Source organism: Peromyscus maniculatus, chromosome 1, assembly GCF_049852395.1.
Source record: "Peromyscus maniculatus bairdii isolate BWxNUB_F1_BW_parent chromosome 1, HU_Pman_BW_mat_3.1, whole genome shotgun sequence".
NCBI lineage: Eukaryota > Metazoa > Chordata > Mammalia > Rodentia > Cricetidae > Peromyscus > Peromyscus maniculatus.
Window position 1 is genome coordinate 202060177 of NC_134852.1, and position 72089 is coordinate 202132265.

The following is a 72089-nucleotide window of genomic DNA, read 5'->3' on the forward strand; positions in this document are numbered from 1 at the left end:
CCTCAAAGTAACTGTTCTTTGGCTGCCTCATTGTTATAATTACTATTGATTATTCCTATTATTCTTACTCTTATTGATAATTTACTAGGTTATTTTATAAGATAAGATCAAAATGATCCAATGCCAGTTTTCTGCAAACGAGAAAGGCAGAAAACAGGGTAGCTGCTCAATCAATTGACTCGATGTCCCAATAAACCCAACCCATGAAGAAGTCAAGGAGGATCACTGGAGAGTCAGTGATGTTGAGATTATGTTGAAGACCAAAGGAGCTGCAGTCTCATGTTAGGTAAGAGCCACACACTCCTATAGGAAGAGAGTTTGATTGCATGCATATGGTGCCTTCTTTCCACTTCCTTCCACCAATGCTGTCTGCCTGTTGGATAAAACAATCCACACCCTGGCAGGTCTTTCTCCCTCAATCACTGTTCCACATGTCACACTTCTTCAGAAATGCCCCCACACATGCATGGAAAGTGATTTTGCCAAAGTTTCTGAACACAAAGCCTTCATCTGACCACTTTTATGCAGGGATGGCAGGGATTGCAGCAGCTCTTCTTCCTCTTCATTTTGTCCTTAATCCCTACATTTGATCCTTGTCTATTCTTCCTCTCCCCCACTCTTCAATATTCTCCCCCTTCTTTATCCATTAGAAACGAGGTTCATATTCCTTCCCCATCTTCTTACCTTGGCATTAGTGGGGATATCGGAAGAACAGTGACACACAGAGCACTTGACTGATGTATAGGAGCACAACACTGAGACAGTTCCCTGAGCCTTTCAGTGGGCTGTGTTCTCCTGGAACTGTAGACAAAAGAAACACAGAAATAAGGCAGAGTTCCTGCTTTTCTTCTTATTGCTGCCATGGGGATAAAGATCAAATCTTTATCTGTGATTATCCATCAGACAATGCAATCAAATATTCAACTTGCTGTCAAGGCTAACTGTGTGCTATCTTTCAGAACACATCCATCTTCTAATCTTGATCTTTTTTCTATTCCCTAAGGCTTACAGGGTCTGAGAAAAAAGTATCTCTGCCAACATTATCTACACAATGTACAGATTGCTACTAAATAGTAGATATTTTCTGGGAAAGGACCTGGCCTTCCCTTAGGCATAAAAGAAACTTAGTACATACCCCATGAATGTAGGCCTGCCTGGAAGTTCCAGGGTGGCCTGGTAGAGATCCTGGTGGAAAGAAGGGTGCAGCAGTAACCAATATTTTTGCCCTATTAGGATCTTTCCCTTAAGGCAAGTAGGTAATAGACATTTGAACCCATAGGTTAACAGTAGAGGCAAAAAAAAAAAAAAAGAAAACGTGTGTTACATGCCTGAATGGATGGATTTGGACCTAAAGAGTATAACCTTCTCTCCTTAATGAGGACTCTTAATGTCTCTCTTTGTAGAAATTACGAGAAACAGTCTGATGCACACAGAAGATGATGAGCCACAAAACAAACTATGAATTGTTCCAACATTGTTTGTTAATAAGAATGAAAAGATCCACTGTGCGTCTGAGAGGCCACAGGAAAAGCAATAGTTAGAAGTTGATTTATTTGAAGGGAAATTCAATAGCCCCTTCAATTCCTAATCATTTTTCTTCTCATTGGTTGTGGGGGTAGGTAGATTTTTGAATGATTCTTTAACCTAGGAGAACCTGCACTAATAGATTGGTGATGAAAAGTCACTCTTCTACTCTCTGAAGTCCAGTTGGGGTGTATTGGGTAAAAATTTATGAATTGAAACATTGCACCCTGAAGAGAGGCTCATTAAATCTCTAGAGGTAAAAAAACAAAAACAAAACTTGCAAGTCTCAGAGTAAACAGCTTGCAAATCTCAAGATTCCTTAGGCCCCAAGGCAAGGCTGTATGAGCAGAAATGACTGCTGTGGAGGGGAGACTCTCTGACCAGCAAGCTACCTGCAAGTCCTGCAGGGATCTCCAGAGATTCAGCTTTCAAGATTCATCTCCCTGGCTGTGCTGGGCTATTTGGTGATGCAGCTCTGAGTTATCCATGTTCCACTAAATAACCCTTTTCCCACACTTGGGTGGAATTAAATCTTTGTTCTATTGTGGATGTCCTCCACATCTGGGACAAAGAGACATTTGTTCATGTCTTCCCAGTAAAAGTCACATAACATGTGATTTATATCTTTCAGACAACTTTCCTCCCTTCCCCTCTCCTTTTTTGGGGCCTTCTATGAGTAGGAAGAGAGAACTTGCCTGGCACCATGTAAGTAGAGCAAGTGGCATTTGCTTTAGGAAGTCAATGGGTTGCTGTTCTCTTTGCTTTAGATTCTCTGCCTTCCTTTACTTGCCTGTCTAGATGTCTGTACCTTAGTTGCAGAGGGAAGTAGGAAGGCCAGCTTTGCCAAAGGGGAGTTTTTATTTGACCTCCTTCCCCTTTCTCCAAGTGGTTACAACATAAAGAAGGGCAGTGAGTGACTGAACTACATTCCAGCTGGAATCAAAATGTATTATGTCTGGGACCCTGACACCACTCAGCCTTAAGTTTTACTTTCTAAATGAAGAATATAAAACCAACTAGAATTTATTATTCTAATATTATATATATATATATGTATATATTATATATAAATTTTCATTAAGTCCAATTTAAATGTACAGTTTGGTGGTACAAATCACATTCACAATATTCTGCAAACCTCAACTATCCATCTTGAGAACTTTTCATTTTCTAATTCTCTACAGTCACTTCCAATTCTCCTTTCCTCTTAACCTTGGCAACCAATATTCCATTCTCTGGCACTGTGCCTGTGGAAGTTCACAGAAGTAGAATCAGATAATTGTCATTTTGTCACTGTCTTTTTTCACGTGCTTTTAAGGTTCATCCTTGTTGTAGGGTGTGACATAAATTCCTTTATTTTTAAGCTGTTTTATGTCTGTGTATGATATGTCTGTGTATATGCTCGCGTGTGTGTGAGTGCAGACATGTGCCTTGGTGTGCTTTTGGAGGTCTGAGAACAATTCCACGGTTGGCCCTCACAATTCATCCTATTGAGGCAGGTTTCTTCTTGTTTATTGCTGCATATGCAAGGCTAGCTGGCTTGCTTGGGAACTTTTGGGGACTCTCCCGTCTCAATCTCTCAGCTTGCAGTAGGAGTGCTGGGATTATAGATACATACTAGCTGTGCCTTCCAAGATTTACTTTTGTTCTGCAGATTTAAATTCAGGTTCCAGCTTGGAAACTGACTTTCATGGTTCTTCTTTGAAAACCACTATTCTAGGATCTTCATAGTTCCTGTAACTGAGCTCCTATCCAGCGCAAGCTTAGGATTCTTTTGTAAACATTTTGTTCGCTGACCCAAGCATCATCTCAGCCTTCATCACTAAAGTAGAAGAGTGGAGTGTGTCGGTGGGTGGCATTCTTCTGTATGAAGGAAGCAGAAATGAATGCTGACTTTCAAGCAGCTGGATGAATATCTTGCAGACACTGCAATTTAAGAGACATGGCTGTCCCAAGTCAGTTTGAATAGGAGAGCGGCGTGCCTAATAAGTACAAGGCGGCCAGAAAAGGGGCCTGTCTAAAGTGGCTCTCTAATAGCTGGGAGAAAAGAATGGAGCATCCTACAAAGGGAATGTGCACATCTCTTCCTTTCCATTCTGGACTGAAGCCTCTCTCAAAGGCTGTTAAGGGGGAAAGGGGGGGGTGTGATTATCAATTCACAGAGATTTTCCCAAAGAGAATTTGCATCTTTTGTCGATACCATAAATAGGAGAAGCCATCTGATCACATAACTGCTGGGAGTTTATTTCTGTTCCACAGATGAGATATGGCATGCAAAAAGGGTAGTAGCTGGAGAGGCTTAGTCTGAGTTGGGGGGAACTTCTGAGCTCCCAGGCTGGAGACACATTTGTAGTATTCTGTGCCACAGGGTATTTCCTTCGAGCAAAGTTCTGAAAATACAGCTGGTTTGGGTGTTTTAAACTGCCATATTCCCAGCTGGGCCATTGTACACACTCTAATAAGTAATCAGAGCAAATGAGTTAATAACAAACACTGGTCTAATTGATGAGTTCCTTGAAAATTCAGGTGTTTCATCCGTAAAATGGTTTTGCTGTTATTTTAGAGTTATATTGTTTGTTTTCCAATCTGTTTTCCTGGAGTGGCTGTTTGGTCTCCTCCTAAAGGAAGTGAATCAAGGCAAGAAGCATTTTGGATCTTCAAAGGAGTTTTATAATAAATAAAAGCCAGGTTAAAATACTATCATAGTTATTGTTAACTTGTAATGACTGCTGAGGGAATGATTCCTTTTATTGTTACTGAACAAAGGGTAAGTAGAAGTACAGACTGTATATGAAAGTAAGAGTCAAACACTTTTAGACATGGTGGTGACAATGTGAAGTAGTAACTCAAACCCACGTCCCTGTGTTTCATTGATCTGCAGCTAGAGAACAGGTCCTAGTGTTTCATGTGTTTCATGGCTGTCAGAATGGCACTGTGCTTGAGTTCTTAGAAGAGAAGTGGTGTGCCTCCATCTTGTCCTTGAAGACTTCCCATATGCCTCATTCCAGGCTCTTTGCTTGCACTGTTGTTCTTGGGGAGTGATAACGGCTAGACATCCCACCTACAAACTCAGTGTTCCTTAGTCCTTGCTGAACATATGTAAGAAAGTCTTATTCGTGATACAGAAGCACTAACACTGGCCTGTTAAATCACTGAGACATAGACATAAACTTACATTATGTTAAATTCACTATATATTTGGGGGTTTGCATGCTGCTGCTGTGAGGCTTCCTATAGCCTTTAGCTCTTCCTACTCAGTCATTTGCTTTACCCAGGCAAATATTTTACCCTCCTTTAATAGCTGACTTTGGTATTTACACCAAAATCTCTAAATAACAAGCTTATATTTTATAAGTTCTTTTTTCCACAGTTTTATTAATTAACTCTGACTTCTCATCAGGGAATAACACATAGTACTCATTCCCTACTGGCCTGCATACTGACTCTCCGGCTTTTTACTCTGATCTCTAACACAGTGGCAACATATTTTTTTACATTAATATGTATTATGTAAAATATTCTTCTTATGTTAAGACTGATCACAGTTAGGATGTATGAGTACAAAATTTGGTCATTTTTTTCTTTCTTGTGGGAAAGTTTGGTTTCATGTAGAGTTAATAATTTACTTTCCTCCCTTTTTATATTTTTCATTAATTTCATCTATATTTCTATTTTTTAGTTTTCTAGATATCATGATCATACCTTCAAATTCCTCAATAATTGAATGGATTTTCTCTTAGTACCTTCAAGCAAGTTAAGTTGTATGAATTTAATCTTATTAAAGAAGTATTTGGCTAGGCATGGTGATGCATGCTGAGGCAGGAGGATCAGGTTTGAAGCCACCTTGAACTACTCAGTGAGTTCAAGTAAGACCTTATTTCTATATTGCCATCTTTCTCCCTCTCTCCTCCCCAGCTCCTCTTTCCTACTCCCTTTCCTCATCACCACCTACCCCCATTTTCAGCTAGGAATTGCTTCCCTCAGAGTCAAGTAGTTAAGATTGAAGGTCTTATTCCTTCCTAGAGGAATTTTTCAACAAACTCAGTTACTAGCCTTTCAGGAATTCTTCTTTAAGACTCTGCTGCCCTTTCACCACAGAGGCAGAATTCAATGTTCTTGGTTCTGCTAAATTTTAGCTTTCACTTGTCCATTTGCTTCCAGCTTCCTCTCTCTCTCTCTCTCTCTCTCTCTCTCTCTCTCTCTCTCTCTCTCTCTCTCCTCTCTCTCTCTCTCACTCTCTCTCTCTCTCTTTCTTGAAAATTCTATATTTATTCTTTAGTGTTTTATGCTTTTGTATATTTCTGTCACATTTTTTGTCCTTCAGGAAAGGACCAAATAAAACTATATGTATTATTAGATCTGCCATCTCTACAAGCTGAATACAACTTAATTTTCATCACTAATGACTTGAAGCATAGACTTACAATGCAAAACTGTCACTTGGATGAAATGAGTTCTCACCTGTCACCAAACCCAGAAAACTCTCTTTCCTGACAGTAAAGCTACATAGGAAATCAGTGCACATGAATTTAGATGACTTTACCAACTCATCATTTATATGACAATTATTTGGAGATAGTGGCATGTCAGATACTGGGAGGAAACCCACCAACAAACAACACAAAACCTTACTTTTACAATTTTTACAGTTTTACTTTCACCAAAACTGATATTGAATTCAAACAAATTTGACCAAAACAGTTAAGGGATTTCAGTAGAACTAACCTCAGGGAAGTTTAGGAGTGGGGCAGATGGAAGTTAAGGGCTTGTTCAGAATTAGAAAGCAGAAGAATATATTCTAATATTCTATCCAGGCAAATTAGAAATCATGCAACCCTCTGGATACTGGAATGTGAGGTGACATTACAGATGTATTTATAATGTATGGAGACAGTAAGCATAGCCAGAATGTTTGATATGAACCAAAGTGTAAGTGCTGTCAATGTTACATAGCTTAGATATTAAGCAATAGACAACCGTCAACCATAGAAAAGCTTCCATCCCATATAAGAGAGATAAATCGAGCCACATAAGGAGAGATCACAAGAGACCCACTTATACTCACTAATACTACCCCACAGAATTTTGTCATCTCTATCAGTGCCTAACTTGTTAACTTGCCTTTTTACAGGTATTTTGGATTTATTTCAGTCTTCTTGCAAACAGCCGAGATTGAATGTGCAATCTGATCCAGTGCACAGTCATTACAGCTGGAGCAGATGAATTCATTTTCACCTTTAGCCATTCTTTGTCAGTTCTTTTCCTGAAGTTCATTCTATAAACAACTTCGAGCAATGTAACACATGAACGGCTGTGTCCTCCTAGAGATTCAATTCTTCTCTGTCATTCCAAGCTTCACATCCTAGGAGACTCCAGGTTTCCTTGTGCAATCTTAAAAGTTTCCTTTACAAAATACAAGTATAGTATCTGAGGAGGTCAGGGATGATGAATCTCAATTATGTGTTCTCCAAAGAGAACATGTGATGGACAAAGAGTGATGGAGAAAGAATAGGGCAGATACAGATTGAAACCCTAGCTTCATAGTGTGGTTATTATGTGTTTTGGGGAAACAAGTCTCTGATTCTTTTCCTTAAAGTGCTGGAATATGTACACACTTATAAATTTATTCTAAACATCAAGTTAGGCAATTTAATTGGAAAGAGATACTGAGTTCTTAAATGTTATACCCTATTAAATAGCATACATTTTAGATTGCAAAATATGTATCTTCTTAATATTTGTATTTTCATGGTTTAATACAACATAAGAATTTTAAAAATGTCGAATTAAAAAAGAACCTGTCTAGACTAGGTTTAATAGTGGCTCATTGAGAAATCGTGAATTCAGTGGGGTTTTCTTTGAGCTCTGCTATTCTTTGCCCTCTGTGACCTTCAGCTTTCCAGTCACTATCTTTTTCCCCCTGTCTTCTGGGTCCTTGTTTATAATTTCTTTTTCTTCTTTTAACTGCAGAAAATAAAAAGTAGTGACTTAGTGTCAAATACTATTTCTAACCCAATTTAGGAAGGTTTTGGCTATAAATATAAGAAAAAGCCTTTTCTAGCTCCCTTAAAAATTGTGAAATGAATGTTTAAATGCAAATCTGGTATCAACGTATGATTCAGTCACACTGCTTCTACAGCCCAGCAGGATTATCAATGGCTCATTCTTCGTTCTGCAATCACCACGCTGGCTTCATTGTCAGGCACCTTGCCCTGTGGAAGGATGACTCCCACTAAGCATGCCTATTTTTTTTTGTTCACATCAAGTAGACAAAAATTATAAATCATAAATTATATATAATGACTATAATTATGGAGCATTTGAGCTTTCTTCAACATTGTGGGCCACATAAAATGTCTAGTCCCAGATCAAGCACTGCCTTAAGAGTGTTACCTTCCCCTGCCAGTAGCTCTACTTTTGGAAATTTGAATGAGATTCTCTCCCTCTAGGCTCAAAGGCTGCCTTAGGGGCTTTGTTAGGAAGGAAGAATGGAGACATGGTGCTATTTAGACCGCTGTTCATGTCCAAAATGTCTCCTTTTTCCTTGATAAAATTACATTTCTCCATGAAAAGGCCTTTCCATCCAGTGAACATGCACAAAGGTTAATTGGAAGGACAAGAGACTTACATCTTCTGCAAGATGAAGGAATGGGCAGACTGCTTGAAGTCACTCTGCAAAGAACCCTGGGGCTTCTGTGCCTGGCCTTAAGAATGCTCGTTTCCTCTGGGTTTACATGGATGAGAACTGAAAAAGAGAGTGCATTTATTTCTTCTATTGGTACTCCAGACAGAATAATATAGGTTTTCTCCTTATCAATTAATCCAGACACCTTTTCCCTCAAATCTCTCAGGAGCATTTAGAAGACAACAGGTGAAAGCAAAGAAGTTGGCATGGAAATGCTTTCCAAAACACTGCTGGGATCAGACGGCTTCTGTATGCTCCAGAAGTACAGGATACACAGCCTTTCCTTCACGTTCCTGTCTGTAAACAGGCTGTGGATTGGAGATAATACCTAGGATTTGATAATAATTCACATTTGTACATAAACGGACCTCTAAGTTTCTTACAGCCTTGAAGGCAACTATTTGATTCGGAGCTTACCACAGTCACTGTTATTGTTATTCTTTTGAGTTTAGTTCTTTCCCCATCTCTCTTCCTCCCTCCCTACCACTTCCTCTCCCTCCTTTACCTTTCCCTCCACAACCCCTCTTATACTGTTTAAGTACAAAGGACTTTGAGAGAGATTCCTCTGTGTGTGCGTGTGTGTGTGTGTGTGTGTGTGTGTGTGTGTGTGTGTGTGTGTGTGGTTGTTTGTATGTAATTTTTAATGTGAGTTCTAAGGTTCTAACTCCAGTGCTCATGTTTGCAAGAAAAGCATTTTGCCATGGAGTTATCAACCTGGCCCCGAGAGGTAGGTTCTTTATTGATATCTTTGCAAACAGAAATATTTCTGCTCCTCACAAATTGTATAATAATGAATGAAAAGTAAAAAGCAGAACCTGTGCTTATATAAATTTGGGGTAGAAATAATTTGCTTTTGTGTTTGGTTTTATTATGAAGTCACAGATTGTTGCAAATAATAAAATTAAAGCTTTTAAATGGGACAAAAAGAGACAAGAGAAAATCATTTATCTTTGTATGACTTGTGTGATGGATCATCTTTACAGAATCTCAGAGTTGATAAGAATCCTAAGCATTAGATTAGCATAAATCCACTTGAAAACAAGTGACAAATTCTCAACTCTAAATAGACTCCAGAAACTAGAGGATTAATTAGAAGAATAGCACAGTGGTTCAATGTCGAATGAAGAATGGAACAATCAAATTTCTGAGTGGTCAGGAACAGTGTAACAGCAATAATGAGTTTATGTTGGTGGAGGGCTTCTCTCCAGGTTCCCCAAGCCCCGCAGTCCCACAATCCACTTATAAAATAATCACTCAGACGCTTATATCACTTATAAACTGTATGGCCGTGGCAGGCTTCTTGCTAATTGTTCTTTTATCTTAAATTAACCCATTTCTATAAATCTATACCTTGCCACGTGGCTGGTGGCTTACCAGCATCTTCACATGCTGCTTCTCCTGGTGGTGGCTGCAGTGTCTCTCACCTCAACCTTCCGCTTCCCAGAATTCTCCTCTCTCCTTGTCCCACCTACTTCCTGCCTGGTCACTGGCCATCAGTGTTTTATTTATATAGAACAATATCCACAGCACTTCCCCTTTTTTCTTTTTTTTTAAAAAGGAAGGTTTTAACTTTAACATGGTAAAATTATATATAACAAAACAATTACCGAGAAAGAATTATAGTTACAATATTAAAGAAGATGTCCTATCTATCTTATATTTGTGAGTTTAAGGTTTTATATCTAACTTATCTTTTATCATAACTGAGGAAATTACAACTATCTAGTTTTCAACCACATCAAAGATATTGGAGAAATTATTTTGGCTACTCCACGTAGTTAAAAGGATATTTATTTAATGGTGTAACTCACAAATTAAGTAATGGGTAGGTCGCAGGGTCTGGGGAAGGTGTAACGCAGTCCAGCGGTGTTCTCCGGAGCTCTGCACAGTCAATCTCCACCGGTCAGCGTTCCGGCACCGAGAGAGCGCCCAGAGCGAGCGCTGGCCCATCCAGCTCTCGGGTCCCCCAGCGCCTCCCCTCGCCCCGCCTTGTAGGCGTGACAGTTGCCAGAGTCTCAATGGGGGTTGGAACTTCCAGAACCAAGCTGGAATGGCTACCCACTACAAGTTTATGGACTGGAGATGTAACAGTTGAAAGAGTACTTTCCTAGCATTCATGAAGGCCTGGATTTGAACTCTAGTACCACATATGCCAAGCCTGGTAACATATACTTATTCCCAGATTTCTGAAGGCATAAAAGAGAGAAGTTCAAGATGGTTCTCTACTATATAGTGAGTTCTAGGCAAGTCTGGAGTGCAAAATACCTTGTCTCAAAAACTTAAGCCAAACTATAGCAAACGAAAACTCCAAGTAAACAACAAATACTGAGTTTATGAGTTCATGAGCCACTACTGTTGACAGGCTACTATCCTAAATTTCTTAGCAACTTTAACTTGTCTAATCTATTAATTTAACAAAAATTATATGTAAGGACAGGTAGGTGAATTAAAGCACTAAATATTTTCTTGAATTTCCTGTGTAGGTGCCATAAACTCAGAAAGAAAATGCCTCTATGCTTCATTCAGTAATTCATAAGTGGTAGTCAGTTGGGTTTTTGTTTGTTTGTTTGATTAATTTCCCTAGGCTGTGTAAGTCTGTAACACACACAGTGCTTCTATTTACATTCATAGCATTATGGTAGGAATGGCTAGAAGGCTGGATGTAGCTGGACCATTTCCACTCTCCATGTAGTTTAGGCATCTTTCTGTAGCCTCACTAGTATAGAAGTTTGATTAGGAATGTAAAAAGAAGTTTTCTCAAGAGAGAAAAAGTAGTACCTGCCAGGTGGACAAGGCCTGGAGCTTGAAATCCACCTTAAGGTGCCTTCTGATCTGAACTAACCACAGAACTCTCAATGGTCTAAGAAGAGGAGTCGAAATCCCAGCTTTCCACAGGAGAAATACCAATGACTTTGAGGACACCTGTAAAATGTCATAACCCTGTAAGTTAAGCATGGCCTCCCACATTTTCATGAAGGTTGTATTGAGTTAAAGAGAAGCTCCCTGACTCTAAGTTTCACAATAAAAAAACAAACAAACAAACAAAAAAACAATGCATTTGAACTCAAGAAGCCCTCTCTTCAACCTGTTTTTAATCACGTCTGGACATTGGCATACTCACACTCTAAAGCGATTTTTTTTTTCCTTTTGAAGAGTTTGACTTGAACTTGTTTCTCTCCTTCGACAGGAAGAGCCACTGCCTGTTCTTAGCTCAGAAAATCTCAGATTCCAATTTAAAGTCCCATGGGATATTTCAACTGGGCCAGTGAGAGTCTTGAGAATATATTTGGATCATTAAATGTGGTCAAAGGGTAGAGATATTCCATTTGCCTCTGACTAGGTTCTGGCAACGTTTTGCCACCAAGCAGTGTATATAGTCTGTTACTAAAAAGTGTAAAGAAAGGTCACAAGGTAGACAAACCCCTTTAGGCCTATGGGAATGTGATCTGACCCTGGACTTTAACTCAACATTTGAATCAACACTCACACAATCCCAGTGAAGTACACAAATAACCTAGTTTTTCCAAGAGCTCATTACCTACCAAGAATGCCCATTACTGTTTAAAGAACTTCAAGCTTCAAAGAGCAGATGAGGGAAGTGCTTTGGAGTGCTAAGGCCATTTCCAGTCTTTGTGTTAGAATTGTGCCACATAGACCCATCAAAGGAGTATATGGTCCACTTAAACCTCCCATGTTTTCACTTTGGGATCCCCAGAGTCTAGCACAGTTGGATAGATGGGTGAAAAAAAGCCCAGTTCAATGCAGTTTAACAGGCATTTATTGAACCATCAAGCTGATGGATTATCTCCCAGTAAAACTGATAATTTTGACAATGAGGACAATAGTAGATGCAGGAGTTGTGAAGGGGTCCTTAGAGAGCTCTGGTTCCTAAGTCAACTGTGTCTATGCAAATTCTCCAAGAGAAGAGAAGGGCTTATATATGGGTAACTAATCATTAATGCAAGCAAAGCCCATCTAGGTACCAGAGCACTACAAAACAGAAGTCTTCATATCCATTTCAATGAAGCTGAGAGAGTATATGCTGCCAGGTACTATCTTTGTAAAGTACTTATCTTTAGAAATAAAATATTAAAATTTATAATGCATGATCAGTAAAGTCTCACCTAATTCAGTTGTTTATGATTTATAAGTTTAGTATTCCCCAAAAAACATTTCCTGGAATGCTCTTTATCATTTTTTTGAAAATTAAGTTATATTGCAAATATATTACAAATAACAAAATTTAAAAGAACTCTATTGTGAAATTCACAAAATAAGGACTTATATTCCATAACCTGTCCATTATTCAGCCTTTTCACAGGCTGTATTTGTTCTCAGCTGCCACTGCACTGTTCCATTTCCTGCAAGCCAAGCTTCTCTAGGATGCTGGGCTGCTCCACCAAAAGTTACTACACACTATTTACTATGGTCTGTCAGCTCAGCCTCTGAAAACTGACATTCAGACATGCTAAGGAAAAGTGCTGTGTTAGAAAAACAGATGAATTCAGAACCAACATGTAAAGGAGTGGACCACCATTTCAGCTGTCCCTGCACATTCAAGTGATCTGGGCTATGAATAAAAATCATTTCCACTGACTGTTCTAAGGCAGCAGTGCCCCCTCAATTACCAAAAGTGGACATGAGTCACAAGATAGGAATTCAAGCTTTATTCTTCTTCCTCTTGCCACAAAGTTGATTAATTTTCACTTAGAATATTAATATTAATAACCATAATAATAGAAATGGATAAATACATATGCATGAGTGGGTATAGTCATATATATACATGTGTATGTTTATATATATCATATATATGCTTATATATTCACACAGGCATAATACATAAATGCATTTACAATAAAAAAGTTCTAACTTCATTGTGCCAGGAAAATATAAACAAAACAATGAGAGAAGGAAATCTTTCCTGAATAATTGCCTTGTAGGTGTGTGATACAAATCAACTTAGGTATGAGTGATTCTTTTTCTTACATAAAATATTGCTAGGCAGAGGTTGGGTAAAGAAAGAAGAAACAACTGGTTAAATCACTAAAGGGCAAGAAATACCAGCTCAAAATATATTTTGGACCATAAAGTATACCATGCATTTGTTTTCTGGATATATGCCAACCAGTTTTGACAGCTAAATTATGAGACTTTAGTAAAAAAAAATGAAATCAAAGAAACAAAAGGACACTCTCTTTTTAGATCTGAAATGGGGTCAATGGAATATGACTAAGACTGTATAGATGTGTTATAGGAATGAGTCTGAGTGCAGATGGCACCTATGGAGATTTCCAGCCTCTAGTGTCCCAGAACAAAGAACTAGACCACACCATGGACAGTAATAGAAATAGAGACAATTTATTAAGAGAACACCCCCAAATGTGAAAGTTGACCTATGTGACCATGTTGACTCTCTGTGAATAGAGACCTGGGAGAGAGAACAAAGTGACAGTGATCACAGATACTCACATGCTGCAGTCACACAACACCCCCCAACCCTTGCAAAGCCTCATCTCAAGGGTTTTACTTGTGGTGATTTTTTGTTATATATAAACCTGGTGGGGAGGGGCTTGCAGTCTTTCTTTCAACTGCCTATTTTCAAATGTTGATCGTGATGCCCTTCTCTCCATACCCTGCTCACACCCATATAGAATAGAGAAGGCGAGCCTTTTCTGCAGCAGGGTTTCTCCGCTGTGGCACAGTTACTCTGTGAACTCTCTGAGTGTTTGTTGTGGGACAATGTCAAGTGCATTGAAGATTCACCAGCATCATTTTGTGACATGAGTGAGATATTAATAGCACCTTTCCACATACCCATATTATCACAACCAGAAACGTCTCCATGATTTGCCAAATGTTTCCTGTTGGGCATTTACTTACTACTCACTGAGAAGCACTGGCTTACAGTCTAAACTCTGTCACTTCTCCATTAGGCATTCCTGAATAGTCGTGTCACCCATGAATGGTGCTTGCAAATGTTCAGTATCAAGGCACAGAGTTTCACAGTACAGCCATATGTTTAAGGTGTTATTTTTTCAAAGAAGAGCCCATTCACTGGCAGATCAAAGGAAGATTCCACAGAGAAATCTGTGAATGAAAAGAGATGAAGAGGATAAGGTAGCAAACACATGGATTCAGGTGAGGTTTAGCCTCAGGATGACCAGGAATCAGTAAACTGCACAAGAGAGTTTTTATTTTTGAGATGTCGGGTAACAGACCTGCACAGTTGTACCCCACACTGGTCTGTTCTTGTCTAACTGCTTCTGGGAGGACAAGTAGAAGCTACCCACACTGACTGCACCTCCATCTGCTGGGTCACAAACTTGATTGGTTTGCTGTATTTTATCTGGAAGTGAGTATGGTTATTAAAATAGAAGCACACCAAGAATGACCAACACTGGCATCTCCCTGCCCTCTCACAAAACTCATCCATTTAAAATGCCACTTCTTGAAAAAAGATGTTCTAATAGAAACTAAATTAGTGACATTTCTAAGTGTCCTTTGCATATTACTATGCTCCTAACCATAAATTCAAAAAAAATATCTCTTTTAACTTTGTCATTTTATACATTGTGAGTATACATATATAAATTTAGAACAGCAGAAACCTGGATCTATGAAACATACTTGAATTTTACCTCTTGTCCTCACTTATCAATAGTTCGTTAGTGCTCAGGGAAAGTGAAAATTAAAATAAGAATAGCAAGGACAGAAGAGCATGATTTTAAACAAAAGTAAAAAGCTTTGCTTGAGAGCAACAAAATGTTAGAAATAAATACAATGCTTTCTTATTTATTTTTTTTAATAAGAAATGCTTTCTAAAAGCTGAAACAAATGATTTTCCACTAATTTCTTGGGGCTGTGGTGTCAATATTCTCTTAGATATTAGGTACACACACACACACACACACACACACACACACACACACACACACACATGAATGCACACATTCACATTAGCATAGTCATTTGTAAAATACCTCACCAAATATGTCAGGTTTGGAAAAAGATGCTATACATTTGAATGGAAACTGCTTACCATTTGGCATCATTCATAATTTAGTGAGATCTATAATAAAGAAGAACATATCAAAGATATGACAGAGGAAATACTTGCCAAGAGAGAAACATTAAGATTAACATAGGAAAGAGTCCAATGGCAGAGGAAGAGACTTGACCACATTCCCCACGTTGAACATGGATTACTTTAACAAAACCAAGTGTGTGCGAAGAATGAATGTTATGTGAGTGACACATACAAATGTCCCAAAGTTCCAAACACAGGTTTATTTAGACGTTGACTTCTCTCTATCCCTGGCCTACTTCCAGTCTGGAAAGTGCTTTCTCCCTTAAGTTAACTTTCTCTGTTTCTACTGTTGCCCAAATGTCCCTGATTCAGGTCCAGGGAAACAAAAAACTTGGAAATCCCAGCAGGTACCCTTAGACCTTAGTCTGTGTCTATAACAGAGAAAAGTGCTTATCTCTGTCTGGGAAGGGAAAAAGCTCACATTAGAGGTATTTAAATTACATGCTTACAATTCTATTAAGAGTTCTGCTAATTGCTGTCATGGGACACCTTACTTATTTAAAGTTTACACTTACTTGGATGGGAAGAATAAACTAACAGGAGTGGATGACAATTAATTCCAGGTCATAAGCAGTTCACAGATGGTAGTTCTAAGGATGTGATGCCATATGGAGGTCTTAAGGGAGAGACCCTGATCTTCTGAGATAACTGGAATGTATAATGGAGAAGTTAATATTTAAATTCAGTTTGGAAAGTACAGGAGGTAATTCATCTGCTCCTATACATTTTGCTATTGTAAAAATCAAAAATTCATATGGATATCTTAAATCCACTAGTGGTGCTGGTTTCTAGAAGTAACCCAAAAGAAATAATATGACTTTTTTTTTCAAAATACATTAAAATTTTTGTTTGAAAAATTATGGGTGTTTATTTGAAGATATTATAAAGTCTAAGGCAGAAAAGAACAATCACTGCATGACACTAACAACTACTATAAATCACAGCTCATTTTGATAAACATGAGTAAGCTTCATTTTCAATTTTGAGCCATACCTTTGTCCTACCCAAGAGTGGAGCAGCTTGCAATAATCAGGAGTTTGGATTCAAGCCTGTACTAGCAGGTCCTGTGCTGTGGGATGTTCTGTATGTTAAATGTGTTGTTCTGATTGGTTAATAAATAAAACACTGCTTGGCTAGTAGCCAGGCAGGACAAGGAGAGAAGAGAATTCTGGAAAGTGCAAGGCTGAGGCAGAGAGATGCTGCCAGCCACTGCCATGACAAGCAACATGTAAAGGATACCAGTAAGCCACAAGCCATGTGGCAACTTGCAGATTAATAGAAATGGGTTGATTTAAGATATAAGAACAGTTAGCAAGAAGCCTGCCACGGCCATACAGTTTATAAGTAATATAAGTCTCTGTGTGTTTACTTGGTTGGGTTTGAGCAGTGTGGTGGCACTCCTGGCCTGGCTCCAGAGAGCAGCCCCTAGCCCTAATCCTTCCTTTGTTTAATGACACCTTTTGTTTCTCTTACCTGTTGTTACCCTTATTAGCCTATGTAAATCTTGTTAGAGAGTCAAAGATCTGAGAGTCCCCTAAGGATCAAAGGCCTATGCAAAACTTGGTCCAGGAAATGCAGAAAACCATGGTACCTGATAAATCAAGTAATTTGCACCTGGCATTTGGTCTCTGGGAACTCCTTTTGGGTTGCTTTGAAGGTATGGATATTAACTATCTAAACTGTAAAAAAGAGTAAATAAATATGCCCTAGGTGAAGGGAAGAGTGCTTCAGTCCTTTGAGGATGGACCCCCCTGCAGCCATGATAGGCTAAATTCATTCTTAAGATGCCTCTGTGTCTTCATTCCACCAATCCTCATGAACACACACAACCATGTCGCCATATACAGCTACAGAGCAGCTGCGGGACTGGCGGGTGCGAGAGCTTTGTCCTGACTGTGGGCCAGGCAGGACCAGAAAAACTCTAGCTACAGTCCTTTTCTCCCAAGAAGAAAACTATTCATCAGTGACCCCTATGGAAACCCAGGCTGTTCTCAGAGACTTGATGTGGTTTTAAAATGTTTCAATATTTTATATCTACCTCTCAATTACCATATATCTCTGATTCTTAATCTTGTCTATGGTTTGAAGTTTTTGTGACTTCTGGTGCCTTCACGGTTTTTTGTTCTGGCCTCCATTCCTTCTCTAGTGCATAGTCTCTACGGCACACAGAAATAAGCTGGTAGTTTTAATCTTTTGAGGAAGATAAGCAATATCCAAATTTTCACAGATACATAAGAATGATGTATTTTGATAAGATGTAACTGAGAACTAATAATTGATATAAGGTGTGAATGACAATATTGCTGTTATGCTAGAAAGACATTATTACTTATCTCTGTCCTGTTTGCTTTTCTGCCAAATAGCATCCACAGTATCTCCTCGGCTTTGTATTCAATATATAAAAGGAAATAATTATTTGTGTCAGCTTTTTCCCATTTAATAAGACAGAGAGAAAATGATTTATAACAGAAAATTGAAACCCAACAGTTGGCAGTTTTATGAATTTTAATATTCATATGTTGTTGGCAATAGCATGAAAGTTTTGAAATTTTTCTTTCACTGAATATGTATCTCACTGACCAACAAGAATGCATGAGTACTTTGTATAAGAGACACAGTCAGGTGGCAGTGGTGCACACCTTTAATCTCAGCACTCAGAAACCAGAGCCAGGAGGATCTCTGTGAGTTCGAGGTCAGCCTGGTCTACAGAATGAGATCGAAAACTACACAGAGAAAATGTGTCTCAGAAAACCAAAAAAAAAAAAAAAAAAAAAAAAAAAAAAAAGCGGGGGGTAGGGGTGGGGGTGGGGGAGGGCTGTGGGATAATGGTTTGTACACTGGTTTAATAAAAGGCTGATTGGCCAGTAGCCAGGCAGGAAGTATAGACGGAATAAGCAGACAAGGAGAATTCTGGGAAGAGGAAGGCTGAGTGAGGAGAAACCAGCCCACCATCCAGAGAGTAGCATGTAATAGCACACAGGTAAAGCTATGGATTAATATAGATTAACAGAAATGGGCCGAGTTTAAGTGTAAGTGCTAGTCAGTAGTTAGCCAGAGATAACATCCAAGCAGTTATAAATAATATTAAGCCTCTGTGTGATTATTTTATAAGCAGGTCATGGGACTGCAGGGCCCAGGCAGGACCAGACAAACTTCTAGTTATGCAAAAGAAAGAGATACATGATTTTTTTGTAACAAATTATCCTTGAGAAATTGTCAACAGAAAAGTTACCCATGAACATATAGTAGGGGGATAACATGGTGAGTGTCCCTTATTCTTTGTTTTTATGCTTTTCATCCATTTCTACACTGGCATCTCAAGATGAAATACTTATGAATTCTAGACAAGTAATATAAATCAGTAACAGCGATGGGTATGGTCAGTGCCATCTGGAGAAGGCAAGGGGCATTTAAACTCTGCATCAGACAGCAGTGCTTCTGTGGGACTTTGGTCCCACCACCACCACCCAAATTGGCATAATTTTTAAGAGATACCAATAGATTCTTATTTTTTGTGCACTGTCCCATTTTTCTAATGAAATTAAATAAATAACTTTTAAAAACCATAAGATGAGTACTAAAGAACATTTTTATGCATTGAGTTTGAACAAAGAAAACATGTGAGACCTAATTAAAAATAAGTTTGTAAGATTACTAATGCACAGGACTGAACAAGAGATGGGGGCTTAAATGGAAGCTGCAATTATTCTCATTGAAAGTAAATAGGGTTGATATGTATAATGGAAGGAGAATATACTAAATGGAGCAAATGCTCATGCCCAACATAGAGAAATGGAACCAACCACTAATATGTGACTGTGAAAGAGGGATATAGTAATTTTTGACATGTGATGCAAATGTAAGGGGAGGCAGGAATTGGCATTGAATAGGCTGAGTGAGCTCTGGTCACAGAGGCTGTTTATGCTGATCAAAGGAAAACAGATTAGAAAGAGTTGGAAATGGGGAGAGTGAGAACATTAAGAGAAATGCATAATACAAACAACTTTTAATAGACATGTTCACAGAAGAAGCATGCCTGGGATGGGAATGAGGATAATTATGGAGCTGGTGTCTTCATCTGCTGAATTCCCACTATTGACATGTTCATAGAATTTTAGCCTAGGGAAGATGATGAAAGCCTTTGACTGGTTGGAAGATGCTTCCCTTTTAACTGGCAGAACTGGGGCTTCCTACTTCTGTGCATTACCTTCCTTCATTCTTTCAGACCAGGAATATTTCCTAACCACTCCATTCTATACTCTGCACTGTTCTAAGAGAGGAACATGGAAATTCTAAACATTTAACTCTTCAAATTCGTGAGACTTTTGACTTCATCTTTTCTCAATGAATTAGATAAAAAGATAGACATTTCATATTTTGACATCAATGGCATAATTTCTCTTCCTACCTGAAATCAAGAATTGATCTTAGAAGAAAATATTTTCACACCCAGAGGAGCACCTGTTTAAGAATATAGCAGTAATTTCTGGAATGTCAGCTTCTAGTTCTTAGTACTGTACAGAATGAGGAGATGAATATGGGTCTGTCAGGGCTCTTCTACTTTAAAGACTCCTTGAACACAAAAGTAGACATCTCCACCCTTTTTAATATACCTATTTTTTTCAAGCAAAGAAGTTATTTGAAAAACATAAAATCTTTATGTGTGTCACTGAATAGGAGTGCATGTTAATCATTTTGGTAAATAGATTTCAGCTTACTCCTCAATGAAGCAGTGTGTTGATATAACCAACCGTCTTATTAAATAAGAAACACAGAAACAATGTAAAAGAGAAAGCCGAGAGGTCAGAGCTAAGAGCTAAAATCTCACCCTTCCACCTGCGGTGTCCCAGCTTCCCGAAAGAGAGCTACTTCCTGTCTGTTCGTTTTTTTTTTTTATAGTATGTTGTTCTGCCTTCTCATTGGTTGTAAACCCAAACACATGACTGCCTCGTCACTGTCTGAATGTACAGCCCCCTAGGTCTTAAAGGCATATGTCTCCAATGCTGGCTGTATCCCTGAACACACAGAGATCTATGGGATTAAAGGCGTGTGCCACCACCGCCACACTCTGTCTATGGCTCTAATAGCTCTGACCCCTGGGCAACTTTATTTATTAACATACAATCAAAATCACATTTCAGTACAATTAGAATACCACCACAGCAGTGTGCAAATTATTTTTAAATTAACCAAGGTCAACAGTAGAAATGGTGCTTGATGAAGTAAGGTGGGTTCTGTCAGCTTCTGAACATGAGGTTTATGCATTATCAGTCTTCTGCAAAGGCCAAATGAACAGGTGTTTACAGGTGAAGATAAGCATTTCCCAGTAGTACCAACCTCCTACCAGCTCAATGTTTGGTATATAACAAGCACTAAATATATGGAGGTTGAGTAAACCAATAATCTCCAAAAAGAAATTATAAGCGGCATGGTTTCAATAGGGATAATGGGATTTTGTTGAGGGGTACAGTGATGCTTAGCCAGATGATAGATTTTCTCCTATTTGGGCATCGTTTAGGAACCACAGATGTGTTCCAGAGCTTTTCACAAAGGCCACTGGTATGTTCTTCTACAGTAACTGAGCAACTGGAAGATTTATCCTCAGCATAATTTCCATTTTCATGGGAAATACATCTTGTGGACCAAACCTTTGTGAAGAGCTTATCACAAATTTGACAATATGAGCTACACAGAGAAGAATTAGGATAGAGTTAATATCCTCTAATTCATCACCTCCTTATCCTGATTCACTACTATTGACCAAATAGTTATCTCTTCTAAACTTTGCAGAATGACTCAGATGACTTTGAAAATTTCAATTAATCAAACAAAAGTTAGACCCAGTAGAAAGCAAATTTATTGTGCTTCTGTAAATTATGTAACATGAATAAAAATTTCGATTAAATATTTTGTTCTGTACTGGGAGAATAGCTCAGTGACTAAAGCATGAAGACTTAAATCCAGGTAAGCATTAGGACCTGAGTTCAAATCTCCAGAATTTATATAAAGCAAGTTTGGTAAAGTGGGTCTGTTGTAGTCAGAAGTTTTCCTGTGTCCCACCCAGTCCCATAGCCGCTCGGACCCCAATAAACACGCAGAGGCTTATATTAATTATGAACTGTATGGTCGTGGACTATGGCTCAAGCATCTTGATAGCTAGCTCTTATAACTAAACTCAGCCCATTTCTATTAATCTATATGTCACCACATGTTCCATGACTTCACATGTATGCTATTACATGCTGCTCCCTGGATGGTGGGCTGGTGTCTCTCTGCCTCTCCTTTCTCTTCCTGTCTGCTTGGATTTCCACCTGCCTCTAAGCTGCCTTGCCATAGGCCAATGCAGCTTTATTTATCAACAAATCAGAACAACACATTCACAGCATACAGAAAGATATCCCACAACACTTCCCCTTTTCTGTCTAATCAAAAAGGAAGGTTTTAACTTTAACATAGTAAAATTACATATAATAGAACAGTTATGAAGCAAGAATTACAGTTACAAAATCTAGTCTACTTATATTTGGCAAATTCAAAGCAAATATTCTATTTACCATATATTTGTGAGTCTAAGGTTTCATAATTTATCTTTTACCATAATCAAGGAAAATTGTAATTATAATTATAACTATTATAATTATAACTTCAACTACATCAAAGACCTCAGAAAGTTATAATATTACATAAGTAAACAGGAAATGCAACTTCTAAAATTCTAGAAATAACAGAGACAACTGCCTGCTTGGACAGTCACCCAAAGTTCCTCTGTAATGTTGGGCATCCATCTTCAGCCTATAAGCCTAGAGTCTCTCAGTTGCTTCTCTCTGTGTCCTGTATAATAGCTGGCAGCCTCCTCTGTGAAGCAAGAACCTGAAGAACCATTTCAACTTGTTTTGGCAAAATTTAGTGGTCATTTTCCTGTGGTTCCTGCACGTCCAGTCTGTAACCCCTGTGCTCCTACAGCAAGATGGAGACAGAGAGGAATCTCAGAGAAACAGCTAGCCAGTGGGTATACAACAAAAAACAACAAAGTTGGGTAAACAACAAAGAACCCCGTGTTTAAAAGCTGGAGGGGAGAAACAACACCAAAGATTATTCTATGATCTCCACATATACACCATGGAAAGCATGTGCCTGTACTCACGGACATGAACACACATGCTCTCACACACATTCTCATATGTTTTATATCATCTCTTGATTATTTCTAATAATGCAATGTAAATACTATGTATACTATATTTTATTGAATTGTTTAGAACTAAAAACAAGTAAATGACTTTGAATTGTGTGAAAGATAATACAGTTATTTTTTCTAAATACAGAAGATTCAATATTGGTTAAACCTGCAGATGTATAACTAAAGGACGCAGAGTAGTAGCTGTATAAATATATATAGTTATGCTTCCAATATTACCTGAATATGAAGAAATCTTGAAGAGATTCACTTTCAAAATGTACACGAGGGTAATATTCTAAATTGTAAAGGTAGGTGCACCAGTCTGAATTATGTTAACATGAAAAGACAATTATCTGCATGAGGCTGAAATGTAATTATTCCCCTCAACTGAGATAGAATAATGCATTACACAAAAAGTCATTGCTGAAAAAATTGAAATACTTTACAACACATTGAATCTGGCAGGCACCCAGCAAAACTGACCTCCTTTCAATTTTAATATTTAAGACTATACCTGGAGCAACCTTACTGACAGACTAGCAGCAAAATGTGGGAATACAGGAAAGACGGAAATGTTCTATTTTTAGTCATCTCAAAATTACCTGGATGATGCCCAAGGAGGCTATCTATTTTATTTAAGACCCATTGAATTATGGCTGCTGGCAAACCATGTTGCAGTTAGGTGTACAGAGTGTTATAGGAATTATTTTTTAAATGTAGCCTCTGCTAATGTAATCTATACTAATACAGTATCAATAATAGTTGGCAGATTAAGATAAAAAGTTCTATGGAAAATAGTCCCAAATATTAGGCCTTTGTTTTCCAAAGACATGAGAACCTATATCATAACCTAGAGTTATATCATGACATCAGGGTTCTTTTTCTATGGGAATATCTCAGTCGACAGGCTTGGATCTTCAGCTTGTTGACAGTCACTGCATAGCTGTTTGAGTGCAGGTGTGTTTTATAAAGTCTAGGTCTAAGATTTGGAAAAATCCTAGAAGTCATTAAATTCCACTTTACCTTGTGGTTGTTTCTCTGGACCTGGAACAAAGGGCTAGATTTTGTGGACCAAGATAAAGTTTAAAAATCTGCCCTGGCAGAACTGAGAGTGTTTCAAAGATGCTACACCTTAAGGGGTCATCTTCTGTTGATGATATATCTGTGGACATGAATCATTGTATCATTGTAGGTATTCACAACAGGTTATATTACCTCCAGAGGAGCTATGTAGACCAGAAGCTTAGTTCTGTAATTACCTACAAGAAATACTGTTAGTCTGTGGACTCAAATACTCACATAAATAGGGCTAGCACATTTCCATTCTGTAGTCAGACCAGTGTGGGAAACCAAATTATAATCAGAAGACTGCTTGATTAGTAGTGAATTAGGGCAAGGAGAATGAATTAGATGATCTGAAGCTTAGTGATTTAAGACAAAGCAACCTAATATGTCCATCTTCATAGTGGGGCTGGTCTTTCAAATGATGGTAAAGACATAAATTTCACTGATCTTTTCTCTCTGCTCTAGCAGACTTGGGGAAGCACAGCCAACATTTTCTCTATTTTTGGCCAATCTCTCTTTTGCTGGGCAATTCCCTTTCTTGTATTAACCTATTAATAGGCTGAATATTTTTAGTTATTTAGTATGTAGACAATCAAAAAAGTTTCAAATGGTCTCCTATTCCTTGTTCTCCCTCTTTGTTCTTGATCCAGCTGGGATCTCCCGCACCCACAGGCTCCCTTTCCCTTGACCCTCACCCTTCATTATTCCCACTCATGTCCAGGTTGTTCATGTAGATCTCAGCCATTTCTCCATCATTGGGTGATCCTCATGTCTTTCTTGGGGTCCTGTTTTCCAGGTAGCCTCCCTGGTGATGTGAGTAGCAGTCCAGTCATCCTTGTTCCACCTCTAGTATCCTCCTATGAGTGAGTGCATACCATATTTGTTTTTCTGAGTCTGGGTTACCTCACTCAGGATGATGTTTTCTAGATCCATCCATTTTGCCTGCAAACCTCATGATGTCATTGTTTTTCTCTGTTGAGTAGTATTCCATTGTGTATATGTGCCATAATTTATTTATCCATTCTTCAGTTGAAGGGCATCTAGGTTGTTTCCAGGTATTGGCTATTACAAACAATGCTGATATGAACATAGCTGAGCAAGTGCTCTTGTGGTATGATTGAGCATTTCTTGGGTATATGACCAAGAGTGGTATAGCTAGATCTTGGGGGTGGGATTGATTCCCAATTTTCTAAGAAAGTGCTATATTGATTTCCAAAGTGGTTGTACAAGCTTGCATTCCCACCAGCAGTGGAGGAGAGTTCCCCTAGTTCCACATCCTTTCCAGCATAAAGTGTCTTCAGTGTTTTTGATCTTAGCCATTCTGACAGGTGAGACCATGGTAAATGAAAACCACATGAGAAAAGGAAGAAACAAAGTGCTAGAGAGGCCCACAGAAATCCACAAAGATACCCCCACAATAGACGGCTGGCAATGGTCGAGAGACAGCCGGAACTGACCTACTCTGGTGATAGGATGGCCAAATACCCTAATAGTCATACCAGAAACCCCATCCAAGGACTGAGGAATCTGGATGCAGAGATCCACGGGTAGGCCCTGGGTGGAGCTCTGGGAGTCCAATTAGGGAGAAAGAGAAGGGTTCATATGAGCGAGAATTGTTGAAACCAAGGTTGGATAAACCACAGGGACAAATAACTAAACCAATGAAAACACATGAACTATGAACCAAAGGCTGAGGGGCCCCCAACTGGATCAGGCCCTCTGAATAGATCTCCGAAGTATTCGAAGGCCACCTGGCCAAGCATCGTAATTGTCATGCTACAAACCCCATCCAATGGCTGAAGGAACCGGATGCAGAGATCCAAGGTCAGGCCCCAGGTGGAGTTCCAGGAGTCCAATTGGCGAGAAAGAGGAGGGTTTGTATGAGCGAGAATTGTTGAGACCAAGGTTGGAAAAAGCACAGTGACAAATAGCCAAACGAAAGGAAACACATGAACTATGAACCAATAGCTGAGGAGCCCTCAAATGGATCAGGCCCTCTGGATAAATAAGACAGTTGATTAGCTTGATCTGCTTGGGAGCCATCCAGACAGTGGGACCGGGTCCTGTCCTCAGTGCATGAACTGGCAGTTTGGAACCTGGGGCTTACACAGGGACACTTGGCTCAGCCTGGGAGGAGGGGACTGGACCTGCCTGGACTGAATCTTCCAAGTTGAGCTGAATCCCCAGGGGGGTCTTTGCCTTGGAGGAGATGGGAATGGGGGGTGGGCTGGGGGGAAGGTGGGGGGGATTGGGAGGGGGCGAACAAGGGAATCCGTGGCTGATATGTAAAATTAAATTTAATAAATAAATCTAAAAACTGAAAAAAAAGTTTCAAATGATTTTTTTTTTCTTCGAGACAGGGTTTCTCTGTGTAGCTTTGCGCCTTTCCTGGGACTCACTTGGTAGCCCAGGCTGGCCTCGAACTCACAGAGATCCGCCTGGCTCTGCCTCCCAAGTGCTGGGATTAAAGACGTGAGCCACCACTGCCCGGCTCAAATGAATTTTACTAACTCTCCAAAATTCAACTTTAAATTCCTGCTCATAGTATCACATAGGTTTTAAACATTTACATATATTATTCACATAGAGGAATCTAGATGCACAGAACATGAAAAATACAACTCCCTCTGTATATTCATTATTTATATACATTTTGTCTATTAAAGAAGTTTAAAAACCTGAGGAGGGAGTTAGGTGGCTTAGCTAAAATGCCACTTACTGTCAAACTTGGCAATGTAAGTTTGATCACTGGAATATAAGTTGTCCTCTGATCTCTCTACAAATGTGTGTTGTGGTATGTACACACACACACACACACACACACACACACACACACACACACACGAAAAAGAGAGAGACACACACTAATTAACCAAATAACTAAGAGTAAAAAGAGGTTAAAACTGTCAGCATCATTTCTATATATAAAACCAGGCATGCAAATGCCCATAATAGAGCAACCCATATTGATCTTCATGAAATTAGTCATATAAAGAGGAGAGAGCAGATTGAAGAATGATTGCTAATGAGATTTATTACAGGAATGATGATAGGATTCTAAAATTATATAATAGCAAACCTTGCTCAGTGAAGTGCCAGGACCAGATGACTGGCTGAATAGCACCTGAATAGGGGAGTGAGGATTAAGTAAAGACAGATAGAAAAGACAGAGACATAAAAGAAAAGACACAGACACAGGACAGAATCAGGAGGGCCCTCAGTGAATACTGCAGCATCCCTGAATTTATTTCTCAAAGCCTTTTTATACCCAAAGCAAGCAGGCAAAAACACTTACATACCATGGTTCAAGGAACAGTCAAGCAGAGTGTAAACACCTCCTATTATTCAGCTTTGAGGAGTAAAACATCTGGCAACCACAGCATTTAGTAAAATATCCTGTTATTCAGCCTTGAGGAACAAAACCAAGCTTGAACTCTCTGACCTTAGGTCAAGAGGGAATGAAGTCACAGGATGGAGTCACTGTGGGCTCCCACAATGAAGAAAATATATTTAAATATTATATATATATATATATATATATATATATATATATATATATATATATGCTGTGGATATCGCTCTATATAAATAAAACACTGAGGGCCAGTGACCATACAGGAAGTATAGGTGGGACAAGGAGAGAGGAGAATTGGGGAAATAGCAAGAAGGAGGGAGAGACACTGCAGCCACCGCCAGGACAAGCAGCATGTAAAGACTCTGGTAAGCCACCAGCCATGTGGCAAGGTATAGATTTATAGAAATGGGTTAATTTAAGATATAAGAACAGTTAGTAAGAAGCCTGCCACAGCCATACAGTTTATAAGTAATATAAGTGTCTGAGTGATTATTTTATACGTGGATTGTGGGACTGCAGGGCTTGGTGGAACCTGGAGAGAAGCTGTCCAACAACAATTATATATATATACTTTAAAAGATGAATTTTGTGATATAAAATGTAACAAAATTTTATATAAGAAACATTAGAAACACTATGCAATGAAAATTTAAGGAAAATATAAACTCTTGGTGTGATCTTAGACCCCATTAACTACCAAACAAAAGCTTCTATTTTTTTTCTATCCACTATGGATAATTGACTTTGAGAAAGATGACTGACAGTGTACTTACTACACATGAAACAATAATTTTTACCATTCTTCAAATTTACCATTCTTATTAAAATCAGCAAAAAATACTGCAGAAAACAATTTTTTAATCAAATGCAAAACTCAACTATCTAGGTAATATTTTAAAAGTATTTTTATTTCAACATGAAGCTCAGCCAGATTCTTCCATTCTGAAATCTGGTTCAATTAATATCATTACTTTTTATCTTATATTTATAATGACATAGCTCTTGTACCAATTATAAGACAATATTCAGAGCTTACAGTAGGTACAACAAACTCCCAGAGGAAGGTGCTGGCTTCTTAGAGTTATTCTTTCTGTAGATTCAACACTAATTAATACAAATTCTTTATTTCAAGATATGTCAGAAACTGATCATTGTTTGTTATTTCTGGACTAACTAATTACTCCAGTGGATACTTCTTGGCCATCCTGATAGCTTCTCAATGCACAAGATTCAAGTTCTCTGACAAATTCCTCTAGTGTCAAGAGTGAGGAAGTCTATGAATGCTGAGATTTGACAAACCCAAGGCAATCTGACTTAAGCTAGTACAATACACAGCTACCTCAGCTTATATGGACAGTGACCATGTAGAAGGCTTTTACATGCAGTTGAAAGTCCCACAGGAAACTGTACCAATTACTACATCCTCACCTACACACATTTATTGACTTCCTCCACTTCTCATCTGACTTTAACCACTCTCTCATTGTATTTCCCAACAGTATATCTAAAATAAATTGTAACTAGCTTGTTATCTCAGGGTGGGACTCCAAGGAGATAACTTATTTTGTCTATGATACATCAAATGAAAAAGATCATGATGTCATTAATTAACCTCATTCCACTATCTAACATACTGACTAAATCTTAATTTAAATCAGTGTTTATAATAATTTCCTTTTAGGACTTTCTAGAATTTCAAAAGAAAAATTTTCAAGAAGCACTGATACTTTTTAAAATTTGTTGGTGATCAGTGTGCTTCTATAATGATCATTCAAGATTTTGAACAAGAAATGTGCTGGTCTAACCATAACTTAAGTCAACTCTCTATTGATAGGTTGATGCTTAGATAGATTCATAGAGATGACAGACAAACAGACACACAGACAGAGAAACAGACACAGAGAGATTAGTACCATTGGTTTGGCTCATTAGATTATGCTTCTGAGAATTTAGGAAGTTCCTTTGTATCAACAAAAGCATATATGCTAAAGGCTTGAAAATAGTAGCATTTCAGAATTTTTTTTACACTAGCAAATGAAAATAACAAAATATTCTTAATGCACAATACCATGGAATAGACAGTTATATTCCAGTACTCTAGTCAGTTGTAAATTTTTGTTGTTAGAAGGGTGTAGTGATATTCTAATTGTACTGAAATGTGATTTTGATTGTACGTTAATAAATAAAGTTGCCCAGGGGTCAGAGCTATTAGAGCCATAGCAAGAGTGTGGTGGTGGTGGTGGTGGTGGTGGTGGTGGTGGTGGTGGTGGTGGCACACGCCTTTAATCCCAGAACTTGGTAGAAGAGTTAGGTAGATCTCTGTGTGTTCAGGGATACAGACAGCATTGGAGACATATGCCTTTAAGACCTGGGGGGCTGTACATACAGACAGTGATGAGGCAGTCACGTGTTTGGGTTTACAACCAATGAGAAGGCAGAACAAAAGACTATGAAAAGACATACACACAGGAAATAGGTTTCTTTCAGGAAGCTAGGAGTACGCAGGAGGAAGGGTAAGATTTTAGCTCTGAGCTCTGACCTCTTGGCTTTCTCTTTTACATTGGTTCTGTGTTTCTTATTTAATAAGACGGTTGGTTACATCTACAGAAGGGACTTCACTAACAATCATAGTCTTGTTAAAATGTTAAAGGAAAACAACCTGAATAAAAATCACACTTGTGTTATTATTACCACACATGCGTACCAAAGATTGAATAGAACTATAGGAGACCATGATCAACATAGCTGAGTTGTTCTTGTCCAGTTCTAAAATAAGATATGAAAAGAAAATGATTTTATTATAGTTATAAATATAATTTTTAATGCCTAAAATCTTGTCCCAAGTCTGTCACCAATACCAAGTATAACTGAAAAAACAAAAACATTGTATTTGAACTTTAAGTCTTTGGAGAATGGAAGGAACTAATACTTATCTCTCTTGAGTAGGCTGATCTTAAATACTATCTCAATTTTCAAGAAAGCTTGATGGTTACTGTTGATACAAACACCTAGCTCTACCTTAAAAGGAAAAAAAAACAATATATTCTGGAGCAAAAACTGAGTGACCAAGGCCTGGGAACACAAATTTAAACTACTCAAAAATTCCCAAATAATATGGTTCAATGCAGTAACAGTTTCATGAAATTTTATAAGTAAGAGAAATAAGAAAAATCATAATCATGACATTTTTAAATAAATTGGTAGACACATGAGATAGGCTAGTTAGAGCAAAATGGTGAGATAACAGCTATAGGCCTCTGATATTATATTCTGGCAATCTTAGCATTAAGACTGGTGAAAGCTGTAGCTAGAGTTTTCCTGCCTTGCCCACAGTTAGGACAAATCTCTGTCACCTGCCAGTCCCACAGCCCCTCAGACCCAACCAAGTAAACACAGAGACTTATATTGCTTACAAACTGTATGGCCATGGCAGGCTTTGCTAACTGTTCTTATAGCTTAAATTAATCCATTTCCATAAATCTATACCTTGTCAAATGGCTTGTGGCTTAACCGTGTCTTCACATGCAGCTTGTCATGGTGGCGGCTGACAGTTTCTCTGCCTCAGCCTTCCACTTCCCAGAATTCTTCTCCTCCTTGTCCCCCCTATACTTCCTCCTGCCTGGCCACTGGCCAATCAGTGTTTTATTTATTGACCAGCCAGAGCAACAGAGTTGGCATACAGACCATCCCACAGCAGAAAGCTATGGGTTTGTTAGTTCCAAAGGATTCATATAGTAGTCACAAGGATGTTAGGTCTCACACAGAGCATATAGTAAATGGCTATTTATAGGAATAAAACTAGCTCAGGAGAGTTTGGCTCTGGACTTATAACATCAAATATCTAACAATCATGTGGTACTTGTAGTGGGTAGCCATTCCAGCTCTGATCTGGAAATTCCAAGCCCCATTAAGGCTTCGGCAACTGTCACCCCTACAAAGTGGGGCCAAGGGAGGCACCGGGAGACCCGAGATCTGGATGGGCCAGTGCGATCTCTCTGTTCTGATGGTGGAAGTTGATGAAGCAGAGCTCCAGAGAACACTGCTGGACTTCTATACACCTTCCTCAGACCCCACAACCTACCTTTCCTTTTTTTGTAAGTTACCCACTAAATAAATCTTCCTTTTAACTACGTGGAGTGGCCATAATAATTTCACCAATATCTGGCACCCAATGTGGGGCACAAACTCACAACCCTGAGATTAAGAGTCTCATGCTCTACTGACTGAGCTAGGCGGGCGATAACATCACCCCCTAAACAGCAGGAAGCAATTCTAAGAAAAAGATGCCCCTTCTCCCCTAGGTTTCATAATTCTCAGGGTTATGGATGATGGTTAGGGTTGGGGGTGGAAGAAAATATTAGACTCAGTATTCTAAATAAACGGGGGGGTAAAGAAGAAATGGAATGGATAGGTATAAGATATTATGGTAGATTATTGTATATACTAGTAAACAAATTTAGTAAAATAGCAACCTTTGATAATTTACACTGTAATTTGCACTGTTATGGATTCTTATATGTTGACACAAATGTAAACTATTTTTATATTCCTGTTTAAGAAAATTTGTATATTGATACAAATACAGAACTATATTTGTTACAATGTACATATATTTCTACTCTTATTTGAAATATTTTTATATTGATACAAATATAAATTTATAGCTGGCATACTTTATGTTCTACTTCTGTTTAGGATATTCAGTATATTGATGTATATTTAAGATTATTGTCATACTGCATATCGCACTATATATTCCTACCTCTGTTATAAATATCTTGTGTTTTGTCACAATTTTGAAGTCATCGTTCTTTACCATACATTGCTTATAGACTGTTTACCTTGTTTACATGAAGCCTTAGTCCTTAGGTTATTTCGGTAGATAAGACTTATAGATTTAAAGTCACTTATGCGTGTCATCTCTATAGTTATGTGAGTTTGGTTATCCAGATTTACAGATACATAGGTCAGATGGACAGGTAATCTTCAAACACTTCATAGACCTAGAGAATATGGCATTTAAATAACTTAGAATTCTGTTGACGTGAGACACAATTGCTCCTGGCTGCAAAAATTTGATCCTGAGAGAATGTTGGGCTTCTAAGACATTTCCATTTGGAAGTTTGTCTTCTTGGCACAAAATGGCTTACTGGGTAAAGAACTGCCCTTGCCTTGATGGCTGACAGTACGAATGCAATGCTGTCTTTTCTGGACAAGCGGGACACAAGGAAAGCGACCACTGTACTCTGCCAAGACAGGGTTAGATGGTCTTTCAGAATTCCTGCTTCTGAAAATGGTCTGTCAGATACTCTAGGCCTATATCCAATTTGAATGCACCAACAATGCTGAGAAACATTAGGTGACTGTCCAGGCTGCCAGCTGTCTTGGTCTACTCTTGTAAGATTCCCAAAAGTTGCTTGCATCCATCTACCATTTCTCAGTTACCATTATATTCCTTCTCAGGTCTTTGATGGGATTGAATAATAGCAGTTATAGTTGCAACTTTATATATATATATATATATATATATATATATATATATATATATATATTAGATAGTACATATTAAGTATTAGATTCAGGTTCTTTAGGATAGGACACCTTTTGGAACGATCTTTGTAACATGCCATTTACCTATGCTCTATACTTCTCTGGATTTTAATATGTGTTTCTTGCTTGATATTATTCGCATTGGTTGTAGTTCCATCTTATCTAGGTCATTATCCCTCCTTATTCCTGGACAATATTTGATAACCATTCCTTTGTATATAGTCTTGTATTAGTTTAGAACCTTCTTATTTAGACAAAAAGGGGGAGATGTAGTGGGTATCCATTCCAGCTTTGATCTGGAAATTCCAACCCCCATTGAGGCTTCAGCAACTGTCACACCTACAAGGCAGGGCCAAGGGAGGCACCGGGAGACCCGAGATCTGGATGGGCCAGCGTGCTCTCTGTTCCTGGACCCTGGATGGTGGAGGTTGACTGAGCAGAGCTCCAGAGAACACCACTGGACTTTGATATACCTTCCCCAGACCACAAAACCTACCTTTCCCTTTTTTGTAAATTACCCACTAAATAAATCTCCCTTTTAACTACGTGGAGAGGCCATAATAATTTCACCAATTATTTTTCTGGGAGTGTCAGTTAACAATTATAAATATCATTGGCCCTCAGGCTGGGGGCATGTCTGGAGACATGGCTCAAGAGGAAGATCATTTGCTGCTCTTGCACAGGACATTAGTTGGGCACTGAGCACCCATACATCAGGTCACAAATGTCTGTAAGTTCATTTTTAAGAGATCTAATGCCATCTTCTGGCACCAGGTATGTGCATGGTATATGTATTATTTAGGGTACTCTAGAGTCACAGAACTAATGGAATGACTCTCTCTCTCTCTCTCTCTCTCTCTCTCTCCTTCTCTCTCTTTCTCTCGCTCCCTCTCTCTCTCTTTGTATATGCATATATATACATACAGTATATTTGTGTATATATACAGTATATGCAGAGAATATATATATATATAATTTATTAGAATGAAGTCCAGCTAATCCAACAATGGCTAGCTGTGAACAGAAAAGCCAAGAATCTAGTAGTTACCCAGTCTCACAAGGCTGGATGTCTCAGCTGGTCTGTATATGTTGGAATCTGGAAGAAGTAGGCTCCAATGCCATTGAAGGAATGGATGTGCTAGCAAGGAAAGATAGAGAACTTCCTTCTTACTTGTCTTTATATAAGCTTCCAGCAGAAGGTGTGTCCCAGGTTAAAGGCATGACTTCTTGCTTCAAGATCTGGATCAAACACCAATGTCTTCCTGCCTAAAAGATCCAAACTAGAAAGACATTGACACCTTTCAAACCAAGCACAAAATCTCTCACAGGTGTGCCTTCTATTTCTGGATTATAGTTCATTCCAGATATAGTCAAGCTGACTGCCAAGAATAATCATCACAGTGCAAATACATATATGTAGGCAAAACCACATACATAAAATAAAAATTTAAATAAAGGGGTGGTATGGATTAGACTATCACTACTGTAACATCAACGTGGAAACCCTAGATTTAGGATGCTAAGATGCTAAGTGCACAAAGTGACACTGTTTGTGAAGGTAGAAGATGACTTGTTAAAGTGAACTGGTGGTAGAGCCATAGTCAGCTCTGGCCATCAGGGGCTAGCACTCAATTTCCATATCTCCAAGGGGAACGATGGGCTTTGAGCAGCTGTAGATCTCAACCTCCTGTAGGAGTTGAATACAAAGCAATTTATGAAGGAACTTTGTAATTGCAAACACAGCCAGTAATGATGCAATATAGAATTTAAAACCCTGATGGTTTATGATCTGATTCACAGTTAGCCGAGGTCAAGGGCATAATCTCCTGGATAGAGTCTCATTATCTTGTTCAGGAGACACAGATCATTGGCTGCCCCTGTGACAGATTCTGAAGACTGTATGACTGGGTCACAAGTGCTGCATGTCAGCTAGATGCTGCTGATGCATGGCTCCCTTTCCTCTACTATGACAGGGCCCATTCTTTGTTTCTGCTCTAGCTGAAAATGATTCAGACAGGCAGGAAGTAGACTGGCAACTTGAAGTCTAACTTCTCCTAGCCTCATTTTTCAGCCACATCACACACACTGCTTCCTGTGACATTTAATCCTGTTCTCTCCAACTTGGTCTGTCTCTTGGGCCCAGCCAGGGGCAGTTCAAACCAGGCTTTTAGAAAAATCCACCTTAAGTCTCTCTAATTCTCTATAGGATCCTCAGGAACAATTATCCTGCTAAGAGCGCTTTGAATGCAGTAACGATGAATCTCTTCATATGGTGGATTACCAACAAGAGCTTAAATCAGCTCCGTGGCTAATGCCATAAAAGGAAGGTTTCACAATAAACCATACAACATGCTCTAGACAAGTCACTTCAAACTAATTAATGCAGCATATACTTCCTCTGAATAAATTCAGTTTGAATGCATCTGCAGACAAGCAAAGAGTACAATGAACTGAATAATTTTGTCAACCAAATGTTAAGTATGGTGCATTCCTTTTCCCTCTTTCTACATTTATGTTCATTCTATGTTACAGTATACATTGTAAGACTAGTCAGCTTTAGTTCAAAGTCAACATTTATTACTAACTATGATCTTAGAAAACTATTTAGGTTTTCTGTGTCACACAAAAAGTAATAAAAATGTCTATGTTTCCATAAAAGGTAGTTACACAGGTTAAATGTTGTTATGTATAAAGTTGTTAGAACAAAAGAATAGCCTAGCACACATTAATTATTTCATGCTTAAGCATTTTAAAATTAAAAATAGTTACACAATCCCCCTTCTCTTTCCCTTATCTAAGTGCTCCAGCTATGCTCCTTATTTCCTCTCAAAATCATGACCTCTTTTTCTTGTTATTATGGCATCTATCTATCTATCTATCTATCTATCTATCTACCTACCTATCTATCTATCTATCATCTATCTATCTATCTATCTATCTATCTATCTATCTATCTATCTATCTATCCATATATAGGTATACATATGTATACCTATATATGCAAGTGCAAGCTGCTGAGTCCATTTGGTGTTGCTTATATGTACATTGTTACAGGGCTGACCACTTGGTATTGGATAAGCAAATAGGGGCTCATCCCTAGAGAGGACCATTTCTCCTGCTTTCAGATGTCCTTAGTTTCCTACAGTTCCTCCTCTACATTTAACCCATAAGAGCACAATTGGAATGTTCATTCTGAAGCTGTGGATCTTGGTGGGGGGTGTTAAACCTTCACTATCAGTTATATTTTTTATAAACTTATCCATCACATAAAAGAAAAAAATACTGAGCTGAAACTAGAAATGCAATTAGCTTTATATCCTCTTTCATGTCTCATACTCATGTACTTTTGCCTGAATTTTATTCTTCCTCATCATGTGACATTATGCATTCTTGGTCTGCTTTATAAAGGCTCTACTATATGCACACTCACATCTGACTACATATGAACAAGCATACATTGTAGGCTGAAAGCTGCATAGAGAGAAGTTCACTGAGATTCAGAGTTTGGAACTGAGCAAATGTTTGAGAGGCTGCTTTTTTCTAGCTGTGCAATATTTTAATTTGTGAGCTCATTATAATAAAGTGATGTTACAAAGGGGCATGAATCTTATGAAGTTACCAAGACCTTCTACTTCCTTGACATATACTTTTTTTCTGCTTCATAAAACTACAGAAAATACAAAGCTGTATATATTAAAGGTGTGCAATGTAGTGTTCATATGTGCATAGGTAATTGATCTCACCATTGGGCCCAGCACATCTGTCATATCACATAGTCTCCTGCTCTTTCTTAGTGGTGAGAACTTAACGTGTAATCTTTCATAGATTTTCCAGTATTCCTTATTATTAAGGTTATCATCACTGCACAGTGTAGCATTAAGGCTTTTCATGTTATAGCTGGGTATTTTTACTCTTTGAACAATATCTCTATTGCATCAGTCCTTAGCCCATGCCAATCACCATTTTACTGCCTATTTCTCCAAATTCAGCTTTTTAAGATTCCACATATTTGAGATATTTGTCTTTGCTCTTAAGGAGCACTTTCAAGTAAAGGAACAGTAGAAGCTACTGAGAAAGAAAGGCAAAGATTTAGGAAAATTGAAGCATGGGAATAGGTCCATATAATTAAAAATTCAAAAATTTCAAAACTAGTGAGATGATCATGTGGTTTTTTTCTTTGAGTTTGTTTATATGGTGTATTACGTTGATGGACTTTCGTATGTTGAACCACCCTTGTATCCCTGGGATGAAGCCTACTTGATCATGGTGGATAATTATTCTGATGTGTTCTTGGACTGTTTGCCAATATTTTATTGAGTATTTTTGCATCAATGTTCATGAGGGAGATCGGTCTGTAGTTCTCTTTCTTTGTTGTATCCTTGTTTGGTTTAGGAATCAGGGTAATTGTAGCCTCATAGAAGGAGTTTGGTAATGTTCCTTCTGTTTCTATTGTGTGGAACAAGTTAGAGAGTATTGGAATTAACTCTTCTTTGAAGATCTGGTAGAATTCTGTGTGAAACCATCTGGTCCTGGGCTTTTTTTGGTTGGGAGACTTTTAATGACTGTTTCTATTTCCTTAGGGGTTATTGGGCTATTTAAATCGTTTATCTGGTCTTGATTTAACTTAGGTATGTGGTACTTATCCAGAAAAATGTCCATTTCTTTTAGGTTTTCCAGTTTTGTGGAGTAGAGGTTTTCGAAATATGACCTTACAATTCTCTGGATTTCCTCAATGTCTGTTGTTATGTCCCCCTTTTCATTTCTAATTTTGTTGATTTGGATTCTCTCTCTCTGTCTTTTGGTTAGTTTGGATAAGGGCTTGTCTATCTTGTTGATTTTCTCAAAGAACCAACTCTTTGTTTCATTAATTTTTTGTATTATTCTCTTAGTTTCTAACTTATTAATTTCACCTCTCACTTTGATAATTTCCTGGCGTCTATTCTTCCTGGGAGACTTTGCTTCTTCTTGTTCTAGAGCTTTCAGATGTGCTGTTAATTCACTAGTGTGGGATTTCTCCAACTTCTTTATGTGGGCATTTAGTGCTATGAATTTCCCTCTTAGCACTGCTTTCATAGTGTCCCATAAGTTTGGGTATGTGGTGTCTTCATTTTCATTGATCTCTAGGAAGTCTTTAACTTCTTTCTTTATTTCTTCCTTAACCCATTGGTGATTCAGTTGAGCATTATTCAGTTTCCATGAGATTGTAGGTTTTCTGTAGTTTTTGTTGTTGTTGAAATCTAACTTTAAACCATGGTGGTCTGATAGAACACAGGAGGTTATTCTAATTGAACATTCCAATTGTGCTCTTATGGGTTAAATGTAGAGGAGGAACTGTAGGAAACTAAGGACATCTGAAAGCAGGAGAAATGATCCTCTCTAGGGATGAGCCCCTATTTGCTTATCCAATACCAAGTGGTCAGCCCTGTAACAATGTACATATAAGCAACACCAAATGGACTCAGCAGCTTGCACTTGCATATATCCATCATTGTAGGAGTCAAGGTGAAGCACCTCACCACTTTGCATGCCCAGTCAAGAGCAGAGAGCAATGCTTGTTTGCTAATGCCAAGGTCTCTTTTTTCATTCTTACAAAGCTCAAAATTCTTTGCCTAGGAAATGGTGCAACTCACCATGCAAAGATGTTTCCACTTCAATCCACACTGTCAAGATATTCTCAGAGGACCTCATCCCAAGTGATTCTAGAATGTTGAGTTGATAATTTAGCCGTCTAAGAGGGTTATGTTGAACAGAAAGGATTTAAATCAGATTTTTAAAAGTGGATCAGAAAAAAATGCCCAAGAGTGGTATAGCTGGATCTTGGGGGAGATTGATTCCCAATTTTTTAAGAAAGCGCCATATTGATTTCCAAAGTGGTTGTACAAGCTTGCATTCCCACCAGCAGTGGAGGAGAGTTCTCCTAGTTCCACAACCTCTCCAGCATAAAGTGTCTTCAGTGTTTTTGATCTTAGCCATTCTGACAGGCGTAAGGTGGTATCTCAGAGTTGTTTTGATTTGCATTTCCCTGATGATTAGGGATGTTGAGCAATTCCTTAAATGTCTTTCAGCCATTTGGGTTTCCTCTGTTGAGAATTCTCTGTTTAGTTCTAAAGCCCATTTCTCAATTGGACTGTTGGTCGTTTTGATGTCTAATTTCTTGAGTTCCTTATATATTCTGGACATCAGTCCTCTGTCACCTGTGGGGTTGGTGAAGATCTTTTCCCATTCTGTAGGCTGTCGCTTTGCCTTGTTGACCATATCCTTTGCTCTACAAAAGCTTCTCAGTTTCAAGAGGTCCCATTGATTGATTGTTTGTCTCAGTGTCTGCGCTACTGGTGTTATATTTAGGAAGTGATCTCCTATGCCAATGCGTTCAAGACTACTTCCTACTTTCTCTTCTAGCAGGTTCAGAGTAGCTGAATTTATGTTGAGGTCTTTGATCCACTTGGACTTAAGTTTTGTACACGGTGACAGATATGGATCTATTTGCATCCTTCTACACATTGATATCCAGTTATGCCAGCACCATTTGTTGAAGATGCTTTCTTTTTTCCATTGTACACTTTTGGCTTCTTTGTCAAAAATTATATGTCCATAGGTGTATGGGTTAATGTCGGGGTCTTCAATTCGATTCCATTGGTCCACATGTCGGTTTTTATGCCACTTTTGGGCATATACCCAAGAAATGCTCAATCATACCACAAGAGCACTTGCTCAGCTATGTTCATATCAGCATTGTTTGTAATAGCCAAAACCTGGAAACAACCTAGATGCCCTTCAACTGAAGAATGGATAAATAAATTGTGGCACATATACACAATGGAATACTACTCAGCAGAGAAAAACAATGACATCATACGGTTTGCAGACAAATGGATCGATCTAGAAAAAATCATCCTGAGTGAGGTGACCCAGACTCAGAAAGACAAATATGGTATGTACTCACTCATAGGAAAAACAAAAAACCCAGGATAGCTAAAAGAAACCTGTACAATAAAACAACTTCTGGAGGCATCACAATCTCTGACTTCAAGCTCTACTATAGAGCTACAGTAATAAAAACAGCTTGGTATTGGCATAAAAATAGTCAGATGTTAACTATCACATTTCCAGATTCTACATTGATGTTATGAAATTAAGTGAACAGCAAAGAACTAATACATCAAGGTGGAAGTTGAGTGGACTGCTACTCACATCACCAGTGAGGCTACCTGGAAAATGAGACCCAAAAAAAAAGACACGGAGAAATGGATGGGATCTACACGAACAGCCTGGTCATGAGTGGAAACAATGAAGGGCAACGGTCAAGGGAAAGAGAGTGGGAGATCCTAGCTGGATCAAGAAAAGAGAGGGAGAACAAGGAATAGGAGACCATGGTAAATGAAGACCACATGACAAGGGGAGGAAGCAGAGAGCTAGGGAGGCCCACGGAGATCCACAAAGATACCCCCACAAAAGACTGCTGGCAATGGTCGAGAGACGGCAGGAACTGACCTACTCTGGTGATGGGATGGCCAGACACCCTGTTAGTTGTGCCATAAACCCCATCCAAGGAAGGTCTGAGGAATCTGGATGCAGACATCCACAGCTGGGCCCCTGGTGGAGTACTGGGAGTCTAATTAGTGAGAAAGAAGAGGGTTTATATGAGCGAGAATTGTTGAAGCCAAGGTTGGATAAAGCACAGGGACAAATAACCAAATGAATGGAAGCACAGGATCTATGAACCAAAGGCTGAGGGGCTCCCAACTGGATTAGGCCCCCTGAATGGGTGAGACAGTCATTTGTCTTGATCTGTTTTGGAGGCAGCTGTGTGTTGGTGCCGGGTCCTGGGCTAGTTGCATGAGTTGGCTGTTTGAATCCTGGGACCTATGCAGCGACGCTTGGCTCGGTCTGGGATGGGGGACTGGACCTGGCTGGACTGAGTCTACCAGGTCTATCCCGGTCCTCGGGGGAGACCTTGATCTGGAGGAGGTGGGAATGGGGGGTGGGGTGGGGGGAGGGGGAGGGGGGCGAGAGTGGGAGAACAGGGGAATCTGTGGCTATTATGTTGAACTAAATGATGTTGTAAAATAAATTTACTTAATAAAAAAAAGAAAAAAAGTTAGGTGTAAAATAAAAAAAAAAATTCAAAACTAGCCCTCTTTAAGAGTCAAGTACTTTTTAATGGAAACCATAGGAATTCTGGGGAAAAGGCCTTTGCATCAAATAATCCAACAATCATTGTTAACCTCAGATGGATGAGGAGAAAAGTGAGCAGTAGAATAAAGGGGAGGTGAAAACTGAAGGCAGAAAATGTCAATAACCATGTCAGTATATTACCATGGAACTGGAGCTCATAGCTCACAGTGCTGAGACTGGAACACAACAACCCTCATGGGTATATATCAAGGAACTTCATAAAGTTTTACATTAAAACTTCATATATAGAACTGCTCATTTTAGATAATTCTTTGAAATGATTATATAGATTAAAGGTCTAATTGAAAAACTGGTTAAAACAACTGTGATAATATGCAGAATTTCAGAAGCTTACCATCAAAATACATACTTAGTAAGCAGCAGAAATCTATCCCTTTAGCTCGCTGCTATGTGATCAATCCTATAATACCCAAACAACAGCAAGGTTGGTGGAAAATCTTAGTCAGACTGTCATTTTACCTGTGTGGTGCCAGATACTTGCTTTGGAACACTAAATACTTGTTTTTCTCACTTAATTGACTCAATCATACATTTGTGGTGGCATCATTTAGAAAAAGGCCTCGGATGCTTAAAGAGGGCTTTCTAAATTGCATGACATGGCCAGACTTTATTTTTATGTGAAGGCAATAAAAACACACACAGACACACAGACACAGACACAGGCACAGACACAGACACACACACTATCTATCTATCTATCTATCTATCTATCTATCTATCTATCTATCTATATCTATGTATCTATGTATCTATGTATCTATCTATGTATCTATCTATGTATCTATCTATGTATCTATCTATCTATGTATCTATCTATCTATCTATCTATCATCTATCTATCTATTTGTCTATCATCTATCTCTCTCTATATATACATATACACATTGTGTACTTCAAAAGTCTGCCTAAAATATTATCACTTAGCTGTCTGGATAATTTAAGTTTTTTTTCCCCATGATATAGCAATGGGAAACTTGTTTTCTCTATTATTGTTTATATATAAGATGAAAGTTATTCAGGTTATTCTTTATCAAGTTCAATCTATTTAAAGTGATAGAAAGTTGGGAGAAGGAAGGACAAAAGGGTGCCCAGTATTTATTCTATCCATAGAGTATGAAAAAATGCAGAGACAGAATAGTTGATGGAAGAAAGTCACTGCTTCTGAAAACCAGGTAGAAGCTGTGGGTAATCCTTGCTACTGGAATAAGTTCTTATCCTGGATATTCTTTTCAACTATCAAGACAAGATATTTTGAGGCAGATTTCTGGGGTCATAGCTGAAAATTTCAAATCAGGATTAGTTTAAATCTCTAGATCTCTGAGCTGCAACTTCCTAAACGGAATACACAATTTTCTCATGGAAGATGGATAGGAAGTTAACTTAGTGGGATGTTTTAAGTAATTCCCCAGAAGAAATACTTTTACCTCTTCTATTTAAATGTATGAAAGAGCTAAAATTAGCTTTAACAGACCTCAGGATTATCCAATAAATATCACTGTAACTGCTTTCAAATAAAGCTCACACTGCATAGGAAAGACCAAAGAACATAGTGCACATACCACTATTTCAAATGACTAATTCAATCTATGGCACCATTTTGGATTATTTCAGCTCAAAAGAACAATGATGTATACTGACCATTTATGATGGTAAATATTTCTTTATGGAATTCACTCTCAAACTAAATCTTGCAAAGCATATGCAATGTGAATGAGTGTCATCTCTCTGTCATAGGAAAATATAGTTGGTGAAGAAATTCCAAGAATGAAAAACTTTGTGCAGTATGAACTCAAGACATGGTGCTAATTCAGGTGTGAATGAAGGTACCCTCCTGTTAACTTGTCTTTCAGAATCCTTGACTTTATATGTGCCTTCTTATTGTCAGTAATTAATTTTGAATGGCTTATCACCTCCCTCCCCATCACTACCATAGCCTGTCTCCACAGCAGATGGTGGTGAGTGATATAGCCACCTGGTATGGTGGGGTGCGGGGGTAGGCAGATGCAGTCTGGGAAGATAGTAAATACTTTGACAAAAACAACTTAATGGAAAAGAGGTTTGGTTGGTTTATAACTCCAGGTTATAATCCATCATTGTAGGAGTCAAGGTGACAGAAAATTGAAGCACCTCACCACTTTGCATGCCCAGTCAAGAGCAGAGAGCAATGCTTGTTTGCTAATGACAAGGTCTCTTTTTTCATTCTTACAAAGCTCAAAATTCTCTGCCTAGGAAATGGTGCAACTCACCATGCAAAGATGTTTCCACTTCAATCCACACTGTCAAGGTATTCTCAGAGGACCTCATCCCAACTGATTCTAGAATGTTGAGTTGATAATTTAGCCGTCTAAGAGGGTTATGTTGAACAGAAAGGATTTAAATCAGATTTTTAAAAAGTGGATCAGAAAAAAATGGTAAAGACACTTCACAAATAGTCAGATGTTAACTATCACATTTCCAGATTCTACATTGATGTTATGAAATTAAGTGAACAGCAAAGAACTAATACATCAAGGTGGAAGTTGAGTAACTTCTGTAGCTAGAGTTTTCCTGCCTGGCCCACAGTTAGGACAAATCTCTGTCACCCGCCAGTCCCACAGCAGCTCAGAACCAACCAAGTAAACACAGAGACTTATATTGCTTATAAACTGTATGGCCATGGCAGGCTTCTTGCTAACTGTTATTATATCTTAAATTAATCCATTTCTATACATCTATACCTTGCCATATGGCTTGTGGCTTACTGGCATCTTCACATGCTGTTTGTCATGGCGGTGGCTGGCAGTGTCTCCCTCCTCCTTCCTGTTCTCTCAATTTTCCTCTCTGTTAGTCCCCCCTATACTTCCTGCCTGGCCACTGGCCAATTATTATTTATTATTTATTGACCATTCAGAGCACATACAGACCATCCCACAGCAAACTTCTCTCTCAAATTCAGTGCTATACACATTTATTTTTCTCCTATTCACTGACACTCTAGCTCTGGAATGTTCAGACCTGTGAATGGATCTTAACAATGAGCAGGGAGTTTTAGTGAGTTTCCCAGCAAGTTCAGTGCAGCCTCCACCTTCATGAGAGGTGTTTTGGTGGGTAATGGGCCATGCCAAGAGAGAATCTCTCCAGTATTCTTTTCAGATTTAGGAGGTTGAGGTAAATAAAAAAAAAAAAAACCTTAATTATTTCATCTAATTAACTTTAAAGGATCACTTGATAAGACTACATTTGCCTCTTTTTGTAGCAGTACTAAATGCATTTTCTTCATTGGTGTCCAGATGGCTAGAGAGGAAAGGAAAGAAACCACATGGAAAGCACAGTTCTCACAGTTCATATGCAGTCACAAAGTCCCCAGGACCAAACTGTAAGTGGAAAGGACTTAGTGCAATGACACTAGTGAGTGCATTCTTTCCTGTTCAGACAGAGTGGCATGGCCCAGTGAGCCTAAGTAGGGGAATGGCAAAACAAACTGGCCATGTGCTCCTTGTCCTGTGCTGATTTCTGTACTATGTGTGTTCTGCCTTTCACCTTCTCGATCTGCTGAAAGTTTACTTTTCTTCAAAGTGATCTTAGATAGGAATGTCAACTATATTTCACTTCTCACAAATGTAAAGTGAAACCAGCAAAAATGAAGGGGAAGTACACATCGCCTTAAATCATGAAAATACAACTGTGTGATAGAGGCTTAGCATCAAGCACAGCTGTAATCAGTGTTTGAACACATCATCCACAGTAGTATTATAACAGTGGAGCCAAGAGTCAGAAACACTGCCATATGAAAGACAGATACTAGTGTCAATGAAGAAGAAGACAGCTTCAATGTAAGGTCAAAAACATAACTGGGCTGGGCGGTGGTGGTGCACGCCTTTAATCCCAGCACTCGGGAGGCAGAGCCAGGCAGATCTCTGTGAGTTCCAGGCCAGCCTGATCTACAAAGTGAGTTCCAGGAAAGGCACCAAACTACACAGAGAAACCCAGTCTCGAAAAACCAAACCAAACCAAACCAAACAAAACAAAAACCATAACTGGTTTTGCTGGCCTGTCTGGTTTGTTGTGGGCTCCACAATATGGCTAGAATCATGGACTCAACTGTTCAGATCTCACAGGTGCACAGCATACCTAAAAGATTTGTAACATCAGATCATGAGTTCTCAAGTGGAGAAAATGTTCCCCAAATTAAATGAGATATGATTCTGTTGTAGCTAGTATGAGAAATCATTGGGTGAAAAAAAGATCAGCAAAAAGCCCTGTAGATGATGATTGAAGAGTCAGGTTCAGATTTCATCTCTTTGCCAACTGTGTTCTGATGTGCCAGCAACAGGGAAAATTTCCTCTCTGAACTTTGCTGAGTGGTCCTGTCCTATGGCCTCATCATATGGACTTGTTGATGTGCCTCCCTCACCTTCATGAAGCTTGATGGAAAGCTGTGAGTTGTGTTTGTACCTGAATGGAACCTGTAGTTGAGCACACATTTCACGCACAGAGTGTCTCCTTAGGAAAAGACAGCAGTGTTTTTAGATGGATGACATTCTGAGTTTGAGTTTATGTTAGAAACACTTGTGAGCCATGAAAATCAGTAATGAACAATTCTGTTGTATTTCCAATACTTTAGATAGCATTTCAGTAGACCTTTTTATTCTCATATTTGTCTCGTTCTAAAATTATGAAATAATATTGTTTAGAAACTTTATAATTTTATTTTATCTTATCAGGATAAACCTAGTCTTGCTGAATCCATTTCCCATATTATGAATCAGATGTTTAAAGAATATAAGAGACAGTTCATCTGCAGAGTGAGAAGTAGGGAGATATAGGATTTTATTTCAGTCTTGGTATAAAAATCATGAAGGATATTGCTAGAACATACATGTTTTATCTCTTGACATTGCTATTTGGAGAATTCTTTCATGTAGACACTAGAATATACATGTTTTAGACCTTGACATTGCTGTTTGGAGAACCCTGTCATACAGACATGAGCAGAAGCGTTTCCTCTGGCATTTACTGCAAGGTGAGAGCATGCTTGCATCATTGATGACCTATTTTGTTAAGACCTACATGCAAGGTGAACCTATTTTGCCTTTTTCTTTCCCTCCTTCCTCGTTCTTTGTGTCCCTCATTTTTCTGTCCTTCCTTCTCCTATCAGTTCAGAAGGATTGGTTGTGAAGCATCCAACCCTTAACTACTGGATGTCATTGGGGTTCCCTCAGTTTCTAGGGTAGACAGAGGTAGGCTGTTTCTCTATCCTTAACTTGTGCAACCTCAAAGATGACTTCAAATTTTAGTTTTCTTTGCTTCTAAGTAACCAAATTCGTGCAATACTTACATTATAGAGATTCTAAGAGAATTAAATGGAATACTTTATGAAAATAAAATAATTATCTTTGAGTTCAGTATGTAGAGAATACGATAAAATATTTGTTCTCATTGGCTACTGTTTATTTTAGGCAATAAATTTTATGTCCCAGACATGATATTCAAACCATTTTAGAAATTTGCATATATATTTCCAGGATGAGGAAGTTGAACTTTTTAAATCACCAGGAGATATCAATCACATAAAGGTTAATAAGAATTATATATATTTATATGTAACATTGTATGCATAGAACAATCAACAGAATCCTGTAGTAGCAGCAAGTCCTAAAGGGAGGCAGACACTCATAAAGTGAACTAAAAATCAGAATCGGTTTCTAATAAGGTCAAACCCATCTTATAAGAAACAAAACAGATCCAAGCTCACATTGCAAAATGAAATCCATAAAAAATAAAAATTAGCCAGTGCAACTATTGAAATATTTTGTTTACAAGCTAGTTCTCTTTTTTAATCACACCCAAAATGTGAGAAAGAGCAGATGCATAAAATTGAAATGGGACATTATTATTTTTAACTATAACACTGTGCATCATGTGAAATATCACCTTTATTTAGCTGGGTCAGATCATTGACTTGATGGTTAAAGGACAGAATAGTAAATCCCGAGTTCTGGGTGGCAGTAGGACTTGCCATTTGAAATGACTGATAGATAGGCAACTTGAAAACAAAGAAGACAGAGGATGGATCATATTTAACATCTGCAGAATTAATGATAGTTCCTTCTTTCTGTAACCTGCTCTAACATCACCCTCTCTCCAATGTCCTGTGGTTGCTAAGCAACCTCTCATAGAAGTAGTGGAGTGAGAAAGATCTGTCAAATTCATTATTTTTGCCTTAAAGAGGCAGTGGCTATGATGAAAGTAAAATACTTTCTTTGTTTATAGTAGTGTGGACTGGAAAGAGAGATTTTTCTCTCTACCTCACCTACTTCTTACTCCACGCTTTTCAATATGAGTGCCCCTGAGAACAAGGCAGACTGGAGACAGAAACTGTGGCCAGTAAAGAAATACAGAGGAGGAACTGGTACAGGAGAGAGAGAGAGAGAGAGAGAGAGAGAGAGAGAGAGAGAGAGAGAGAGAGAGAGAGAGAGAGAGAGACAGACAGAGACAGAGACAGAGAAAGAGACAGAGAGAGACACAGAGACAGAGAGACAAAGACAGAGAGACAGAGAGAAAAGGAGATTTGTGAAATTTTAAAAAAAAATCTCATTTTCACTTACTCTGGAAGCAAGTTATAAAATTTCCAACTATCTTGGATGCTGCAAAGGAAATACAGGAAAAAATTAATGGGTGCTCTGTGGAAAGGGACAGAGACTTCAAGGGGAGAAGAAATTGTAGCTTTCCCTGTCCATTTATTACATGCTGCTCAGAAGCCTGGGAATATTTGCTATGTGTGAAATATGGGTCTAAGACAATCTTCAAGCCAGACAGTGATGACAGAATAGTGAAGACAAACGGGGGGTCCTCACACACAAAGTCCCAATCCTGCATTTCCTTTCTTCTAAATATTATAGTGGGAATTGAATTTCTTATGTTTCACTTCTTTCACTGGAATTAACTGCTTTCCAGAGTAGATTGATCTGCACCTCTTTATTCCACATAAGTCTACTAGATCTGTTTAGAATAATTGCTTGGTGTCATCCCATGGAGTAACTAGCAACACAAGACTAAATGGCCCTATATATAGATATGAAATTATGGCTTAATTAAAATTAACTTGTCTGATGACCTTAAATGGATCACTTAAATCTTGATAAATTTCTGATCTGTAAAATAATAACACTTAAAATGGCATAACCTGGAGTTATAGCAATTAAATTATGTACTCCATAATCAGAAAAGTGAATTAAACATATGTACTAAATAAACATTTTTTATTATAATTAAAATATTTATTATTGTAAATTGTTTATAATTATTATTTGTATTTAAATTTATATTTACTATATAATTTAATAATATACAATTATTTTTATATAATAATAATAGATATTATCATTGTTATTATTAATAATTAACTTCTGGTGATTCTCCACAGTTGCACACTTTACTGTGAGTACATATGATTTCTGTAATAGTGTTCAGGACCATGATAAAGTAACAAAATGAAAAATAAATATCATTTGACCCTAGTATCATCTCAACATCACCTTCCTAGGGTGGACATTTTTATGCCTTATTATAGTTCTCAAAGTTAATATTTTAAAATGCCATTTTTAGTTCCATTGAATGTCAGAGCTTCTTGCTGAGAGGAACTGGGATTGTGCTCTGCTGGAAGTCTGTCTAGGTGTTATTAATCAGGGATGGTGACCCAGTGCTCTCTGTCTCCACCCTTGCTCTTCAGCTTTCCAAAAGAGCTAGATTATACACCAGCAAATGTCCTTACGCTTAAACAATAATGTCAAGGGAACCGTTTGGATGACAGAATCAATCTTGCAAGATCTCTGAAATGAGATGAAGAATTCCAAGTCTCTGGGATTTTATTGGATTTTTAATATAACTAGATCAGCTTGGGAAACCCAGAAGGCTAGGTAATAGTTCCAGTACTAAAAATGAGTTGAATGTCTTATTTTCTGTTTCATGGCTTCATTCCAGTATTGTATGCTCTTTACACTTTTATTTTCTCTACAGAAACATAATATTCATCAACCTGTTTCAGGAAGTAGTGTGCATGGGGATTTATTGATGCCTTTGAGAGGAAAAGAATTCCAAGCTAAAATAAATTTTAAATAGGAAAGGGTTTTTTATAGGCTGATTATATATTTCAAATGTGGTGTATATAATTTTTTTTGAGAAGACACTTAAACAGTGAAGATGTATGGGTATTAGAGTAATTTAGTTGTAGACTTTAATTGTTCTGTATTCCCATTTCCTTGTCTACTAAGTTAATAGCAACAGTGGACTGACTGTATTGTGTAGCTTTCAAGCAAAATGTGTTGAAGACAAGAGAGTATTTTTAACTCTTTTAGAGGAAAAATGATATCAATCAAAGAATTCCTAAGGAAATTTCTAGCTGGATTGGGGATATAGATAATTTTTCTGGATGCTGTTTGAAGGCAATGTTTTCTTTTGCTGTTGTTTTTATAATGGTTACAACAACAAATTTGAACCAGTTGTCCCTGATTTGGGCCTGGATTCTTGCATGCCCCTACACACTCTCTCTTCATTTTGGTCTCTACTTTAAATAGTATTGTGAAGACTGCGCCTGGCAGAGAGACAGGAACATGTGTGCTCCCATATCCCTATTACTACTCTCATTGGCATTCTACTTTTCTGACTCAAGTCCATACTCACAGCTCCATGGATTGGCCAAGTATTCCAAAAGCATTCTGAAATTCAGGCTGTGTCTGCCTATGAGTAACCCAAACCTTCAATTTTAGAGAAAGCATGTGACTTTTACGAGAAGACAGAATCACACAAACACAAATTCCTGTGGTCTAAGTCAAGGAAAGAAGCAAATTCTTAGTGAAGGAGAGAATGAGCAGAAATGCAAGCAAGAGTGCTTGTTAGCCCACGCCACATGCAATCCTTCTGAAGCCTTGTGCCGGTTTCTTACTGTGATTTTCCTGTTCAGGAATTAGCATGCAAATATGCTTTGATAGTCAGATAGACAGATTTTAGGCTTTATTCTTTATTCTTTTTGAGCTCTCATTTTCTCTGTTACAAAATTAGGCATTTGTTCAGGGGTTATCAGGTCTTGGACATGATAGATATTTCCAATTAAATAAATTGCGATATATTTTGCAGTCCTAATGGTACATACTTTAGAGCTATACATTCTTTGCATTCCTATACTATTCAATTTTGGCTAATTAAAAGAAATCAGATATCATTTCAAAGTACTGAGAATTGTCCTTCATTTTCTATCAAGTATATTGCCTATTGTTTCCTGAAGTATGATGATCTTACTGGAATCACTCTTGCAGGAATTTTCTCTAGATGATGCCATTGAAGGATCATTAGGGTTGAATCTAGCATGAGAACATACAACATAAAGTGTTGGGTATTTATCTCTTCAGACTCATCCAAGGTTACACTGATTTCCTCATAAGAAAATTACCATTGTATGCACTTCCTACCAAGATACAACCCCAGAATCATTTTCCAATCCATTGGAGATAGCGCTGTTTGCTAAGACTTCATGCATTTCAAGGAATTCTCATCAAAATGATTTTTAGTTTAAATTAATTCAACAATAAATGTCTAGCATAATTATTCCCTAGATAAAATTAATTTCATTCAACTAACATTTACTTTATGCTTAGAGAAGGCTTAAATAAGTTTCTTTTCTAAAGTAAATTCTAAGTCATGTCATTTAAACTAATCTTTGTTTCATAGATTCTGCAAGCCTACAGTGGAGGCTTAAAGCTATGACAGATGCTACCATGAATTGTGCACAAAGAGCTTATAACTGTGTGCCTGGAAAATAAATAAAAGGAACACATTTGCGTTTAGACTATTTCGTAATACACACCCATTATCAGATGCAGAACCACAAACTTCAATTTTTTGCAAGAATAAATTCTAATAGCAAAAAAATCTCTCCCTCTTTCTCTAAATTGTCCCTTATTCATTCCAATATTATGTATTGAACACATCAGACTATGTAGCTCTTGTATGTTTCCTTCATAATTATGCAGCTTTAACCTTTACACATGCGTGAGCTGCTGTGTGGGTGGTAAGATGAACAGCTAAAAAGCTCCCCTATTACAGAACAAGTGTGGAAAATAGGGCAGCACAATGACTTAAAAACTTTACATTCTTTGCAATGGCTTCTTGTTGTGGTTACATCAGAACAAGAGCCCATAAAAGATTACAAATACCTTTGTTTTCCACAGTTGCCTTCTTTTATTACTTAAGGAAGCTGCAGATTTCTTAATCTCACTCAAGAAAGTTTGTGTAGCAGGATTTCCTCTTTTTAGAATCAGTAGACATCATACATTAATTTATCTGATCAGTGAGCACTTCTACACTCTTTAAATGTAAGTAACTAAAGAAGCTATTCCTGTCATGTGTGTTTGTGTGCATTTAGAAGTCAGATGATGACCTTTCCTACCATCTTCAGGAGCTGTCCAGCTTACCTTTTGAGACAGATCTCTTTCTGGTCTGCAACTCACTGAGTAGACTAAGCTGGACAGCCAGCATACTCATGTGTCTGCCTCTCTAGGGCAGGGATTACAAATGTGTACCTAAATTTTTCCATGAGTTCTGGAGGAATCACACTTAGGTCCTTGCTATACAAAGCAATGCTTTACAAAATCTTGGGTCCCAAGATCCAAGAAGTTCTTCCTACTGTTTACTGGATAATATTGCCAAAATCTACTTAGGCTTTAATCTTTTAGAGAACTCTAGAGTCCATATTGAAATATTAACAACTGTAGTATGAATAAGAGTAACAAGAGACTCAATTATCAACAGAGCAAAAATATATCAACCTGTAGTGTGTATGTATTGAGGACTGGGTAGTTTTAGAATGATGGCGTTTATCAGAAAGTGTTCTATATTGCTTCATTTGTCCCTACTATTTGCATGGCACTCATATTTTGAACTCTTGCTTTCAAAACATGTCCATATCCTGAAAATATACTTAAATCCTTCTCTTCATGCCATGAAATTATTAAAAGTAATATAGTCCCAAATTCTGTAGACCTGATGACCTGTAGAATATTTGACTAGAACTTAAATGATTGATAACTCATTGATTTGAAAAAAAATATTATTAAAGATCATTGTATTCCATTGAAAGTATCAGTAAATTTAAGAGGAGGGAGGGTATAAAAGCCATGGATTTTGCATGATACAAGTGAAGTTTAGCAACAAAAAAAAAAAGAGTGAGCAAATCTGTTAAGTAAACTATTCTTCAGATGAAATGTGAGCTTTATAAAATATATTAAATAGACCTTCTGAGTCAATTTAAACTTATGAGTTTTAGCTGCTATTCGCTTACTAATGGATACTAATGATCATGAATGGCTAACATTTAGGTAAACACTTCCACATGCAAGATTCATGTATTGTCTTTCTCAGTGAGCATGTAAACTGGAACACTATCTCTCACCTTAGACAAAATTCATGTGTCAGTCTTTCATATTGACAGTGGCTAAAATCCAAGTCAATTCTGATATAAGTCATAAAACTGTTTAAATATGTAATCATGATTAAAAAAACATGATAACTGACTCTCCATTTGATTAACTAAAGGTATATAAAATGCATGTCAGTGTTCTGCTTTAGGAATGAATGTTGTTTGGAATGCATGGTAAAAGCTGGAGTAATCCTAAATAGAAATAATTTTCACCTTTGCTTGTGTTTTTATTACATGTTATGTGTTTTGAATTTGTTTTAATATTTTGTTTTATCTGGATAAGACTGATGGATTCCATGACATTTTCATAGAGGTACATCACTGTACTTTTTACCACATTCACCCCCTTTATTTACTTATTTATTTGGTCCGTCTTCCATGATCATTGGCTAGTTTTCCCTGTCTCCATTAGTAGGCTCCACCTTCTAGTTTTTCTTCACATACACAGCACTTATTTTAAAATCTAGATTCTATACATGGTAAAACTGCCTTATCTTTCTGGGGTCTGGTTTATTTTGCTTAACTTAATCTCTGGTTCCATCCATTCCTGGCAAGTCTGTTCTTTCCTATTTGTTCTGCACCTAGTCATTTACCAAGTTTAAGGATATCTTCTCCCCTTGACTAGTATTTACCCTTTAGTAAGGAACCCACATGTAGAATAAAGCTGTGTCTCTGTGATGCCAGAGACTCAGCCTTAATTGGAGTGCTGATTATATATGCACTCATAGTGAATCAGCTTTATGCTCTCTCTATCAGAACTGAGGCATTGTACCAAGCTTATTAAATTTTTGCAGCCAAAGCCATTGTATAATAATAATAATAATAATAATAATTACTATTATTATTATTATTATTATTATTATAATTATTGCAAGTAAGCAAGTTTGTGATTGATGCCTGTATTGGCATTCAGGATGAGAAAACTTAAGTTGTTCTCAGTCTAGAGTTGACCAACTCTTAAGACGCATAGTTGAATTTTTGTGGACTGGAAACTTGAATTTTAAAACATCTTTCAGATCAAGAAAGAAGTAACTGCTGTCCTAATCAATAAACACCAGTGGGATTTTCACTTCTGAAATGAAGAATTCTGAATTTACAGCTCAACTTTAATGTGCTATAGAGCTTGCTGGGAACTACACTACGAACAAACAGAGATGTGAAAATGTTAATTTGATGAAACTGTGTGAAAGGAAGGAGAGGCACCCAAGAGACATGAGTTAAGGTACAAGTGCTCTGTCTTTGATAACACTCAGAACCTCTTTGCTACCTGGAAATGAGCTGAGTTCTAGGGTTGTTTGATGTCCTGATGCTCTATGAATCGCTAAGTGAAGGTTGGTATTCACTGGATCATAAAGGATGCTGTGAGGCCTTAGGCACATAGTTGGTACCAAATACCTGTGGATGGCTTGGGAAGAGAGGAAAAGGACCAGGTGGCAGACTACCTGGGTTCTTTGCCAAGGACGTATCCCTGATTCTAAACACAGTTATCTCAGCCCACATTAATTAAGAGTGTGTCTGCTTGCTGTTTCTGCTGTCTGAGCAAGACAGCAGTCTCCCCTATTTTGTTTTTATTATAGGAGTATTCTGTGAAAGAGAATTTGTTTTGTTGTGTAAAAGTGCTTAGTTGGCAAGCCAGTTCCCCCTCCACTCACTTCTCACAAGCACCATAATAATAAGGACCAAAAGAGGCTAATTTTGCCAAACTAAGATTCCATCAGCCAGCTCTTCCCAAAGATTGCCATGTTATTGCAAAATTAGACTTTTTATGACTGGAATAAATACTGTGCAGTCTTTGTAGCCGGCACTTAATGGATTCCTTTGCTAATTCCACTGAATAACAAGGATTCCTTGTGAAAATAAAAGCAGACAAGGTAGAGTAAACCAGCAATTACATATAATGTGCTGCTGTTAGCCTGCCAAAGCGGTTCATAAACCCGGCAGGAAAAGACTGGGGTATTTTTCAGGGCTTTCACCCCAATTGCCTTGCTGAACGCCTCCCCTTTGGTTAGCTGTTTACACGGAGGTGAATGGATCCTGCAGCTGCTTCATGCTGCAGCCTGCTAGGAAGACTTTATTACCTTCCTGCTTTGTTCTCTTCCCTGAGAGAATTCAGTTCCAGCTTAATACCTTATTGGTCTATGAGCCAATGCTCTGAGAAAGCCAGAGCTACAAAAGAATACTGTGTCAGAGAAGGGCAATATATTGCATCAGTTTAGACCATGGGTATTAATGTGAGATGTGAGAGGGCCATGAATTCATGTTCAAACTGGGTGTATTTAAGGGAAAACGGCTGATTTCTTTTTTCCTTAAATGTTTGTATCTTTCAGATGGGCACACTGCAGGGTTACATAAATTTGGGATGTGTTGCAATCACCTGGAGAGCTATTGTAAATATACCAGGCAATTGTCCAGTCTTATTCCAAGCCTAAGATTCAGAAATTCTGGGATGAGGACTGTGGATTTGTGTTTTTCACATTTGCCATATGACACTACCATGATCTAGAGTGCTGTGCTACTATAAGAATTCCACAGAATGATGTACTAAAAGTTCGTTTCACAGAGAGCTGCTCTTTAATTATGAGTCACTATACTATCACTCCAGTAATACACCATGTACATGCAAGTTCTCACTGTATAGACCAGGCTTCCTACAACGTGACCCTCCAACTTGAGAATGTTTTGCCTTAGCCTGCTTCCCAAATGCTGAGATAACAGGCCCTTCCCAATCTCTTAATTTTTATGGTTTCCTTTTTCCATGAAATTATTGCCATTTTATTGTTGTGTGTTGCTTGTTTAGAGAACCATGGCCTTGATAGGCAGTCTTTATTTTTTCCCTCTAGTATGTCATAGGGTACGGTTACTTCTACTGGGTCTCAAAATTTACTTTTCTTTGAAAATGTCATAGCTTGCTTCTCTGTTGCTGTGATACAACACTGGCTAAGAACAACTTGGAGAAAAGGGAGTTTATTTCATTTTACATGCCTGTGCAACAGCCTATTACGGAAGGAAGTCAAGGCAGGTTGAGAAACCTGGAACAAAGACATGGAGGAATATATTTTGCTGGTTTTCTTCCCCTGGATTGCTCAACTATCTTTTTTATGTAGCCCGGGCCACCTGGCCTAAGGACAATATTGTCCATAGTGTACTGGGTACAACTGTATCCATTAACAATGAAGAAAACACTCTATAGATATGCCTACAGGACAGTCTAATATGGGCTATTTTTCAAGTGAATTTCCCTCTTCCCATGTGACACTAGTTTAGCACATGTTTACAAAGACTAAGCAGCTGTTACTCGTGATGAGTTCTGAAGGAGAACAATGACAATCATGGACAGGGGGAGGGGTTTACTCTCATGACTCACAGATCTGGTGATGATTACTATCATTTGTAGCTATACCGCTGTCATATATCAGCTCTTATTTTAGTGAGATCAATTTTACAGTTGCAAAGAGCTTACTAATACAGGTTCTTAGGGTCTCTAGGACTCTCAGAAAAAGATGAGTATGTATTATTTTCCCCATATTTATCACTATGGAAATAGACACAGAAAAAAATTCTCAACATTCATTAAGGTAGAGTTAAAATTTATTATTGGGCAGGCTAACTCAAGTGTTTTAATAGTATTGTCATATTCAAATTTCTATATTGGTGACTGGTTTATTGAAATAATAAGTATTAATTATGCAAATTAATGAGCTTTGCTTCACTGTGTCTGTATATGAACTTCACTCTCTAGTCTCTGTTATGTTGACTTTCTCTCTCTGCACCTTCCTATGTTTATCTTTCCTTTCCTAGTAGTCCCTCTTCTCCTAAGTCATCTCCATTTCTTCACTTCATACATATGAAAGAAAACATGTCATTCTTGTCTTTAGTCTGCTTTATTTAACATTGTTGCTGCCAGTTCTATCAGCCTCTCCCAAAATAACAACTTTGTGTTATTCTCTAAGAATGAATATTACTCCACTCTGGATATATATCTAATTTTCCTCATCTATTAATTAATACCTAGATCAACCCCTTTTCTTCACTGTTGTGAATGTGCCTTGGTTAGGGTTAATGCTCTGATGAAACACCATGACCAAAGCAACTTGGTGAGGAAAGGATTTATTTTACTTAACATTTCCAGGTAACAGTCCATCACTAGAGGAAGTCAGGACAAGGACCTAGAGCCTGATGCAGAGGCCATGGAGGGGTGCTGCTTATTGGCTTGCTTACACCTTCAGAGATTTCATTCATTTTTACATTGTGGGGATCTTGACAGCACACAGACAGGCAGACATGGCTCTGGAGCAGTAGCTGAGAGTTATATCCTGATCTACAGATCAAAAGAGAGACTCTAGGTTGGGCATGGGATTTTGAAACCCCAAAGCCTACATCCAGTGACACTTCCTCAAACAAGATCACACCCGTGATCCTTTTGATTCTTTCTAATAGTGTCATTCCTGCTGACTAAGCATTTAAGGATATGAGCCTATGGGGGCCATTCTTATTTAAACCACCACAAAATATTTCACAACAATTATGAGTATGGAGCCTTTGTTTGCTGGGGTTACTTCCTTTGGAAAATACCAAGGAATGCTATAGTTGGAGCAAATAAAACTTCTATTTTAGATAAAAAATGTCAACAAATAAAAAACAAAAACAAAAAACAACACTCTAAATTGATATCATGGAATCTCAACATAATTCTGATTTTCATGCTCTTAGTAGACAGAAATGTTGAGCATTTCCATGCAGTTGTTGGCCATTTGTACTTCTTTTGCTTAGTGTCCATTTTGATGATTTACTATTTTGTTCTTGTTTTATATCATTTGTTCTTTTGATATTGTTTGCACTCATTTTCTATCAGATTTTCTCCCATTCTGCAGGTTTCTCCTCACTCCTTTAGTGGTTTCTTCTGCTGTGCAGAAGCCTTTGATATGGTGTAATCACATTTCTTCATTCTTCATCTTATTTCCTGGGCTATGGAGCATTCCCTAGGAAGTCATTGTTGGTGACAATGCCTTGAAGATTTCCCCTATATTTCTTCTCTTATTTTAAGAGTTTTGTGTCTTACAGTAGGATCTTAGATACATTTTGAGTTTTATACAGGGTGAGACATAAATAACAGTTTTCAGGACATTGTAGATTAGCAGAAATTTCATAACATGTCACAAAATATGATACTCGGCAATAAAACAAAAATAAGCATTACCCTAAAAACTCATTTAATCAAATGTAACAGATAAATTATAATATGTTAATAATATAGCAAAAGACTCATCAATTTTTTAAAACCCTTTACAAATCAATATGAGCAAACAACTTGACTAGATGCATCATAACAAAAAGTTTTCTGAATGATGAAGATACTTTGATAAGTTCCTCAACTTCATAATCACAAGGATGCTATATGTCTCATATCTTCTGTTGAGAGATAAATGTGTGCAACCACTTTTCCAGGTACATGTGAGTTGGGAAGCAAAACTCATATGTACTCATTGTATGTGTCCTTACCTTTAAAAAATATTTGGCAAGATCTGCCAAAGGTGATCATATATATGATTTTATATGTGATGTATGCATTTCTATATCCATATTCCTTTCCAAGAGCTGGAATACATAAGTTTATTAAAACATAAGATTGTATACACACAGCTTACAAGCTGAAGACCACTCAATTTTCCAAAAATAGAGTGCATAGATTTGGATATATTTCTATAATAAAATGGACAGAATGAGAACTAAGAGTAGTATTAAAAGAAAAATACACATGAGCCACACAATAGTGACTAAAATTAATAAGGCATAAATGTGGCATATTACACAATTCTATGCATATGAAAGTTAAAAAATGAGGCTAAAATAATCAAAGTGATCAATGTTGTTAGTAGTTCTGGATATTGATTGTTCATGGAAATTAGTAACATATGAAAGTTAAAATGAATGTGAGGTTTCTAGAGTAATTTTCTTTATTGACCTATATGTATGTTAGAGGGGAGTATTTTCTTTTTTAAAATGTATCTAGTTATAAACATGATTTATGGACATATATATAATGTTATGGTAATTTCAGGAAAATGCATACTTAAAAATAATACTAGCAACAAAAAAACCCTCTGAGAATAGATTGATTTCAGTAGCTTTCACTAAAAAGTTCCACACAAGTAACTCTCTGCATGCTTAGAGCCTGTGTTTGCCTTGCATGAAGTTCCTTGTGTTTATGGACTCTATGATTTGTATGCTCTGGGAACTGGGATTGATTTTGAGAGGACAGGCACTTTATTTGCTGATGCTTACCCTCTAGTGCTGCATTAACAAGCCTGTTAAACAGAACACACACAGAATGGTGTGAGGTTTACAGTCATCTGCACATGCTCAAGAAAAGGATGGAAACCAAAGATCTGGTTGAAGCATGTTAAGGATATCCACTGTGTAAAGCAAATAGGGGGGAGACTTGGGGGACTTTATGGTTAAGCCTGTGGGAGAAGTGATCTCAGAAATCTTTCTTCTATGACCTCTTTATTCCTGACAGTAGGATTTAAGGTTGAGGCAGATTTCCAAGTCATCCACTCTAAAGTAAAGTATTAAATTCCTTGAAGGCACTATCCTTGAAGGCAATGTGTAACAAACTAAAGAAAAGAGATAAGGTAGGCACTGCCTCAACCTGAGGAGATTCACTGGGCTCTGGTCCTGGTTTTGAAAGTTCAAGAAGGTTCTTGCCTCTACTAAATTGAACATCAGGTTTTGAACCAGTAAGAACTATGCTGCCCAGAATTTAGACTCATCATAGGCCTATCAGACAGGTTCATAGTGCCCTTGCCTGCATGTCCATCCATCTCATAAGATGCATGCTTTGGATTTTACGATTCACTTATTTACTAAACCTTCATTCTTAATTTGCAGTAACTCTTCTAGCATGGGACAGACTTTCATTCTCACAATCAAAGATTAAACCTGAGACAATGTGGATCCCAAAAAAAGTAAAACACTTGTATTGAACTTTGTCCTCTATATTTATGATATTGTTCAGCAATGTTTGTGGTCACTATCACTGTGACAAAGGCACCATCCAAGTCTGATCTGCAGCCTGAAGGCCTCACTGGAGCTGACCCCCCCTTTGCTTCTGATCAATGTTGGAGGAAGAAATGCTAGCACCTAATTAAGGCGAGCAATAAATAGTATGGTATAGTGGGGCTTGGGAGATAAGGAGTAGGGCAAGGGAAGACATTTTAATTTTGTTGAAATGTTCTAATATATGAAAAACTAGAGAGTTACTAAGTCAGGCAGCTTTAGCTTTAGGCTACATGATTGATAGAAACCTCAGATTTTTATTATTTTCTCATACTGCAAGTGGGCGGGAGTGGTGATCATGATTCAGCACAAGTAGAAATGAAGGAAGATTTGGGGTAATCTTTATTATTATTACTCTTTTACACAGAAGCAGGTGCAGTGCTTTAGCTCCACACAACAATATGCTCTCTTCTGCCATACATAGCTATTTAAAAACTGAACTCATCTTCTCTTGTTTAAAGACCAGGTTATTAGCCATGCACCAGCACCACCAGGGGCCATTCCCATACTAAGTAGAAGTCTGGGCTGAGTACATGTCCTAAGAGGTCGGTGGAAGTTAAGTAAAAATTCATATCATTGGGAAGGAAAATCACATACAGTTTCATCCATGGATATGTAGATATGTAATTTTAAAAAATGAAGCCTAAATAATTTCAATAAAGAATTAGGATGCTGGATACACCTAGTAGACTCTATAAAAAAAAGGCCTGGACTCTGAGTATGTGGAATTTATGCATATGGAGACAGAAAACAAACCATGAGGAAATGATATATATTTAGCCATTTTGGCAATACTTATGTACAAAAGCAATAGGAAGTAACAGAAAGTAAGAGAAGAAAAAGCTGAAGCATGTAGTTTAAACAATGTCATGATGAAGGATTCTATTTTTAAGCCAAAATCCTATGTGAAATCCTCCAGACCTTTAAGGCAACTTCAAAGTTCCCAAACAGCCAGTAAGGAGGTTGCCCTCTACTCTCCAGACTGATAAACAAATGAGTGGCAGCATTCCAGAGGATATTACAGATATTACAGTCAAGAATTTAGTCCTTTATTCAGAGGCAATCTTTTGGGGAATTTTAGCAAAGCCATTCCCTGGTGCCTTTATCAAGTCAACTTTAAGGTAAATCTTGGGTGTAGAATTTTTTTTTAGCTCACATCAGTTGCTGGCTATTTCTAGCCATTTCCCATCTTTTTCCACTCTGCTCAAAAGTCCATGAAGATCTTCATGACTTTTTTTTTCTTTGGTGTGTAAATGTGTACACATATGGTTATGTGTCTGTATGTACAGTTGTGTGTGTGTGTGTGTGTGTGTGTGTGTTACACATGTGTACTTGTACATGTCTGCATGGCATGTGTGTGGATCCACATGTGTGGAGGCTGGGGGTCAACATCGGATTTCATCCTACATCACTCTTCAGCTAACTACTGAGGTAAGGTCTCTCACTAAAACTGTTGCCTACCTGTATTAGTCAGGGTTCCCTAGAGTCATAGAACTTATAGAATGAATCTCTCTCTCTCTCTCTCTCTCTCTCTCTCTCTCTCTCTCTCTCTCTCTCTCTCTCTCTCAGAATTTATTGGAATGACTTACAGGGTGCAGTCCAACACTGGCTAGCTGTGAATGCAAAGTCCAAGAATTCTCAGTTACATGAAGCTGGGTGTCTCAGTTGGTTTTCTGTATATGCTGGAATCCTGAAGAAGTCATGCTTCCATGGATGTGCTGACAACGTGAAGGCAAGCAGAAAAAGAATGAGCAAAACCTTCCTTCTTCCATTGTCCTTATGGAGGCTTCCATCAGAAGGTGTGGCCTAGGTTAAAGGTGTGTCTTCCTGACTCAAAATCTGGATTAAAGTGTGTCATCCTGCCTCAAGATCCCCATTACTTATGGTCAGACACATTGCTCACTCTTGATACAGGGGGCAAGGTCTTGATCCTGCCTCAACTGAATGTACCAGGCTTTGCTGTTCCCCCATGGGAGAATTTATCCTTTAGGAGGAGGGGGTGAGGGGAAGGGGGTGTTAAGTGAGGGTGGGGGGAGCAGGAGGGTAGATGATAGGGGGATCTGTGGTTGGTATGTAAAATGAATAAAACAGTTTTAAATAAAGAAAACAAACAAATAAAAACAATAATTAGTATATCTAAGAAAAAAGAAAATAAAACTATCATAAGGATCAGAGATTTCAGAAAAGATAAAATGTCACACAGGTACAGGCACATGATTCAGTGTGCAAGATCACTTGCTTTGTAAGCATGTGAATGTGCACTCCCTTGATTATTGCCCACTGTTAATAATAGCCCAGATACAGACTCAACCAAAAGGCCAAAACTAGACAAAGAAAATGTAGCATATATAAATGGTAGAACCCTGTTCACCCATTAAAGAAATCTCGTCATTTATGACATGGACAGTCCTAGGTATTACATTAATAGAAATAAATCAGGGACAGGAAAAGAAACACCATTATTTCTGACAAAATGACTGTCCTAAGAGTTGAGAGTTGAATTGTGAGCACCCATAGAGACTAGAAGGAAGAGCTGGGAGGCAGACCAACAGCTGCAGTGATCCTGTTACACAGGAACACTGGTGTTATATGGCACAGCAGGCTGCATGCAGCTAACAGCAATACTTTACATATTTCACAAGAGAACAGTAAAATTTGAATGTATTTACAGTAAAATACAACATACTTTAAGGTAATGGATATACTAATAAACCTAATGCTGTGTACACACTGATCTTTTAACCACCTAGACTAGAAGTCCCTGTAAATTCAAACAACACCCAATAAGCAAGACCCTCTTTTCCATGAGTGTGTATAAAATGTTGAATGAGACACTGATGTGGAAATGCTGACAGAAATAGCTTATGGATCCTTATCTCATAGCTTAATGTTGATTTGGAGTATCTATAGAGATACTCATAATAGTTTGGGTAATAATCCAAATTTTGAAGACTAACAGTGACTAAAGGATTTGCCTTAATTTAGTAGTTACTGAAGTATATTAATCAGGCTTTGAGTGGAAGAAAATAATTTCCAGTTCAAAAATAGTTATAAAAATACCATTTTATGGAAACTGCCAGCTTTTTTTTCTATTTTTCTCCATAGTTCTACTACCCATATTCTAACTAGAAATAAAATATCTTACAGAAAATTATGACTTTGGACCTTATTTCTAATTATTGAAGGAAATTTATAAAAGTGTTAAACTTGATTTTCACACTCTAACAATTGATATCCTGAGCTTATCATCACACACTATACGAAACACTCTTCATGCAGCATCACATTTGTAATACCCCAGTAAGTGGCAGTAATCTATATCACAAATTTTAGATCAGTACTTTCAGTCATTGATGATGACTCCAAGTCTCAAGCTTACAGAATCAGACCATAGGCCTTGGAGGGGTCTGACCATTAGTAACATTTTAGCTATGCATGCTTCAGCCAGAAACATAGCAACTACAAGGCTTTTATGTAGCAATGTGAGCTTAATAGATCAGAAATACAATGGAGGTAATTCCCTTTGGCTTTCATTTACTCCCTTGTTCATCACCACCCCACAGTATGTATTTACAAAAAATAAAAACCATACTTGTCTTACTTGCATAATTTTAAATATTGCTCTATCTCCAAAAATTAGTGATATACTATTGCTATGTGTATGTGATGAAATCAAATAACGCTTTGACATTTATCAAAACAGGATCCAGTGTTTATTCCTTCAGAGAGAGACACAAAAACAGAGACATAGACAGATAGAGAGACAGAGATAGACAGAGACAGACAGACAGAAACAGGAAGGGAGGCGAGAGACAGAGACACAGAGAGTGAGAATATTCTCAGCATAAGTACATAGATAGATAGATAGATAGATACATAGATACATAGATGATAGGTAGATAGACAGACAGATAGGTAGATGATAGATATATAGATAGATGGTGGATAGATAGATTTTGATAGATAGATGACAGATCAATAGCTTGATAGATTGACAGATCAACAGATAGACAGACAGACAGACAGACAGACAGATAGATAGAAAGGTGAGGGATTGATAATTACTCTAGGCTGGCTCAATTTTGGGTGAGGGGGCAGGAGGCTGTCAGTTAAGATAATGTCCACATAGCAGCACTATCACCTATGATTTTGATGTTTCAGTATTCTCTATTTGCCTGAATTTCTATAAATTACCCAAGCAAAACATCTAAGGGCCTCCTGCTACTATTTCTTCTTTCTCAGAAGCTTTGGTCTTGGCTTGGCCCAACATTTCTCAGTGTATATGAGAATTAAAGGAACATTTATATTCTTATTAGAGACAAATATCACACTTTGAGGAGGCTGGACATTATACTTGGTCTAAAGATCAACCAGCACTCTAATGCCAGCTCTTATTAACAGGCCTCTGTGATTTTTCTTTTTCTTACATGGGCTATTTAGAAAGTGTTCTCCCTACAAATGCCTATTGAAAAGTAGGCAACAGAGGCTGCTACTTAAGACACCAAAAAAATTGCTGTGTTATTTCCCATAACATTTACAGGATTATGTGTCCTTAATAGATTTTTATAGGCATTTTTCTTCAACTATGTTATTTTAGTTTCATTAAAACCCTACAGGCTTTCTACTATTTTAATCCCCAATGTACAAACAGGTAATTAATCCAAAGATAGTGAGCATCAAAGTCAAGATTAAAAGCACAAAATCTTGTACTTGAACCAACATTACTTATCCTAACTTTTTTTTCACTACAAACTTAGGCTGTAGTTCAATCCACTGTGCAAGGACAAGACTTCAAATATTTAAACATGTATTGAATTACCTTCAAAAGGTGATTCTCTGCCATGTGCTGTCTATAAACAATTATCTTGTTACCCCAAAGTGAAGTATTTAATACAGCCAAGGACAAAAGCAATATATAATAAATTTCTATCAACTTCATGTATAAATTTCAAAAAATAATAAAAGATGCTTAAGAACTTTCCTACACTCAAAACGCCCACTAATGATTTGCCTGATATTGTTTTCCCAATATCATCAAACAGCTGATTACCACTGTTGACTTACTCTAGCTTAGTTAAAACATTTGAAAGCAATGACACTCTTAAAAAGGCCACATCAATAAAAGCTCTCGAGCATAAACTCTATCACTAAAGTGGGGCACACCAATTCTTACTTTACTGGAAGCAATTAGCAAATGAAAATTCTAATACACCAAAAGCCATCTTATGCTGTGTGTGTGCTCAAGTCTCAAGTCTAACTGACTTCAATTTTTAAACCTGGGTGCTGGTGGATGAAGAGAAAGCTGTCAGCTCAGTCTAATGGCTCAGCTGGAACATCTGGCCTGCCATTTTCAACTCTATTAAAAAGAATGAGTGTCACATATGCCAGAATACAATCAAATGAGAAATAAGATGTAGATGTAACCAACCGTCTTATTAAATAAGAAACACAGAACCAATGCAAAGAAGAAAGCCAAGAGGTCAGAGCTAAGAGCTAAAACCTTACCCTTCCTCCTGCGGTGGTCCTACCTCTCCGAACCAGAGGTACTTCCTGTGTTAAAGTCTTGATATAGAGTTTCTGTTCTGCCTTCTCATTAGTTGTAAACCCAACCACATGACCACCTCGTCACGGCCTGTCTGTATAGACCTTCAGGTTTTCTATGATTGGTATTGAGATTAAAGGCATGTGTATCTAATACTGGCTGTATCCCTGAACACACAGAGACTAACCTAACTCTGCGTACCAAGTGCTGGGATTACAAGCGTATGCCACCACTGCCCTGCTTTCCTATGGCTTGCTAATAGCTCTGACCCTGGGGCAACTTTATTTATTAACATACAAATAATGTTTCAATACAAATAAAATATCACCATAATAAGACATTTTATTTTCATAGGTAGTTATGCGTCTAGTCATTCCTAGATATTTTGGAGATTATATTTGCATTCTAAGTCCCTTGACTTTATTGAGGATTCCTCAAGGTTTGGGACTAGCCTTCATTGTGTGTTATCTGTGCTAAGATTAGAAAGGGAAGTTGTCATTGATCTCCATATATCTTCCTACTGGGTCATTTGTTAAAGAAGCATTGGACACTGTATGCCAAACACCGATGTCAGTAGCACTGGTTATTGAAGTTCCCTATGGAAATACTCATAAGAGCTGTGATGAGATGGCATGTAAATGCTTCCTGAGATGTGGCTTTCTAAGAGGAGAGTTTTTCAAAGGTGACTTGGGCATTACCAAGATCCAAGGAAATAGAATATTGCATGTACACAGAAAGAGAAAAAATAGTTCAGTATCCAAGGTAACCATCTTAAACCACAGGTTCATAGCACTCAGTCAAGAAGGAGGAAGCCGCTTGGGGTTGGCACACACATAGGCCAAAGCATCAAAAGGTGGTAGAGCCATCACTGAGCCTACCTCTGACTTTACTCAGCCTTATGCATTGGACAAAGCACACAATCCTTATATATCTGTTTTTCTGAAAGTGGAGATAATCATTCCTCTCTGAAAGAGATGCTGGGAAGACTAAGGCTGAGAGTATCACAGAGATGTTATTTCATTTGCCAGCTTACATGAGCAGCTCTTATTAGTTGAATGACTCTCATTTCCAAACGGTGCATAGCATAGTTTTGTTCTGAACAAGAATGAATACAGTGAATGGCTATGCTATTCCTGAAGTTGATTGGTCTTAACTCAGAGACAATTATTTGTTAATGTGGAATCCTTTACTAACATTTGATTATAAAGTTGTAAAAGCCATCATAGCATATTAAACATGTTTTGATTAAAATGTCAGGTGTGAGCTGGTGAAATAGATCAGTGAGTAAAGGTACTTGCCAGCCAGCCAGCCTGAATTAGATCCCCTGGACCAACATGGTAAAATGAGAGAACCAATTTCCACAAGTTTTTCTCTGACCTTCACATGTGCACTATGGCATGCATGCACACCCCCCAAAATAAATAAATAAATGTACTATTTTTAAGCATCTTTGACCACTATGATCTTTTGTTTTCTAATTAGTAAATTGGGGTGGAAGCCTCTGTTGGGAATCATGATGGTGTAGTGATGTGATATAGAACATGCCAAGAGTCTTGTCATTTGGGTCTTCAGTATACAGTCACTGATTCTGACTACTGCTCTAGTGTTGCCACTGAGACTCCCAGCCTCTCTCCATCTGGCTACACAGTTACTCAGAGTGGTGACTCCTTTCAGTAATTAAAAATGAAGGTAGTGTCTTATTTTTAAAGGAAAGCATAAAGGAAGGTGTGTGCTTATCTCTGCTCCCTTCTTTCCTTTGCTGTAACCACCTTACATCATTTAAAGGAATCTAGAGCACAGAAGAATGACACAGAGTACAATGTTAAGCCAACTTCAAAAAAACTGATCTTGTTTTTCTTTTCTGGTGTGAATGTCCTATTGAATACTAGGGAAACACTCCACCACTAAGCTACATTTCCATCTTTTTGAGAGGTTTTTATTCTGAAGTTGCTCAGGCTAGCTTTCTCATTATTGTTTATTGTCAACTTCACAGAATTGAGAATTACCCAGGAGAAGACCTTGGGGCATTATGCCTGTATGTGTACTTTCTTGATTGTTTTAAGTGCTATGGGGAAGCTCATCTACTGTAGGTGGCATCATTCCCTGAATGGAATTCTAGAATGTATAAGTTGGGGAACAGAGTGAGTAGCAGTGTGCACTCATCTATTTTTGCCTTCTGGTTGTGGTTGGGAATGCCTTCTGACTAGCTGCTTCATATTCCTGATGCTCAATTTTTCTGGTATGATGGACTACAACCTCAAACTGGGATCCAAAACAAATGCTTTCAGAAGTCGCTTCTGTCAGAATATTTTGTCACAGTAACAGAAAAGTAAAACACTAACTTTGAACTCTGTAGCCTTGGCATGCCATGAACTTGCAGTCTTCCTGCCTCAACCTCCTTAGTATTTTGGACTAGAGCCTGCAGCATCAGGCTGTGCTTTTTTAATTCATGAAAATTTGAGTTTGTTGCTGTAGATTAAACTATCTGAACATTTCTGATATATTACATTGTAGTTATCATCCTTGGTAGGAATCTCATCTTTACTCCTTGGTTCATGAAACAAACAAAGATACCTGGTAGCTGTTTGACAAAGTAACACATTTCCTGGGTGCTAGTTAGTGATAATAACAGAAAGAGTAACGATAAATAGCTGTGAGAGAATTTTATTTGTGGTATCTTATGTGAGTTCTTACATAACCAGTTTGGGTCTTATAATGATCCTAGGAAGTAAGTATCATTATTTGTTCTTTATATAAGGAAATTAAGACTATAGCTTGAGTTTGAATCTTGACAAACCCACCTACTTAACTTATTTTTACAAGTTGCATCAAGTTAATTTATTTTTTGACCATAGTAGAGAACATCTCCTCTTTGGATTTGACAAGTGGATGGCTTTCTGAATCTAGCAATGACTTAGATTCAACATGAGATAGAAAATATGAAGAAACATACATAGAGATTTTAAAAATTTATTTTTGTTTTCTCTCTTTTTCTTACAATTGTAATAGATTGATTGACCTTACTTTTAGTCATTTCTGATGTCCATTTTCTTACCCTTTGCTTCATTTTTTTTAAAGAGGTCTTCCTTTGACAGGAATAGTGAGTCTTGCTTTGGATCTGTAACGGCTAAAGTGGAATTAGATGCTTACACGTGGAAATGATTCATATTGATTTTCTATTATCTGTCTCTTCCTATCCATAAGTCTGTTTTACTTAGGACCCTTTTTTTTCTGCCCCAAAGGCAGTAACTCAGCTGTAATGATTGCAGGACTTCCTTCTCTGTTATTTACCACTATAGAGATTTTAGTGATTAAAATGAGGGAGGGTGGTTTTCATTTTCTGAACACACTGATTGATACTCTTTTATTGTTTATGAAGATGTGCTTCTCTCCCCAGCATGGACTGTGCTGTGGATATCGTTCTATATAAATAAAACACTGATGGCCAGTGACCAGACAGGAAGTATAGGTGGGACAAGGAGGGAGGAGAATTGGGGAAACAGGAAGAAGGAGAGAGAGACACTGCAGCCACCGCCATGACAAGCAGCATGTAAAGATACCAGTAAGCCACCAGCCATGTGGCAAAGTATAGATTTATAGAAATGGGTTAATTTAAGATATAAGAACAGTTAGCAAGAAGCCCGCCACGGCCATACAGTTTATCAGTAATATAAGCGTCTGAGTGATTGTTTTATACATGGGTTGTGGGACTGCGGGGCTTGGTGGAGCCTGGAGAGAAGCCCTCCAGCAACAGGACTGCAATGCACCATCATCTCTGGTAAAAAGGGTTCAGAGTGCTAATACTGAGCAGGCAGGGAGAAGCATGAAGTGTCCCTAGTGACTTGAATGGTCATAGGGAAGGTATGTTCTATGGAGAACATCAGTCTCCTGTAATTCAATAATTACAAGCAGATTCTGACAGGATAGCCATATTTGTTCAACAGTTGTGTGTGTTTGTATTTGGGAACAAATTCTTGGGAATATGTGGTTATGCATGTATGTATGTGATACATGTGCATACAGATTGTAGAGTGAAAAGGGCCAAGGAAAAACACCCTGACCCTGACTTGACTCCAGGACCAGGGCTTGAAATCACACCAATCCCTGAGCTTGCACCAGAGTCAGGCTGTAGAATCTCGCCAGTCCCTAAGGTCCCTGAGCTTGAAATGCCGTCAGTCTCTGAGCTTGCCCTAGAATCAGACCACCAAGTCCATCAATCTCAAACCACCCTTGAAAGCTCTGTCCTGTCCCCCAAGAAATTCTGTATAAGGTCTGTACCCTGTTTGCTGCTGCTTCTTACAGGAGGCAGCAACCCTCCTGGATTCTTCCTTCCAATAAATCTCTGACTGAGGTTTGTTGTGAGGTGTGACATTGTCATTTTTTAAAAAAATATAATTTTATTTTATAATATAATTTAATTTTACATATCAGCCATGAATTCCCCCCCCCCACCTTCCCTCCAGCCCAACCCCCATTCCCATCTCCTCCAGGGCAAAGACTCCCCTGAGGATTGAGTTCAACCTGGTAGATTCAGTCCAGGCAGGTCCAGTCCCCTCCTCCCAGGCTGAGCCGTGTCCCTGTATAAGCCCCAAGTTCCAAACAACCAGCACATGCACTGAGTACAGGTCCCGGTCCCACTGCCTGGATGCCTCCCAAACAGATCAAGCTAATCACAACTGTCTCACTTATCCAGAGGGCCTGATCCAGCTGGGGGCTCCTCAGCCATTGGTTCATAGTTCATGTGTTTCCATTCATTTGGCTATTTGTCCCTGTGCTTTTTACATCTTTGGTCTCAACCTGAGTGAAGCCCAGCTGTAAACAATTTTCACCAGAGCAGGAGCAGAGCAGAATTGTAACACTTTCTATTGGGAAAACTTCCCCTATTGGAGCAGAGTTGTTACATTGGGGATATCTTTCCCTGGATCAGGGTTGTAAGCTACTATGCTTAGAGTGACTTTGTGATAATCCTTGGCTCCCAACTGCCAGAATACCATTCCATCCAAGCTTTAATGTTTACATAGATGCCAGAGGAAAATCTCAGGTGTCATTCATATAATCCTATTTACCCTATACTGTACCTGTAAGTTTTCTCCGGTCCCACCCGGCCCCCTATGGCCCAGACAAATCTTTTCACCCACAGACAAATCTCTTTGTCCCACAGTCCCGCAGCCACTTGGACCCAAGTAAACACACTGACACTTATATTATTTACAAACTGTATGGTCTATGGCAGACCTCTTGCTAGCTAGCTCTTATAACTTAACCCATTTCTATTTATCTATAAGTTGCCACATACCTGTGCCTTACAGTACTTTTACATCTTGCTTCTCCTGGAGTTGGCTGGTGTCTCCCTAGACTCTAACTTTCTCCTTCCTTTCTCTCTCCTTGGATCAACCACCTGCCTCTAAGCTACCTTGCCATAGGCCAAAGCAGCTTATTTATTAACGAATGAGAATAATGTATATTCACAGCATACAGAAAGACACCCCACAGCACTATACTCCTTAAAAACAAAAACAAAATCAAAATAAAGTAAAACAAACAAACAAACAAACAAAAACCATAGCTCTCCTTCTAGCCTGTGACTAACCAAATAAGGTAAAGCTAACTAGCTAGATGTCTCCAGGGATCTTTTTGTCTCAACCTCTCCAGAACTTTGGTTACAAGTGTATGTTAACATGCCTGGCTTTTTTTTTAATATTTTTATTTTTATTTTTTTATTTTACATGGGTTCTAGGGAATGGACTCTGGTCATCACACTTGCAAAGTAGGCATTTTACTGACTGAACTATCTCATCAGTTCATGTTAGTTCACCATTTGCTCATTTAATATGTAATACTTCTTTCCTGACCAGGACATTTCTTAGAAATAGACATACATTGCATTTAGTTGGAGCCCATTGTTACAAGACCTCATCAAGATCATTCATTCTCTTGTTCACACTACAATTGCTTCTTTTTCCAGGCATACAAATAGGCTTCAGATTTCCCTTCTAAAAACAATCACAGTATTTACTTGACAGTGAAAGTATCAGCAAGGGATTATGTAACATTTGTGGTTTAAGTTGCTTAAATGAAATGTTTAATGGTATCTTTTTGCCTTGTTTATTTTCTAGAAATCTGATTATATATGAATGGTTCAGTGTATTGTTATACTTATGAAATAAAAGTATAATCTCAACCTGTGTAACAGCAGAAGCAACTCCGTGAAATATTGTTCCTGTAGTTAAGGAGAATCTGTTCACAGCAGCCATGTACACCATATTTGTTTAAATGTGTCAACCATATCCATATCCCTCAAATGCATCCTTACACGAGCAACTGAAGTGTTTTTTTGAGAGAAGTGAGCTGTCTTTGATCTTGATACCACCCCCCTTCAGTCCAGTTTCCTCTTGAGGAGAGGAATCTTTTACTAGCACATAGCAGGGTTTGTTTTCTGAATGGCTCTCCTCCAGAAGCACAAAGCAGTGAGAACACTTCAGCAAAGCCTGCTGTTTGTGCAGTGGCTCCTTCTTCACAGTTTGCAATCCTGGTCTTTCTCATTCATGAACCTCTCTCTTTATGTAACAGCAGAGGAATCTAACACAATGGAAATCCAGGGGGTGATATCAAAACTAAATCTTGTCACATGTGCAGAACAAGGGGACTCAGTACTCTTAATTTCCACAGAGCAGTGTTCTGAGTTAACAGGTCAAGCATCAGATGTTCACCAGGGCACTAGAGAATGTCCTCTGGATTGTGACAGCCTTTGCAATGCTATTCTACTGATTTTAGTGACTAAGCTGATATAGAAATCATAAATACTATTCCTGATCCAAAGTTCTGAATGAATGAAAATAAATATAACACTGAAACTTAAATATGAAAATTTCTTTAGCTAATTTTACTGGTGACTATGTTTAGAACCCAATGATTTAATATAATCCTTTAAAACAACTTGAGATTTTCTTGACCATAATCTCAAAATGCCATCTAGTACTGTCTAGGTGTCTTACAGTGGAAAATGCAATACACTTTGACTTGATAAATTTTATTTTTGAACAGATATCTAGAATCACTTTCAATAAATGGATAATGTTTATAAAGTATTATATAATGTCTCTTACATGTGTCTATACTTAGGAAAGAAAGATTCTCTAACTTATAAATTCTGAATTTCCATTCAGAAGGAGACAATCAAGTTCTATGATGCCCAAAGATAAAAGGCAACCCATAAATCTATATTCCTATAGTTTCAAAGATAGCCAGATTTTCCCATGCTTTCAAGGAAAACTGAAGAACCAGTGTGTCCTGCAGGATTGCACTGTAGCTAGATCATAGGACTGAACATCCAATGAAGATGTTATGTTTTGTTGGGCACACTTATTCATAGACCAAAGTCCCGTGTAAACCAG